The sequence below is a fragment of the Mytilus edulis genome, chromosome 8 (genome assembly GCF_963676685.1).
Source record: "Mytilus edulis chromosome 8, xbMytEdul2.2, whole genome shotgun sequence".
In the NCBI taxonomy this organism is placed as follows: domain Eukaryota; kingdom Metazoa; phylum Mollusca; class Bivalvia; order Mytilida; family Mytilidae; genus Mytilus; species Mytilus edulis.
In genome coordinates, this window is record NC_092351.1 from 60,611,743 (window position 1) to 60,683,831 (window position 72,089).

Here is a 72,089-nt window from a genome sequence, read left to right on the forward strand (position 1 = left end):
AAAGTAAGCTACATCATGTACATGTAACAAAAAAAATATATGCAAGAAATGACATAAAACTGACTCTGAATACATAAGACTCACAAACTGAAGATGATCAGGAATACAAATGTTTTTTTATTCGAGTCAGATTTTTTTCACCGAAGCCTTTCAGCGCTATAAATTAAAATTATTTAGTCAAAATTTAACACTAGTATTAAGGTTTATCATAAAAAATTGGCAAATATGGCCATTATCACATAAAAAAAACTACTGTGTACAGACTTATCTGTGCAGTTTGGGAAGTTTACAATGTTTTTAGATATATAAAAGTTAAATTTATTTTGCATATCTGAAAGATAAAATCATTTTTGGTGAAGGTCTGGATTCAAAATATTTTTTTTGTCCTCTGCTTGAACAGATTTTTTATTCATCAATTTGGGAATCAGGATATTTTTTTAGGAACAATACCATAACCCCTCCTGCCCTTTCAAGTTCAATGATCGTTCCCTAAACATTTTTTATCTGAAATTATTATTTATTTTAGACATAAACAATATGTTAATGTAGCCTGGGACATTCGTTCTGAACATGCATGAAATGTTTGCCACTGGACGTTAAACAACCAACAACCAATCAATATATATAGGACATTGTCTTAGTATTTATTTAATAGTTAGCAATACAGCTTATAGGTATATCATAAATATGTACATGTATAAAGCTGGCATTTAAGGTAGCGCCTTCCTCATATTATAATTCAAGTATAAGTATTTCCAGTTTTTAGTAAGACTATTTTTGTACCTGAAATTTACCACATTTTCAACGACAGCAAATGTATTACGTGTTACTATCGATAAGCTCTACGTATCACCAGTCTAGGGTAGTATGAATATTCATTATCTTAAGTATCGCGGGAAACGAGATCACGTCTTAAACGTGAACACGTCGTTGTTAAGCACCAAAGTTATACAAGCGGGAAACTTTCAAAAACAGATCCAAATATATGCCAGTCGTAATTTTAAATTCAATTAAAGAAGTAGAAGATAAAATTACCGAACACGAATTTGCAAGCACAACACAATTTATCACACGAAGAGCAACAAATTCTAAGCATTTAAACATCCGCACAGAAGGTACACCAAGAGAAATATCCGAGTTTTTTTCATAAAAAAAGGGGGAGGGTGGCTACAATGTTATGCAACTCGTAGATTAAAATATATGTTTTTGAGTATAAAGCTTTGGCACTCTTGCTATGCACCAAAAAAAAAATGAAGGCGTTTTTTAGTATTGCTTTTTTTTTAAATTGCACTAGCCCTCTTGTTATGCACAGAGACTTATACAGATGTATGTAAATCTAGACGTCAATTTTAGGGTTCTTTCAAATGAAGAGAAAGCCGGAGAAATTCAACATTCATACGCCAATAAATCAGAAAAAATAGCTTCATTTGAAGACTTTGAAAATACACACATCTTGGATAATAAATAAGGAAGGGAACATCTACACAGTGGGCATCTACAAGTTGGTCAAATATTTAATATATGTACTATTATACTATTACTAGTCCCTGAAATAATTACAGTACAGCCTGTGACATTCTTTTAATTATGTCCACCCTCTTGCATGGTCAACATCCAATGGTGGCCATTTATTAGGGTATTCAATCTTGAGATGTCGGCCATTTATTGGGGTAATAAAACATAGGTTGATGTTTTATCTAATAATGTTACCTGTTGTAATCAATCAGGCTTGAAGTTTTCAACTTGTTTGTTTCTTTAAAATTTACCTGTACAGGTAACTTAGGTTTTTTCAAAATTGACATTTCACCTGTTTTGAAAACATAGAATAAGACATTGTTTTAGCCTTTGTTAATTAATATTATTTTTGATTTTTCTCTCTTTTGAATTTATTCAAATTGATGTTTTTAATTTTTTTATTTGTTTTTATTCATTTTTGTATGATTTTGTTTCTTATTCTTTTAATGTCTTCTTAGTAAGAATCTTGAGAAGCAAAAAGACAAAAATGTCAAAGATAAAGTTATTGACTAGCATTTGAAAGACAACAGATTTTAATTAATTTGTTTTTAAAGTAAAACAAAAAGTTAATGTACATGATGTTCATTGTATTTAATTGTTTATTTGCATTATTTAATGAATTATCATTAATAACTAATAATCAAGCAAATGATATTTTTAAAGAAACCATGACGGAAGTAATTTTTAGCAAGCCTGTTTCTTAACAAAATAAAATGATCAGACAATATCAATCCTCTTATAATAAATTTTTATAACATCTATTATTATTCAGGAAAACTGCAAATATCATTATACAGTTTTAATAGGAAAAAACTATTTTTGTCTATCTTTTTTTTAAATCTGAAATCAGGAGTTAACATAATGGACATGTCATTGCATGTTGAAGAGACTTATTTTCCAAAAAAATATTTAAAGAAAAAAAACTGTCTTGCTTTGCCTTTTTTTAAACAAATGTGAACTTATTAAATATGACATCTTCAGTTTGGCTAATATCTGTCAGTTAAAAGCCAAAATTTGACAAAATACACTTATATAGATGGTTACACTTTTATGGTCTATTAATTAAACCATTTTTGTTTCTGTGTACATTTATATTGTTGGAAGTGCTGGACTGGTATGATACATATTCTTGGTATACATTTGCAAATATTTCCCTAAACCCAGGCCTTTTAGATAAAGTTAACAATTTCAGGGACTTGAATGAATTAAGACTTTAAAACCCTTGATGAAAAATCAATTTAAAGAAAAATATAAGAACATTTTTGAAAATAGATTTAAGAATAAAAACTTTGGTAAAAACTGTATACTCAAATGTGTCACATAGAGAGTTAGTGGTCATAATTTAGAAATACAAAATAATGGACAATATAAAATTCCTAGAAAAGATAGAATGTGTAAACTGCCACTTGCTGGACAATGAAGAACACTCCTTCCTTAATTGTAAAATTAATAAAACAACTTGAGATAATCTATTTGAAAATTGTTTACCTTCTCATAATATTGTCTCTTACCCAAGAACAAAATGTGCAAGAAATGCTAAACCTTTATTACATGAATATGTTGAAAATATCGGCTCCCTTATAAAATAGTCATTATTAGAACTGAGTCTGCCCTCAGTTCTAATAATGACTATTTTATAAGGGAGCCGATATTTTCAACCTAAAAAAAATCCACGTGTTTTAATTTTTTATAGAATTGTTAATTCCTTGCATTATAATTGTTTTTTTTTTTGTTTGTTTGGTTGGTTTTTTTTGTCACAAACTAAATACCATATGTTTATATGACAATATAAATATTATCAAATTTTGTTGAATTAATGAATATTTTGAATATATTTATTCAACAGAGAAATAAGGAATTTTTAACATTTGTAAAACACTATTGAATGCAGATAAGTCTATCTACTATGATTTAACTAAAGTATAAATCATTTTGATTTACGAAAATTAATTTGAGAAACAACTTTTCAATAGAAAAAGGCAGGCATTGGGAAAGTTTGCATTATATTAGAAGATGATATTAATTTATTCTTCACTTACCATAAAGTAAATGTAAAAAATAACTTAAATTGATTAAAAAAGTATTATGTCAAAACAAATAGTCACGAGTCAAATTAAAAAAAAAATCAGCTATTTATTCAACTAGTTATATTACTTCATTTTATTTTTGAATTTTCTTGTCATAACCACAGTAATTAAATTTCACAAACGCATACATGTATATTTTACCTGAGACACATGACCTGTAAGTTATATAATTTTAACACTTCAATGCAGTCAAGATTTCCATTTATCCTTGACTAGTTTTTGATTAATACCTTGTGTATTATTTAAGCGACAGTGGGTATAATGATGGACATATAGGGCCACCATGGTGGACATAATTTTTATGGCCACCATGAATAAGATAATTTCACAGGTAGTACTGTACTTGTATGTAAACCCTTTGAAAAAGGACATTTAATAAATAACAACTGACCATAGCTGAAACATAACCATACCACTCCCAACCCCTTAAAAAAAGTCTTTGCTTTATAAATATATTTTTTAAATGGTATTGATGGTCAAAAAATGACCAAAAAATATATTGAATAGACCAAAAATCCAACAGAAAAATTTGTTGATGAAATACAAAGAACAGTAGGGGGAAATGTCGGAAGGTTTCGTTTGAAAGCTGTGTATATAAACTACTTAGACCACGTAGCCACCGAGGCCCCCTTATAGGAAAGAAATGAAATGTATCCACCAATTCTGCTTTCTAATAATGCAGTATATAAAATGGACAATTTAGCTCTACAAACATATGTATAAAATGATAAATGAATTATAAACATGGAGAAATAAAAGATCTAGCATGCATCCAAGACTGTAATTAAATTTACTACTTAAACCTTTTTATATGTAAATATAGTTACTTACAGCTAGCTGCTTATTTTCTCCGTTAGAGTCGAAAGATACTAACGGGACATTCACACAAGTGAGATGAAGAAAAACTGACAATATCATGGCTAAAAAAGAAAAGGACAGAAAAAAACATTACTAAAACACAACATACAAAACTAGTGGCGATCAAATCAAAACAGCTAGAAGGCTTTTTCAGATATAAAATTGAAGAGCTTATAAAACAAGCGTTTTGCCTATTTTTACGATGGTTTGTCATATAGAAAAGTATTATCAAGCCTTAAGATTTCTTAAGCATTTATTGTTTAAGGTCACCGACCATTACTTGTGTTCAAATCTCAAAATGGGTTTTCAATGCAGAGAGAAGCTCCCGCACCCGGAGACGTGTTGAAGCTAGTCCATAAACAAAAATGTATATACATTAATATGTGTAATCATTTTGCCCCGCTATCGTTCCTCGATGGTATATTGGAACTTAATTGAATGAATGAACATGAAAAATGGAGCTAAAATAATGTTTATTAGAGTACAATAAATAAAGTGCGGACTTTTAATAGGTCTCAAAATCATTGAAACAAATAGGATATCAAATGTAAAAATGTTAATTTCAGTTTAAATATTAAAAAAGGAAAACAACCGTATACATGTTGCGCTTATCTATCTTCCATAAACGAGGGTCTGGATGAGATTAAGAGAATTAAAAAAACTAGAAAACGGTCTAATGAATAGAAAAAAAGAGCAAAACATATAAAGGATAAGGTTGATTGAGTGTAACATTAAAAAAAATACTATGCAAAATAAAAAAAATTACGTAATGCCATTCAGATTACAGAAATGAACGATGTAACAGAATAACAAAATCATATTATTACAGAATGATCTAATATTAAAAATACTTTCAAGAGAATTTGACAGAATAAGTGTTATATTCAAAAAATATATAAATATATGCCATCAAAGTAGAAGAATACTTTCAAACTCTCATACAAGGATTCAAAAATTTATTCTAAAATACTACATTTAAGAATAGAAGGTTCACAATATGATCACTGTTCAATGAAACAAGACTATATTAAACACTGGATGTGTGCAACATTGATTTATCGTTAATAGAATGTTAATTCGACGAGTTTTCCCTTGATTGAAACATTGTTGTGCTTTCCGGATTGACTCTCCAAAACTATTTTTTTTAACGAGTAAATGTTTGATCTTTTCAGATGTCGTTAACGTTAGTTTACCGTAAATGTTGGTTTATTCTAAATTAAATGTTAAGTCAAGAAGTTTTTTCTTGTTAGAAAATTTGTAGTGCTTTCTGAGTGGCTTCTCCAGAACAAAATCTTTTAAAGAGTAAATTTCTGATCCGTTCAGATGTCGTCAACGTTTTTTTACCCTGAATGAAATGTTAATTCGAGAAGTTTTCTCCTGTTGTAATGCTTTCTGATTGGCCTCTCCAAAACAAAAGTTTCTTCAAAAGTAAGTTTCTCATCTTTTCACTCATTGCTATATATATCATGAAATTCGACGCACAAGCCAATATGGTAAACAGCTTCAAAATCTCAATTAACACTTTCAAACCATCCAAAGTAATATCTACACGACCCCAAATGATTGTAAGTATATAGTTCATCGGTTCACTGTATGGAGTGGAACTTAATGTCAGAGCCGGCAAGTTTAAGAGCGATGACGTCATGTGTTTTATCATGCAATTAGTACAAGATATTAGATAATCTTCCAATTGTGCACTCATCCACTTTGTCAAACCTAATTTGTAGAAAAATGAATAACAAAAAGCTACTTTAAAGGTTTTGAATGCGTACGAAATAAGCGTTTGTACTGGTTCCATGGTCGTATTGCTAATTTTTTCTAACAACTGTTTAAACATTTCCTTTTGATTTAAATTAAGATTATCTTTGTAAACATCGTAAATCTCCAGGTAAACGTTTTTCATTAATAAGTTGATAACATCTGTTTCTTGTTTGAAGGAAAGTTCTACTACATCAAACAACCCTTTTAAATCACTCTCTGGTATAATACCAGTCATGTTATAGGGACCACACAGACCATTTTCTTCTTCTTCTTGTTTTTCAAATATAATCGAATAGTTAAATGTAAGTTCTGTTGATTTCCTAAACTTCTCTGTTTCATAATCGAAGCATAACAAAGAGTCCCTTTCCATTGTTGTTTTAATTTGGTTCCATACAACATCTTTCTGACCAATGTCTGACTTAAAAGTGTTAAATAATGCAGTATTTATATAAACTTTTGGTATTTCGGATAGAAGAAACACGACCATTAAAATTACTGTAAGCACGCATGATTTTTTTTCGTTTACTGAAATAGTTGACCGCCCCCGTATCCCTTTCCTGTTACACAGGCTGGTGATGATGTAGACTGTGGAAAATAGCATTATTCCTAAGGCAATAATTAATACGCTTGTGGCTAGTATTGGATAATAAGCCAAGACATAGTTCTCCCACATAGACAATGGTTCGGATATCAGACATGTACTATTACCATCCGTTTTGAATGAGATTACGAACGCCCGCGGAAAATGGAACGCCACAGATATAAAGAAACACACAAAACAAACTATATAAGAACTTTGTGCCTTAATGTTAATATGGCTCCAAATTGGAAAAAATATAACGCTCACTTTTTGTAATCCCAAAGAAGTTGTAAGGAAAACTGAAACGAAATGGAACGTATCAACTAGTTGTGTGCTGTAATAATGCATGACACAAAAAGGATAGTTTAGCGTTACAAATGTTTGGATTTCCTTAAAGCTGTTTAAAGAGATTCTATGTATAGGTTCTAATTGATCTGTCAGATTAGATACATTACTCGTGCCTCCAATTGAGTTGTACAGTACAGCAAACACGGGCTCTAGTCCGTAAATGCACAAGGCTGTTAAACTATCTGCTATAGCAAGTGCTTGCAAAAGAATGGCGAACGGCCGTTTCATGCTTTTATCAAAAAGCGCAATAAACACAATTATATTCATTATAATAGCAAGATAAGAAATCGCTGGTCCAACTACAATATTTACCACAAATGGAAATCGTGCAGATAAAATGAAAAACATCCTGATGGTACAATGATAGTTTCAGTATGAAATATATTTCCTGCAGGCATAAGATAAATGTTCTTGATAAACTATTACTAATTAGTTTCAAATTCAATGAACAGAAAATATTTAAAGTAATTATTATTGATTGTTTGTCCTGTTGACCTGTCCGTGTTACCCAATTCATAGCAATCATCTATTAATGTATGTTACAAATGGAGTTTATCTCTTTTTTTTCTTATTATTACTAAAAATCATTTTCATTTGGGTTTTATAAATGCAAATTCACATTTTCATTTTATCAGCTTGTTACGTATACTGCTAGAGTTAATTTTGTGAATTTCTTAAAGAATCGTTATTGACACTGACGTTGAATATAAGAATGAACGATGAACGCACGTTGAACGGAAAACACACAAAATGATGAATGATGAGCGTACGATTGGTATACGCAGGATACACGCACGCAACACGCACGCAACATGCAGCAACACGCACGCAACACGCAGCAACACGCACGCAACACGCACGATACACGATGAACGGAAAATGGTTAGTTTACATTTCAGGTCCCCTTAAGTCTCCATACGTTGCTGCATAGTACAATGTTAAAAACGCACTGCGATTTTCAAATAAAATGTCCAAATATATTAGTCAAATACGTGAGTTAATAAGTAATCCTAAGGCATAAAAACTACCTTTTTGGTGTATTTTGATTATGTTCAAGATAAAATAAAAATGTTTCACCCGACAAACTATGAAATAAAATAACTTTTTAAATTTAAATATTTTTTTAAATAGTTTAGAATTTGTGTATTGGTCAGTTTCGTTCTCTAATTGTGTTTTCTCATGTGTGGTTTTTTTTTTTAGTTTTGTTAAAATAAGTGAAGAATGAAAACATATTCATAATTTTGTAATAAATAGAATTCGGTACCAAATAAAACTTAAAATCAATCTATTGAATTCAGTTAATGTCCATGCCGTATGAAATAAGCCCTCAGGGATAAGAATGACAAGTATGTATATTCCCGACAAATAATGTTAATTACAAAATTCGTGTTTAATTTGTACATCGACTTTTATTGTATAACCATTAGAAATGTATAAAACTGTTTATATTTATAATCTCAGTTAACAAATTTTATGTTAACTTGATGTTGATACCACGAACTGCTTGTAATAAATTACACGTTTTCACCGCGACCGATTGATAATATAAGACAAATCTGCGTGCCGTGTGCAGAGTTTCGTCTCTCCTCTGATACATAATCGAGATAATCAAAGATCCGTCTGAAATTCTGTTTTTCTTAAAAATGAGAAATTGCTAATTTACTAGCAATAATTTCACAGAGGTCTCCGATCGTTGCATACTTAAATACACAGTTCCATGTAACTGTGTAGATTTCTCACTTGAAATAATTTACAACATATATTATTTTGGTTTTTTTTCATAGCTGACTATGCGGTATTGGTTTACATGTAAAATTTTAAATATTGACACACTATTTGTTCTTCCTTAAATATGATCATAATATCCAGCTTTCAAAGAATTTTAAGAATTACGAGTGTATGTCTAACCGCTCATTAAATTTTCTATTTACAAATCATTGACATTGCTAAAATGTTTTAATATCAGAGTATTCAGTTACATAATATATATTAGATAAGATATTGGAATAATAAATATCTATATTCTGTTTTTATTTTTGGTATGTTTGTTTTTCTCATTATTGCAGGCCAATGAAGTATGCCGATATTAAATCTTGGGATCGTTATCTCATTGGCAATCATTCCACATCTCCTTATATTTCTTATAGAGTAAAAGAATGTCTGAATCAATTTCACTTAAAGAATTTTTGTTCCAATATTTAACTTTCAAATAAAACATGACTGCGGCCTTCAATGCAGCGAGAAAATCCCGCACCCGGAGGTAGTCTCTGTTGGCCCCTAAATCAATTGTGTGCTAATTCAGTAAAAATGGACATCACACTGAAAGAAATATATTCGGCTTTTAAAAGTTCATGATAACTCCAACACAAGTTATGAGCTTACATTCGAAAATAAATCATTTACGAAAAGTTTTATAAGAACTTATTACACATAGCATTTGGTTATGATATTTATCTTGGCGTCTGATTTCATTGACAAGCATATACTGATATAATCGCATAAATCCAAAAGAGGCGATACCGGTTACGTCGACAATGTAAACGTCTCCTGCTTTGTATGTATCACTTGCTATTCCAATTAAAAGTGATACTAAATATACCAAACGGTATTTCAAACACTCAGTAAAAATGTCATAACCGGGAAAAGGACATACTCGGTAAAATTACAAATCAGACGACTATACTTGTACATGTGTATCTAAAGATCTATGTCTGTGCAAAACCATTCTCTAGTAAGTTAAGACACCGCAATATCGTATCGGTCAACCAAGTCCTCAAGGTGACCATAAAACGTATTGAGTTTCGATTTCAATCGTACTAACTCATAACTGTGTTTTTATGTAAGGAGTATGCCCGTGTTAATGAAGTCCAAACAGTGAAAAAATGAACGAGTGTTACGTATTAACTTAAATAATTTTTATTATGTAAACGCCTTACGATGGAACTGATGGTATGTTACTGTTGAGCAAATGAAAAAGTTGACAATTGGAAAGTTGTAATCATCACGGTTGCATAGATTCAAGTTTGAAGGTTCATCAGTGTAAATATCGACGAAAAGATCAAGATATAAAGCAGATCTTCTACTTTCATTAGTATTCTTATTCCGAAGTTCAGTAGGAAATATGAGATGTAAGCCTTCATTAACATCTGGGTAGTTCAGTGAAAGAACATTCTTAATATATCTCAAGACAAAAGTAAAGAACATTGCAAGCTACTTTTTGTTTTCTGTATTTGAGCAGGTTTTACATGATATCTAATTTTTATGAGTACTAAAAATGCTTAATAAGTACCCATTGCAAACCGATTGGCTATGACTTTACACGAGTTCGAAATATCTGCTGAAATATCAATACACAAATCTCAACAATAAGTTGTCCATCAGAAAGTTCAGTATTTTGTTGATAGCATATTCGGTGTATTTGTTGTTGGACTCAGTATTTCGGTCAGTCATGCAAATACGGATATCAAAGAACGTATTGTGCACAGATTATTTGTTTTATGAAGGATCATCGTCCTCATGAACGTATGAAGTTCCGTAGAATGGACAGAGACAACTTCACAATTTCATTCGATAAATGCCCGTAAAAATGAAAGTTAATTGACAATTTTTTCCGAAAGGATCCTTTGAAGGGATGTTTCCCATACATGGCAGTGTATATGGCCATTGATATTTTTAGAATAAACCTTGAAATTAAGTACCTTTGATATTTTGTCTTAATTTTTGGAATACAGAATTATAAATAAGAGAAGAAAACAAAATAAATGGTCAGTACTCTCTTCCATTTACATATATGATGGATTCAAGTATGCTGCTTCACCATATTACAGATTTCAAGATAGAGAAATGTTTCTTCGTGGTTACTAAATTTAAAGCAAAAACAACTATTAAAATATGCTTGTCAGAATATTCTTATATCTATATATTCCTATATGTATCATTAATTGGTCACAATTTTTTTAAGAAATATTTTAACTTTTTCTTATCATTTGGAATTTTCATTTTGATATCTTTAACTAATTTCCTCTAATATCCTTCTGATCCGATAAAACATTTACCCTTTTAATCTCCCGATTTGATATTTATGTTTCTGCTTCTTCCAGAATAAAAACCAGTTGATTTGATAAAAAAAAATATCTGCTGCATTAAAAACAATCAGTGCCAATACTTTGGAATGCCTAAAATATAAACATTTATAGGTTCAACAAAACTTATAGTATAGTAACCCACATTTTAAACTGATTTAAAAATAACTTATGAAAAAGCGATTGCCATCCTACGTATGTGTGTTTTCATATTTGTTTGTGTTGATATCGGGATTATGTGAATAAAAAACAAAAAGTCGTTGAAAAAATTTATTAACGTGTAGTACAATATCATTTTATTTGATATTCTGATTACTTTGTGGCTTATAGATATTCTATTGAGGCGTTATTCAATAAAACTATACAAAACTACCATGTTTATCAATACTGGATGTAAACTGAATTTCTTTAATATATAAGTTTTTATATAGAGATTATATTCTCTATTTCAGTTTCCAGAGATGATAAAAAGGTACAATGATTACAATAACTGTTAGCACTCATGATTGCTTTAATTCAAAATTTTGCCTTTAGTGTTACATGCTAGGACAACATTGAAACCGATACACATTATCTGATGAAACTCATCAAATAGATTAAATGACTGTCATCTTTACAAACTTCATTTATCGGAATATCAGTAAGTGGGAATGTAGGTAAGGGGATTTATTTCAATAAGAATGCAACCTCCTGGTACAACTAAGCAAAGGACATCTAGAAGGCAAAATTCTACAAAGTGGATACAGGGGATAAGTCTGTTTATCCCAACCACAATGTGTGTTTGTACAAAAACTGTCTATCTGCATAATGTGTTGTTCGTTGTCGGTCGTAATTGTTCGTTATTGTTCGTTCTTGTTCGTTATTGGTCGTCGTTGTTTGTATGTCTATTTTTAAAAGGAGTTGATTGTTGGTGGTTTGATTGGTCCAGCAAACTCTCCAATATTTTAAGGAGGTGCTTTATGTGTCCTTAGATGTACTTTTTTTTTATATTTTAAGCCATTTACCTCTATTCTTTATAAATTTTGACTATTATTAGCACCCAATTATTCTCTATTCTTTTTATCTATTTTTCTCTATTCTGTTTTTTTGTCTATTTTTTATCCACTATTGGACTATTGCTCTCTTTTCTGTGAACTAAATCCAGACCTACATTTTTGGAAATTCCTTTTATCCTTTTTATGTCTTATTAGACAAATACGTAGATGTGTATTGTTACGATTTAGTGATCGTATTATTAAATTAATGGAACTCGTGTTTTCCATAGTTTACAGTAGTAATTTTATGAGTCAGCTGTTTTTGTTTACGTTTTCGCAACGCTATTTTTACGATGGAATGTCACCTCGTATAGAATATTCACGGTTGGTTAGCATGTATTTTTATGATACATGATGTAGTAAAGTGTTTACCTTATTAGCTTATTTATTTTCTTAATGTAATAACTTGTGTTTTAGCCGTAATCGTCTAAATACCAGCAGTGCCATAGTTTATTTACAAGAGAAGCCATATTTATTTGTGTATTGGCGGTCTGCAACACGAGATTGCCTGTGAACATAACAAACGTTTTGATTGGTCGATCCACTGACGGGAAAATTATAAATAGAAGGTTGACGAAACGAACTTTAGATTTAATCTCACCGCCTGCAAGAGCAGTCGGAATTTATGCTGTCTTGATGTCCTTATAATTAAGTGTGAAGGTTTTGAATGTTTTAAGAAAACTAAACCTTCTAACACATGGCAATTGTTTGTTTTGAAGAAGAAGAAGACGACCTTCGACCTACGGGAAAGTCCCGTCAGCTGTCGTTCCACTTAGTCAACTTTCTATAAATACGACGAGAGAGGTTTTCTGGAAATCTATTTTCACTTTAGCAGAGAGAAACCTTTATGAGATGATTACGGCAAATTGTATATAAATATAAATGTATGTTTTTATGATCAATTGTAAATATTTGATTATATAGATGTTATATAAAATGCATCTGAACTTTATACCTGACTTAGTTATTATTTCAACCATATACCAACTCAAAGGATCCATGCAAATTATGTTCGATCGAGCCTCCTTATTCATTTAAAATTACCACTCGGTTTAAGGGGCGAAATCGTTACAGTATACAATTTATCTAGCTCTATTTTATTTTTAAAAAGTCAATCCGTAAATAAAACAGAATCTACAACTATTCGTCATCAATCGTAGTAATAAACAATCTTTATTGTCTTTCCAGAAAAATCAGAAAAGTCTGAAATCCAGAAAAATCAGGAAAGCTTGAAACGAAATAGAATAATATTTTTATATACTGAGAAATTATTTGTCCAATTCATATGAAATATTTATTTTTTTATTTTCCAATAAATCTTATTTAGGTAATTGGTCGTTGAATATATATTTCAAAGTTTAGAAATCCCATGGCGAATGTGTCAGTTATATACTTTAATGTCAAACTCTCCTCACTTTCTCATATATATTTATATTACTCAAACAATATATCAGTTAGTTATATAACCGACCACACTAACAGAGCTACCCTTTTGCTTTGAAGATCGTTTTAAAAAATGTTGTTTATTCTATACTCACGGAGTCCATTTTGGCTTAATATCATTGCCGGACCAACTGTGTCGTATATATCTATAGTGATGAACATAATTATTTTTTGTGTTTTACTTGATCGAAAAATTAAAACGCCTACAACAGTTTTGATGCAGGGACTGGCTTTGGCCGACAGCCTTACCGCGTTATGTACCTATGGTTTTGAGCCGTTATTTGTACTTTTTTATGATAAGATTGGATATTATGTTAACTTAAATGATACAAATGAAGCGACGGAAAACCTTTTCCGGGAACTAACAGAGTTCGTTAGCCTGAAGTTTCCACTGTGCTGGCTTCACTTTGTAGTAACTAACTTGACAGACACATTCCACCTTGCTTCCATATTGATAACAACATCTCTTGGAGTACAGAAACTTATGGCTGTGATGTGTCCAATATGGAGCAGGACCAAAGTTACCAATAGAAAGGCGGGAATAGTTTGCGGCGTCTGTGTTGTAGGCTCAATGGTAATGAGTATCCCCAGATTGTTTGTTGTTGGTTTTAAATCCGGCAAAGAGGATATCTGTTTGGTGTCAGATCCGCACGCTAACATGCAGAAATACATCCTGACATTTTATCCAATTCTTTTTACCGTTGTTTTATCCACTGCAGTAGTTACTATGTTGGTTTCTACATTTTATATCATAGTTATACTGTGTCGCCGAAAACATGTTCGAGGTCATGCATCAGTTTCAAGGTCTGAAAAGAAATCTTGCATACTCATTTTGAGTGTGATGGTCGTATTTTTACTCACGGAAGTACCAAGATTATACATCAATACAACCCTTTTCTTCACTTACAGTGCTAACCTGGAAAATAACGCAAACATGGTCGTCAATAAGATTGCGACAGAATCGCACAAAAATATTATTTCAAACTTTAACTTTCTAGATATACCACAGTATTCTAATTTAACATTGAACGATAGCTGTATAAGAGCTATCTTAACGTCTGATCGGGCATCGTACGATCGTCCCATTCAACGTGTTTCGAGGTACACTAACATCATGCTTAAGGACAAATATCAATTAGATTTACTAAACTCCTTGCGTTATCTCTTTTCGCGTTTGTTTCACGAAATTAGAAAAAGTATGGCGATGATGTTATGCAGTTGGTATGATAAAAACAGAATAATTGACAACGACTTGTTCGAATATCTTGTAGATTATGTATTTGATGGAGGGGTGTTGTTCACTGATTATGGAATCACACATGTAGCTTTCCTTATACTCGGATCTACACCGTACAGTGAACCCATGAACTACATACTCAACATTACCTGGGCAAATTGGGACATAAGTTTAAACAATTTAAAACTGTTTACTGAGATTTTAAAACTAGCAATGATTGTGGGATGTTCATCCAACTTCCTCATATACATAATCATGAGCAAGAAGTTACGTCAGACTGTATCTAGGAAACTGAAAATCTGTCGAGACACACAGGAGAGACGAGTAGAAGAGATCGAAATGAACTGAAATTGTACTTTCCATTTTATTGCCATTGTTTAGTAGCTGGGTTATCCATTGTAAGCATTCTCCTGCACTGCGGTTGAACACTTTGATAGTTTAGAACAGACCAACATTTTTACTATTTTATACTGGTTCGCGTTCACAGATGTTACAAATATTTAGTCCAATACAAACAAAATTTGGTTGAACTGACATTGGATCTTCTGGATGTCTTCACTTAACAGTGTTACAATATTAATGTACAGGTAAAATAGCAACGCCTGTTTCACGTACGTAACACGTATTTTTTGGTACCAAAGATAAAAACTATTGAAATAAACATACTGAGTAACAAATACATGGATGTCCGTTTTCCTGCACATTAAATGAAGATTGACAAATCCTGAACATTAAATTCCATAGAACGTCATCGAACTATATTCAAATACCTTAAATAAACCGTGTTGTGGAATTAAACATTTGCTGTATTTACTTTGTTTTACTTGCTTTGTTAAACCATTTTTTAATTAAAAAAAATGAAAAATAACCATATAATCCACGGACCGAGAGTGCGAAAAAAAACCACAAGTCACCGTACGGCCTTTACCAATAAGCAAAACGCATATCGCATAGTATCTTATAAAAGGTTCCTGACAGCAAAAAGTAAAAAAAAAAACAAGTTTAAGCTTTCAAAAAAATCTATGGATTGCTTCGCCTTCTTCTTATTTAAGGTAATATATGTGCATGTGGTTGTTGAATTAGTATTGGAAATGTGGCATTTTTAGACATTGATTGATTTGATATGGATGTACTTTAAGAGCGTACGTTATACATCCATGCTTTAAAAAACATTAAATTTCTTGTTGAAAATTAAAACAATTATAAATAGAGACGACTCTTGAGGTGTGCCTTTCTGGAGGTGTGCCTAGATTGTAAGAAGTTATAAAAAACAGGTAATGCATTTTTGTAAAAACATTGTATAGGAACATTGTTTAACAAGCAAATCGTGCAAATTGCAGAGAAACAAATTAAATTAAGTACTATTAATAATTGATATTTCAATATTGAATTTATCTGTGAAATGTATGCACAATAAAATGAACATGAATTAATGACAGTTGATCGGAACTGAAATACACATAGTTAATTTTCCGGCATTTTATGTCTTATCCTGTACGAGAAAAGTCTGTAATTCTTTATCTCGTTTAAGCCAATAGCTGTTGCTGTATCTCAGCCGCATCATATTGCAACCAATCAGAATCTACACGTGATAAGTATTTTATTCAAGATGGCGTGTATTTCGACTGAAACTAATAGCTCCGCACCATGATGCGAAGCAACAACAAACAAACATACGATTTCCCGCAATTTCATATATCTGATTACCAAAAAGAATATTGACAACAATACATTGAAAATAAAATCGTATTGCGGACTGCGTCATCTTTCAAAGGAAAACCCTGCCTCCTATTAAAAAGTACAACCAAATTTCAAATACAATTCTTTGTATCAAAGACATAATTTTGTTAAGGTTTTTAGTATTTTGTGGCAATAAACTTTTGTTATATGTTCTAGTATGTACTTTTTCTTTCGCCAAATTATTGGGATTGATCCATTGGATAAGATATTAAAACGATAGTTTAACCCCAAAACATATCCATTTAACTGTCTGAAATCGGGAACTTTGTCAGTGCTGTTATGTTTCTTTTGATATTCTACTTATAAATGTAAAAAAAAAAATATTTTGGTCTAAAAATAGTGTGTTAGCCTCTTTAAAAAAGAAAGATCGTCAGTTGTTTCTTTAATTAAAAATGTACTAGAACAAACCAGTGAAATCGCGGGAATTTAGAGCTTGGTTGAAAGTATGTAAACTGCTGTAGGGAGAAATTTTGTAAAAGATTTTGTGTCTGGAGAATTTCAGTAAAAGAGTTCATGTTTTGAGAATTTCAGAAAAGGTATCAAAATACATAGGTACTTGGAAACAGTCTCAGCCCTCTCCCTTGTTTACAAAGTCCGTTATTTTTTTTATACTATGAACATACGTATTCTATAAATAAAGTGTATTTGCTATTAACTATCAATTTCAAGTTTTTTCTCATAGGTGATCACTGCTATATTATATAGAGAATGTCTATCAACCCGATCATTATTGTGCTGTCCGCGAGTACTCTTAAGAAATTTATGTGCAAGTTTAAAACCGGAAGTTCTGTTTGACTTAAAAGCGAAATCGCGGGCATCTTACGCTTGGTTGAAAGTACTATGCTATCTCTTTTAGGAAGAATTTTTGTAAAAAAAAAATATGTCTGGAGAATTTAAGAAATGATATCAAAAGTCATATAGGTACATGGACACAGGACAATATTTTTTAAAAGGAGTTGATTGTTGGTGGTTTGATTGGTCCAGCAAACTCTCAAATATTTTAAGGAGGTGCTTTAGGGGTCCTTAGATGTATTTTTTTTTTATTTTAAGCCATTTACCTCTATTCTTTATAAATTTTGACTATTATTAGCACCCAATTATTCTCTATTCTTTTTTATCTATTTTTCTCTATTCTGTTTTTTTGCCCATTTTTTACCCACTATTGGACTATTACTCTCTTTCCTGTTAACTAAATCCAGACCTACATTTTTGGAAACTCCTTTTATCCTTTTTATGTCTTATTAGAAAAATACGTAGATGTGTATACAATTTATCTAGCTCTCTTTAATTTTTAAAAAAGCAATCCATATATAAAACAGAATCTACAACTATTCGTCATAAACAATAGTAATAAACAATCTTTATTGTCTTTCCAGAAAAATCAGGAAAGTCTGAAATCCAGAAAAATCAGGAAAGCTTGAAACGAAATAGAATAATATTTTTATATACTGAGAAATTATCTGTCCAATTCATATGAAATATATATATTTTTATTTTCCAATAAATCTTATTTAGGTAATTGGTCGTTGAATATATATTTCAAAGTTTAGAAATCCCATGGCGAATGTGTCAGTTATATACTTTAATGTCAAACTCTCCTCACTTTCTCATATATATTTATATTACTCAAACAATATATCAGTTAGTTATATAACCGACCACACTAACAGAGCTACCCTTTTGCTTTGAAGATATCGTTTTAAAAAATGTTGTTTATTCTATACTCACGGAGTCCATTTTGGCTTAATATCGTTGCTGGTCCAACTGTGTCGTATATATCTATAGTGATGAACATAATTATTTTTTGTGTTTTACTTGATCGAAAAATTAAAACGCCTACAACAGTTTTGATGCAGGGACTGGCTTTAGCCGACAGCCTTACCGCGTTATGTACCTATGGTTTCGAGCCATTATTTGTACCTTTTTATGATAAGATTGGATATTATGTTAACTTCAATGATACAAGTGAAGCGACGGAAAACCTTTTCCTGGAACTAACAGAGTTCGTTAGCCTGAAGTTTCCACTGTGCTGGCTTCACTTTGTAGTAACTAACTTGACAGACACATTCCACCTTGCGTCCATATTGATGACAACATCTCTTGGAGTACAGAAACTTATGGCTGTGATGTGTCCAATATGGAGCAGGACCAAAGTTACCAATAGAAAGGCGGGAATAGTTTGCGGCGTCTGTGTTGTAGGCTCAATGGTAATGAGTATCCCCAGATTGTTTGTTGTTGGTTTTAAATCCGGCAAAGAGGATATCTGTTTGGTGTCAGTTGCGCACGCTAACATGCAGAAATACATCCTGACATTTTATCCAATTCTTTTTACCGTTGTTTTATCCACTGCAGTAGTAACTATGTTGGTTTCTACATTTTATATCATAGTTATACTGTGTCGCCGAAAACATGTTCGAGGTCATGCATCAGTTTCAAGGTCTGAAAAGAAATCATGCATACTCATTTTGAGTGTGATGGTCGTATTTTTACTCACGGAAGTACCAAGATTATACATCAATACAACCCTTTTCTTCACTTACAGTGCTAACCTGGAAAATAACGCAAACATGGCCGTCAATAAGATTGCGACAGAATCGCACAAAACTATAATGTCAAACTTTAACAGGGATCATGATATACCACAGTATTCTAACTCAACATTGAATGAGAGCTGTATAAGAGCTATCTTAACGCCGTTGTCTGATCGGGGATTTTACGATCGTCCCATTCAACGTGTTTCGAGGTACGCTAACGTCATGTTTAAGGACAAATATCAGTTAAATTTACTAAACACCATGCGTTATCTCTTTTTTCGTTTGTTTCACGAAATTCGAAAAAGTACAGCGATGATGTTATGCAGTTGGTATGATAAAAAAAGAAAAATTGACAAAGACTTGTTCGAACATTTAGTAGATTATGTATTTGATGAAGGGGTGTTGTTCAGTGATAATGGACCTTTCCTTTTACTCGGATCTACACCGTACAGTGAACCCATGAACTATATACTCAACATTATCTGGGTAAATTGGGGCATAAGTTTAAACAATTTAAAACTTTTTATTGAGATTTTAAAACTAGCAATGATTGTGGGATGTTCATCCAACTTCCTCATATACATAATCATGAGCAAGAAGTTACGTCAGGCTGTATCTAGGAAACTGAAAAGCTGTCGAGACACACAGGAGAGACGAGTAGAAGAGATCGAAATGAACTGAAATTGTACTTTCCATTTTATTGCCATTGTTTGGTAGATGGGTTATCCATTGTAAGCATTCTCCTGGACTGCGGGTGAACACTTTGATAGTTTAGAACAGACCAACATTTTTACTATTTTATAATGGTTCGCGTTTACAGATGTTACAAATGTTATAAAAAAAATCGGTTGAACTGACATTGGATCTTCTGGATGTCTTCACTTAACAGTGTTACAATATTAATGTACAGGTAAAATAGCAAGGCCTGTTTCACGTACGTAACACGTATTTTTGGTACCAAAGATATAAATTATTGGAATAAGCATTCTGAGTAACTTTCTAACAAATCTATGGACTGCTTCGCTTTCCCCTTATTAAAGGTAATATATGTGCATGTGGTTGTTGAATTAGTATTGGAAATGTGGTATTTTTAGACATTGATTGATATAAAATGGATGTACTTTAAAAGAGTGTGCGTTATACACCCATGCTTTTAAAAAAATTAAAATTCTTGTTGAAAATTAAAACAATTATTATTAATAAATAGAAACGACTCTTGAGGTGTGCCTTTCTGGAGGTGTGCCTAGATTGTCAGAAGTTATAAAATACAGATAATGCATTTTTGTAAACATTGTATAGGAACATTGTTTAACAAGCAAATCGTGCAAATTGCAGAGAAACAAAGCAAATAAACACGTATTAATAATTGATATTTCAATAATAAATTTATCTGTGAAATGTATGCACAATAAAACGAACATGAATTAATGACAGTCTGAAATCGGGAACTTTGTCAGTGGTTCTGTTATGTTTCTTTTGATATTCTACTTATAAATGTAAAAACAAATTATTTTGGTCTAACAAATAGTGTGTTAGCCTCTTTAAAAAAAAAGATCGTCAGTTGTTTCTTTAATTAAAAATGTACTAGAACACACCCGCGAAATCGCGGGAGTTTACAGCTTGGTTGAAAGTATGTATACTGTTGTAGGGAGAAATTTTGTAAAAGATTTTGTGTCTGGAGAATTTCAAGAAAAGAGTTCATGTTTTGAGAATTTCAAGAAAAGAGTTCATGTTTTGAGAATTTCAGAAAAGGTATCAAAATGCATAGGCACTTGGAAACAGTTTCAGCCCTCTCCCTTGTTTCCAAAGTCCGTTATTTTTTTTTATACTATGAACATACGTATCCTATAAATAAAGAGTATTTGCGATTAACTATCAATTTCAAGTTTCTTCTCATAGGTGATCACTGCTATATTATAGAGAGAGTCTCTATCGACCCGATAATTATTGTGCTGTCCCCGAGTACTCTTATGAATTTTATGTGCAAGTTTAAAACCGGAAGTCCTGTTTGACTTAAAAGCGAAATCGCGGGCATTTTACGCTTGGTTGAAAGTATGTTATCTCTTTTAGGAAGAATTTTTGTAAAAATATTTATGTCTGGAGAATTTAAGAAATGATATCAAAAGTCATATAGGATAAATGGAGACATGACAATATTTTTAAGACCTCTTTCTTTTTTTCAAAGTCTGTGTAAGTTAAAATCGAGGTAGGATAGTAGTGGTTCTTACGATCTAAAAACCACGATATGGACAACACTCTGATTGGCTTATTTATTTTTCATTCTTGTTATCTATCATACCTTTGGATTGAGAATTTAAGAAGTGATATCAAAAGTCATATACTAGATACATGGAGACAGGACAATATTGTTAAGCCCTCTCTCTTTTTTTCAAAGTCCGTTATCATTTTGTTTTCTGTTATATTCCATTATTTTCGCGTTTCTGTATACTATAAACAGAGACAAATATTACATTCTATGTCTCAAAATGAGGTCTTCTCGTTTAATAGTATAGATGTCTAATTTTTGTTTTATAACTAAGGGAATATGGTATTTATTGCAGACCTTTGATATTCGTTGCTTGTATTCGTACCCTTTTTTTAACTTTCAAGGGTGACTTGGGAATAGAAATATGGTCACTTTGCTGTTCCTCCGACCGGCGGTAATACTCTCGCCAACGTGGCGCTTTCATTTGTCTGTGCGGGATGTACAAGTACGCAGCCACGTCCGGTCAGAATGGGTACGATAAACCGATGCCTCATATAGAGTGCCACGCTCTTTGCACGTTAAGAACCCTTGCAAAAATTCATTGAGGGTCTTTAGGTGACCCTCACAAATAAACCCTCATTTTCCAGTGGCAGTCCAAATATCCCACCCTGGCTTCATCCCGACCGACCCTTATTGCAGAACCTGTCTGTTGTATTTACTGATAATTTATCCTTGTCCTTAACATGTTTGTAATATTTGCAACTTGACGTAAAACCAACAACAATCAATCAATCAATCAGTCATAACATTTTTAGACTCGGTTTACAGTTTAACTTGGGTTGTCTTTTTTTGTCACACGGTACAGATTTCTTTTCTGAAAAAAAAATACATTTCATGGAAAATGGGAAAAACAGTATTACTAATTCAAAGGTGTGTGTATCAAACTTAAAATTGTGATGAAATCAAAGAATTTATTTTTTCTATATAAAAAATTTTGAAATAGTTATGCTATTTCATTCCACAGACTATTTGCCAGTCAATAGTTTCAAAGACAATTACCCCGGTTAATAGTTTAAAATCATATTTACCGTACTTTTTCATACTTATTTGTCATTGGACAATAATGACGTCATTAACTTTTTTGCTTAAATTTGTGTGGTTGGCAACGTCAAACTCTGAAATCGTTAACGGTATAATCTGTTTGTGTCTATCGTAATTTCAAATTAATATATCACTTACCAGAAGCAATTAAAAAAGAAAAAGAAAATCTTTGCGACGCATGTTTATGGGACATTTTTCTTTTCTTTCAGATGATGTGTGTAGACTTTTTAGAAAGTTGGTTTGTTCGTTATAATAAAACACTTAATTTGATACTAACTATAGCCCTCGGCTTCGCCTCGAGCAAAAGTTGGTATCTCAGGGACAACAAACTTGCTATTACCCTCATAACCAGTCAATAGGTGTATATTATTATACTTCAGTATGTTTTTTCTATATAAAAAGAATGAAATATTTGTGCTATTCAATTCCACAGACTATTTGCTAATCATTACTTTCAAAGACTATAACCCCGGTTAAGGTAGCAATACACAGTAAGGAAAAAAACTCAAAATTGACACTCATAATTTTAACCACTCTCTTTCCTTTGCTTTCTAACAACTAAGGCTTTATGATAGTGTTATACATGTGCATATATATAGAAACAGCATCTTCCATAGATTTGATTTCCAATAGTAATAGTGGTAAAATATAATCTCTTTTTGGTGTAACAATGGGAACAATCTGAATTTATTTGATACAAATAACCCTTTTACGATATTTAAGAGATAACTGTATTGTATTTGAAGCTTTGTGGATGTCCGTCGGTTGTTTTACTGTCACAAATATCCGTTTACCTGTCTCCGCAACGCGTCGCCAGGAGGTAAACTCAATTTGCGACAGTAAAACTACCGATGGACATCCGCAAAGCTTCAAATACAATACAGTTATCTCTTAAATATCGTAAACGGTATAATCTGTATGTGTCTGTCGTCGTAATTTCAAATTTACATGTATATTACTTACCAGAAGCAATTAAAAAAGAAAAAGAAAAACTATATATATGTTAATATCTAAAACAAAACAAATGTACGGTATGGGACTGACGTCGTCTTCATTATCTGTGATTGCTTTGGTATACGGTATTATATTTTAGCTAGCATATAGTATATGCACGGGAATTATTACTGGTTTTGATTACAGTAAATAAGATATTTACAAATACCACATTGGCAAAAGGAACCAAAAAGTTCATATAGTGCATGTAAAAGTGACTATTTGGGTGGGTTTTTTTTCAAAGTGGTGTATGTAAACTTTTTAGAAAGATGTTGTGTTCCGTATAATAAAACACTTAATGACTGGTTATGAGTGAAATAGCGAGTTTGTTGTCCCTTTGATACTAACTATTGCCCTCGGCTTCGACTCGAACAATAGTTGGTATCTCAGGGACAACAAACTAAAAACTCTTCATTGTATATGGATTCGGGCGTGTATGTAGACATCGTAGAGTAGCGGATTAGACCGACTGAATCATTCGGGTTAGAATAAGATGCGTTGTGTTGGAATAAGAACATGACTGTGTGTAGGAAGTGAAATAAAAGCGTCATATTGAGTTATATTTATATAATATTAAAAAGAGCATCTGGCTTTTGTTAATCTTGTGTTTTTTTTAATTTTAATTCATTTATATGTTTCGGAGTTTAGTGTGAGGTCCATCTTCACTGAACTAGTACACATTTTTGTTTAGGGGCCAGCTGAAGCCCGCCTCCGGGTGCGGGATTTTCTCGCTGTGTTGAAGACCCATTGGTGGCCTTGAGCTGTTTTCTGCTCTTTGTTCGAGTTGTTGTCTCTTTGACACATTCTCCATTTTCATTCTCAATTTTATCATGTAGTAACTAAACAAACAATTTGTCAGTTTAGGGACTGAACACCCTTCCGATACACCCGAATAAGTGGGGTTCGAGCAATCTTTAATGTTCTGTATCAATTTTAGTATTGGCAATGTTTTGCATTGCCTCTTTTTCCAATTAACTACAGTGTTATCAGCCTTCTTTACTTTTTTTTTTAATTGACAGGGTTTGATTAAATGGTTAACTAAATGACAAGGCTGGTAAAAGCACTGAAGGTTTATCACACTCTTTAATATTTTTAAAAACTTGGCCACAATTATATTTGAAAAATGATACAATTATATTTACACATTAAAAGCACATGGGAAAAAAGGGGGGAAACTAAATAAAGCCTCTAATGACGTCAAAACGACTTGGTAAATGAATTGATTAGATTAGACTTTATATGGAATATCATATACAAAAGAATATAGTAATATTGATAGGGATGCTGTGTGTGACATTTGTGATATACCCTCGATATCAGAGGTTCGTTATTCGCCTCCTTGATATGGTACTACATAGAAGACACCCCGCAGGTCTGGTAGTATTGCCAAATAAGACAACGATTTATGAGAAAATGACAAAATGTTGCGTGGATGTTAACCACTGTATGTCATCATACGGCCTTCATCAATGAGCAAAATCCATACTGTATAGTAAAAGACCGCCTCTTGCCCTTCATAGATGTTTTGCATGTTTGTGTCTGAGTTGCTGTCTCGTTCATGTGTACTTCACATAGTTATTTATTCGGGTGTACATTTCATGCAGTTTGGTATTCAATCTGATTAAAATTTAAATCTATCGTAATTCGCGTCGAAGGTCATATGATGATAACAAAATCAGAGATCTATATTTTAATTAGATTATTAAGTATCATTGTTCTACGTTTAATCACAATTATAGAAGCTAAATATTGCATTCAACCTTATAACAGTTGTTCAATGAATAAATGTATGTCGAATTTGATAAAACAGCCGACTTGAAAATGGTTTTGTTCAATGGTGAGATACATGTATTCTATATATTGATTCCGAATTAAGACTTCTTTATCAGTGTTTATGTGTATCCTTTTTCTCAAAAGCAAGGAATGTTTGAGTTACATGTATCTATTCCAATGCTATTTAATTTTCTATTCAGGAAATATCCGCGTTATACCTGCAAATACTCCTATATTACAATATTCCGATAGTTATTAACTTACTGTAATTGTTAAAATTATTTAAAAAAAAAACCAATATAAGTTTTAAAAAAGGAACTCTTGATTGGTCGTCTTAATTTAATTCGAAAATAACTGCAATTCTTATGTAAAAAGGTTATCAGTCGTTCTTGAAGCGGTTGTGTGGTCTGAAGGCTACATAATTTGACGATATTAAAACGTTTGGCACACATACAATTATTATGATTAATATGCATGCCATTTAGACAAATCATATCACAACAACATAATGGACAGAAAAAATTGAAAAGTTTTTGATTTTAATGCTTAATGTCATATTTGCACTCTCTTTATTGCATCTGTATGTCAAATAAACATGGAATGTTGCCACGGATATGGAAAAAGTCAATTTCATTCATATAACCTTCAGGAATGAAAATTGAATTTATGAAATTCATGTTTTTTGTTTCCATACATAGAAACATAGCATCTACAATCAATTTGTTAGAGGATAAGGAGAGGAGTCAGTGTAAACATTTTGATGGTCAATTTGAATTCTATTTTAGGACTGTATAACACTTCATACCTTAGTAAGGAGTTCAGAAGCAAGGGACATTTATCTTCAATGTAAGATATTTGTCTCTTTGATATATTTATAAATTTATATTTTAAATACGTTTCCAAGCCTATCTTTTTTCAAATGAAACTTCTGTGCTGTTCTCCGTACCACACGTTAAAACCTGGATCACATGCTTTCAAAGACGCGCGAAACACATTTTCTATATGTTCCTTGTTACATAAAAATACAAGCAAGGGGATTATGAGACTTTCAAAGTTTGAATTAAAACAAATGTAGAGCACTGCGAATTCAATGCTGGTAGTTTTTTGTCGACCTAGGCATTTATAATATCGATAATGACTAACCTTTACTTTTTACTAATTTTTCAAGGTTACCTGACTGAGTAGATTGTAAGCGGTCTTCTGAAATTTTATGTGAAATATAACAATCTAATTTCAGCTTATTCGTGTATGCCCTGTACATAATACCCAGTTGCAGACACAATATTGACAGGTCAAATAATATATATTTCAAGAAAAAAAATACAAAAAAGGTTTATTGTTTTTGAAATTCACATCCTTTGACACCTTTGAAATTAAAAATATTGAGTACTCCGTCATTTTAGCAAAATAAATGTTTCCATCATAAAAGTAACCTCACAGCAATCTATTTGTATCGGTGATTTTTAGAGAGTAACGGCGGCATATACATGTAATTACCTTGTTGAGTTTTTACATTTTACTGAGTGCTATCTTATTAAGAAAGGAAAAGATATGCTGAAAGCATTTTTTTTTTTTTTGCCCTTGAATTAGAAAATGAAAAAGTTTTATTATAAGTCTACCTAGTAACATCTTTGTGATTTTATTTCGGTGTTTATTTATTAATCATTACAAAGTTCGTGCGAAAAAAAGTGGGGAAAACATAAGGTAGCAATACACAGTTAGTTTAGTTTCGCATTCTTACCATGGTGAATTTTTTAAATATGAAAGTTTGTGTGCAATAAAATTATTTTTAGATAGCTGAGGAATAAGATAGCCTTCAAAGTGGGTTAACTTTATATAAACATCAAAATTGTTTTTTGCATGTTTTATAGGCCATATTTCTGTTTGACAGTCCGTATTTTCACATCCGTACCGCCCATAGGTCCAGCAATTATTGTTGTGTTTTACAACAAAGATTTAACCCTCGAACTTTACAATTCAATTTTACGGGAAAATGAGGTGCATATGATATTTCTTTAACCTCTTAATAGATAAATATCTATGGTTTCAGGAAAGATATCACTCTAATGGATTGAAATTCTTGTTTGGACCAAATTTTGGGGACTTTTGTGACATTTTCGACCCCCCCCCCCCCCCTTTTGCAATAATTTGTATTAAATAAATGCAGATTGTTGCCATGGTTACACCAAAAAGAGATTATATTTCACCATTTTAACTATTGGAAATCACATCAGTTCTATGGAAGATGCTGTTTCCATACATATACACATATATAACACAAACATTAAACCGTATTTGTTAAAAAGCAAGGGAAAGAGGGTGTTAAAAATTATGACTGTCAAATTTAAGTTTTTTCCCTAACTGTGTATTGCTACCTAACAATGATTGCTGGACCTATGTCTGGTAAGGATGTGAAAATGCTGACTGTCAAAATTAATACAACAGATTACTCAATCTTGTGGTTAAATGTTTATATTATTAAACCCATTTCAAAGGCTATTTACTTTTGGAGTATCAAAAATTCGTTGGAAGTACTTGATAAATTGCATGCTTTAATTGGTGATTTTGAATCTGTTCAAAGTTTTGATTTTTCTACCCTATATACCACTTTGCCTCATATTCTTATTAAGAAAAACTTCACACACCTAATTAAATAGGCATTTAAAAAGTCAGAATGCGAATATATATGTTCAAACTCTAAAAGGTCATTTTTTAGTAATAATAAACAAGAGAACTATGTCAATTGGACCTGCTTTGGTCTGCTTGCGGACCTGTTTCTGTATTGTTATGAGTTACAATTTATGACTTAAATCAGCAAAGACCCATCGAAAAAAATCTGATAGTTTCTTTTGTTATCTATTCTGACATCGGACTCGGACTTCTTTCAAATTGAGTTTTACTGTGCGTATTGCTGTGTGTTTGTTTTTACTACATTGGCTAGAGGTATAGAGGAGGGTTGAGATCTCACAAAACAAGGTTAACCCTGCCGCATTTTTGCGCCTGTCCAAAGTCAGGAGCCTCTGGCCTTTGTTAGTCTTGTATGATTTTTAATTTTAGTTCATTTATATATTTCAAAGTTTAGTATGACGTCCATTTTAACTGTACTACCACACATGTGTTGAAGACCTATTGGTGACCTTCGGCTGTTTTCTGCTCTTTGGTCGCGATCGGTTTGTTGTCTCTTTGACACATTCCCCATTTCCAATTTCAATTTTATATTAATCTACCGCTATCAAAAATGTGTGTTTATTACGCAGTAACTTTTTTATGTGACCGGAGTAAAAATGCAAAACCACCTCACCTTAATATCCCAGTCCCACTAGGCCACGATCGCACTACGATCTGGGGAAAAAATGCAAATTTTGATGATCGTAGTGCGATCGTGTAGATCGCAGTAAGGTCGTATCACGGTCGTGGTGAGGTCTTCAATATCGTGAAGAGCGTGGCCAACTTTGAACATGTTCAAAACAATCGTGGTGCGGTCGTGGCGAAATCAGGTCGTAGTAGAAGCGTAGTGAGAGCGGACTAAAATCGTAGTAAGATCACAAAGGTCGCTGTATAATCGTAGCGAGAGCGTGATTCTAATCGGAGATACTGCGATACGATCCCACAGCGACGTTATCACGACTTCACTACGACCATCACGTTCTCACTGCGACCCAACTACGCTTCCACTACGACTATACCACGCTGCATGTTCACGACCATAGTACGATTCTAGCACGCCCTTGCCGTCCCCATCACGCTCTTCTTACGACCTGACTACGTCCACACTACGACCATCATTCTCATTGTCATTTTTACATAAAATTTATAAAAAAGCTCCCTAGATTTTGTTTGTTTGAATGTAATTATCCATTTGCTCTAATGGCTCAACCATGCTTCTCGTTTTTATATAGATTAGACCGTTGGTTTTCCCGTTTAAATGGTTTAACACTAGTAATATTTTGGGTTCCTTATAGTGTGCTGATTTACGCTCTCACTACGATTGTACAGCGACCTTTGCGATCTTACTACGATCTTAGTGCGCTCTCACTACGCTTCTACTACGACCTGATTTCGCCACGACCGCACCACGATTGTTTTGAACATGTTCAAAGTTGGCCAAGCTCTTCACGATCTTGAAGACCTCACCACGACTGTGATACGACCTTACTGCGATCTACACGATCGCACTACGATCATCAAAATTTACATTCTTTTCACAGATCGTAATGCGATCGTGGCCTAGTAGGACTGGGGTATAACTGAGGAGTGCTACCGTAACTATGTTCTCATAAAATTAACACACGCAAAAAACACCGATTTCATGATCCTCTAAATTTCGCCGGAAAACTTAAATTGAGATACTACACAATGTTAGTTATAAAAACCCTGATATTCTTTAATTTAATTTATCAAATGTACACATCAACATCCCTAATCAATAAAAACTGAACAATCCCTTAATGCGTATGATGCTTACGTTTGTAGTCTAAACATTTTCAGATATTATATATGTCAGAGTATATCCAATTACATGTACAACTTGCGTTATTTGGCTCATTTTAACAGCTGTCCATAAATTAGATTCCTAATATGATAACTTATAAGTACTGCAATTTTTTTATATCACACCGTGTTAGCGAATACAAGAAATGTTTACTTATTACCACATTTCGTTTGAGATATGTCCACTTTTTATTTTTTATTATTGTGAAAATTAGTTTGTACGTAAAATGTAGGAATAATTCTAAATATCTATAACATTTAAACAATTAATGAAATTAAATGTCTAACTCATAAAAAAAGGTAAATGGAGCTTATTAATAATGTATGCTTTGTCATTTAAATCAGCATTGTCCTGTTATTTCAATTGCGTCAATTTCATAATCCTCGTTGGTATTTGTTGTATCTATTTCAATATGAACTTCATTTGCGGGAAAGGCAATAGTCTGAAATAAACATCATTACTCAATGAATACAGTATTGTTCATTTCCCAAAATCCCAAATGGCGATTATGAGCTTGACATACTTGTTTAGGGAGCTACCATTTGATTTTTATGGGGGGCTAGGATGAAATTTGAAAAAAATAGGCAGGACAGGAGTTTTGAGTAAAAAAAAAGGCAGGATGAGACACTTTGCAAAAATAAAGGCAGGATGACAATTTAGGTAAAAAAAGTCAGGATAAACTAATAAAAAAAAAGGCAGGACCGAATAGAGTGAAAAATAAAAAGGCAGGAAAGAGATTACAACTAAAAAAAAAAAGGAAGGACAATTCATCCTAGCCCCCCCCCCCCCCCCCCCCCTCTTTCCATAAAAATCAAATGGTAGCTCCCTTATTGTATGTTGGCATTTTAATGTCTTTTCGCTATTTGTTTCGTTGGATTGCTCTCTCATTGACGTATTTTAAAGTTTGAATATTTAAGGTACATCTCTATGCAATAAGTATTCCTCATGTACATTTTTTGCTATATATTTCATACAAAACCATGTATTTATTTTCAAAAATATATTGTGAGGTTATTTCTAATTGAATTTTAATCAATTTAGTACCAATAAAAGCAGAAATGTGAGTTTGTTTATTTGGTTACATACTTTTTGTAATTTAAACAAAAGTATTATTTCATATATAGCTTGTATGGAAATTTGCTATATATTTGACCAAATTAAATTGTAAAAAAATTTATACATGTTCACATCAGTAGAAAACAACAACTGAAGACAACATTATGACAAAATAAAAAAATATACTTCGACAATTCTGTGTATTTCAACTTATTGAATGTTAAAATTCAATCATTAATGCTATAAAAAAAAAAAAAAAAAAAAACAGAACCAAAGATGCACAAAACTCATATAGCATTTTGATATTTACCTGAATTGGCGGAGAGAAAATTCTGCTACTTGGAACAGTGGAAAGAGTAGCTCTGTCAACTTCCCATACAGTGAGCCAACTGCCATTTGGGGACTTAAAACTTATTCTCCATGCTGATCCTCCTTTGTACGTCTCATAAATATTGATACTCTGAATGTAAATTTTCTTCGGATATTTAATCTGAAATAACCAAAACTGTGATATTGTAAATACAGTACACTTAAGAACAAACATCAAAATCTTAACAGCAATTATGAGTAACACCCGAGGACTCCACAGGTCAACACTTTAAAGAAGTCTGCACGTGCAACAATCTATTTAAACTTGAACCTGTTCAGTTTTTCTTTTTCAATGTAAGAGCAATAGTGAATTGAAACTTCCGGTTTTTGAACGCCGCAAAACTTCAAAAGCTGCCAAATTAATCTCATTTTGAGATTATCTCATTAACATACATACATTTAGGCGCAATCTGTGTTTAAAACTGCCACTCCTAAAGTTTTTGAGAGCTTTGTTCTTCTCCTTTTTCCTCGTTTTCCTTTCGTTTCATTTCCAACTTTGGCTTCAAAGCTACACTTGCACATGTACTTTTGTAATGTACAGATATTGTTAAAGTAACTAAATAACATAGTTCTGATCTAGTACTTCCAGACTATTATACTATTTTAGTACTACGATTTTACAGTGCTGGATTTGCACTACATATATGAATTACCCGTTTTGTACCTCCTTATTGTAGTACAAAGAAGGTACAAAACATACATACTATTTTTTTTAACTATGATTTGATAGGAAATTCTATAGACAGTGTAATAATTTAAATCAACTGAAAAAGTACACACATTAATTGTTATACCGTAAAATCATATGAAACCTCAAATTAAAAAAAAACGATGCATATGGTTTTTTTATAACTAAATGGATAGTTTTCATTATAAAACTTGTGTACATATACTTTTTTCTGAAGAAAATTCTTTAATTTGTCCACATTAAGAAGAAGTTTACTTTTTTTAAATCGCTTGCTTCCGACATATTTTCCGTATGCAAGTGACCTTAGCGTGACCATTCTCGTAAAAATCCGATGATCGCAATACGCATGGATCTGTCATTAGAATAAACTATTATCTGATATATCCCTGCTTCTTTGTTTATTGTTAACTATAAGGTGACAATCGGTAAACCACGGCTTCAAAACACGGCAGTTAACTAGCTGCAATATTTTCACAACATAACAGACAGAGAGAAAAAAAAATGATGATTATACGATATGTTTGCGTAAAAAATGATAAAATCGTGCACAGAAGACTAAGTTTATGATATATACATGCATTGGTTCAAGAATTGGATAAACATTATGTTTCACCAATCACTCGTTTCATATGACTTACATGTACTATATACTTTAAAATTATACAAGATTTACCTACAAATTGAAGTACATATCCAGCACAACGAAAGTATGGTATTGAAATAGTTTAATAATTTCGAATTATTGTAAAAGAACTAAACTATTAGGTACTAATGTATTTTTATTACTTGGAAATAAGGTACTACAATACTTCAATCGCAAAACACAAATTCATCAAAAGTATACTCTTACAAATTATTATAATACCATTATATAGTGATCATCTGCTACTCCCATCAAGGCCCATGCTCCTTTTTTATCTCCATATTGTGGATAGACGTTTGGTGGTCCTTTAACTTGGGCTGCTGAATATCTTAAAATAAAAATGTTACTGTAGTCCTCTATATGTACTGTGATATTGGACTAAATGTTTGTCTAACCTTACAAAAGAAATGAGGACGACACCACAATCGGCAATCCTCGGGTGACTCCGCTTCTCTCCTTCTTGAGGTACGGAATCGTCCGAGATGTGACGATTGACCCCCTTCGTATAAATGACCGAGGAGGATCGATCGGCAATCCTCGGGTGACTCCGCTTCTCTCCTTCTTGAGGTACGGAATCGGCCGAAATGTGACGATTGGAAGACACCAGAGATATTCGAATATTCATAAGTCGATGGCTGGGGTGTCTTAATTATAATCCATAGAATCTTTTAATAATTTGCCAAAATGTAGTTCATATCCTGGTTGTTTAAAAACATTAATAAAAAGAATGGGTCACCGGACTTATTTTCACACTACAGGTTGTGCAAAATTGTCAAGATTTTCTATAGATTATGCATGGAAAACCCATTTTTCCGCCATAAAACGCAAACCACACCATAGAATTTTGAGATAAAATATGAGAAGATAGCTCCAATATTATGCTTTCAGATAAGAAAAAGAAAAAATGAGGTCACCGGACTCGTTTTCTTGCTACGTGTAAAAATAGGTAAATTCCTAACACATTCTATTGTAAAGGTAACACTATCTAAATTATCTGCCCTTGCATTTGAGTTGCCTCCCCTTATTTGACAAACTTGGAAAAAAATGAATCAAACAAAAGAATGTTTATTTTTGTAAAATACAATCATAAATATGATCAAACATGGTATTTTCTATATTATAATGAAAATTCTTACACATGAATTACCTACTACTATACAAATTTGCACATTTCATCAAAAATCTAGACCTTGTTTTCTAGTATTTCAAAATCCAAAATGGAGGAAGACACCCTATCTACCTTTGGTAGAAGAAAATCTTTAAGTTTCCAATAAATCAAAATGCAGACAAGTATTTTATAGGCATTTCAATTTAATATTTTAAATTGCAAACGTAAAAGCAAAATAGTGTTAATTAAGGTAGTTCGGGTGTCTCTTTCTGGGCATATTGAACCTGCAAAATTACCTTTTGATTTAAAAATACTTTACCAAGTATCATTCAATATACAACAAAAACATTAGATTGAAATTTCAAGAACTATGAAAAACTAAGCGCCATTGAGTGTACTAAAATTTTCAGAAAAATAATTTTAGAATTAAAGGCAGATAATTATACATAATTTGATAGGACGATTTGTGTTTTGAGGGGTTTATCAAGAAATTTGTAACCCCCTATTTTTATATATATATTTCGAAAGTATTTTTTAACAGTAATTCTCCTTTTGAATTTTTACCAATTCAATCGTTTTATATTTATTAAATGACGAAAAATTAAGTTTCCTCTATATAACCCATATAAAATAACTTTTGGAGGTACAAGAAGTAAAACATAACCATTCATTTCCGTTACACAGATTTGAATATTATGAAGGTATCCAATATTTGTTTCATATTTTTGTTTATTGGATTTTATGTTACAAAGAGTACAATCCTAGTAATAAACTCATTACTTGTAAAAGAGCTGTCTTCATATGCCATTGAACTGCAGCTGTTAATTCCTCTGTCATTTTGAGTGGTCATTTGTGGAGAGTTGTCTTATTGGCAATCATAATACGCCTTCTTAATTTTATACATACTTATATAGATCTCAGTTATGGAATTTTGGATCCTCTATGCTCTTCAACTTTGTATTGTTTGGCTTTATAACTATTTTGATATGAGCGTCACTGATGAGTCTTATGTAGACGAAACGCACGTCTGACGTACTAAATTATAATCCTGGTACTTTTGATAACTATTTACACCACTGGGTTGATGCCACTGCTGGTGGACGTTTCGTTCCCGAGGGTATCACCAGCCCAGTAGTCAGCACTTCGGTGTTGACATCAATATCAATAATGTGATCATTTTTATAAATTTCCTGATACAAAACTTTGAATTTTTCAAAAAAATTAAGGATCTTCTTGTTCTAGGAATAGATAACCTTAGCCGCATTTGGAATTTTGGAATTTTGGATCCTCTATGCTTTTCAACTTTGTATTGTTTGGCTTTATAACTATTTTGATATGAGCGTCACTGATGAGTCTTATGTAGACGAAACGCGTGTCTGGCGTACTCAGTTATAATCCTGGTACTTTTGATAACTACTATAAAATTGAGAAAGGAAATGGTGAATATGTCAAAGCGACAACCACCCGACCATAGAGCAAACAACAGCCGAAGGCAACCAATGGGTCTTCAATGTAGCGAGAATTCCCGCACCCGTAGGTGTCCTTCAGCTGGCCCCTAAATTATGCATAATAGTACAGTGATAATGGACGTCATACTAAACTCCGAATTATACACAAGAAACTAAAATTTAAAATCATACAAGACTAACAAAGGCCAGAGGCTCCTGACTTGGGACAGGCGCAAAATTGCGGCGGGGTTAAACATGTTTATGAGATCTCAACCCTCCCCCTATACCTCTAGCCAATGTAGAAAAGTAAAAGAATAACAATACGCACATTAAAATTCAGTTCAAGAGAAGTCCGAGTCTGATGTCAAAAGATGTAACAAAAGAAAATAAATAAAATGACAATAATACATAAATAACAACAGACTACTAGCAGTTAACTGACATGCCAGCTCCAGACCTCAATTAAACTGATTGAAAGATTATGTCTTCATCATATGAATATCAGGTACAATCCCTCCCGTTAGGGGTTTAGTATCATACTATCATAAAATATATGAGAAGAACATAACCCGTGTCATGCCAACAACTGTTTTTTTTAGAAGTAAATGTGTTTAGTTCCGATGCAAAGACCCTATCAGTGAATCAATGTTAAAGCCAAAATATGCAATCTTTAATGACCTGACAACAGTATCGTAACTATATCCCCTTTTAATAAGTCTATTTAAAGGTTTTGTTAGTTTCTGAGGAGAATACTGACATTTTTGTGCTTTATAAAGAATATTTCCATAAAATTTTGGATGTGAAATACCTGAACGTATAAGATGTCTGCATGTTGAGTTATATTTACGAATTATTTCCTTATACCGGTGATAAAATTTAGTAAATGTTTTGACCAGTTTGTGATATCGAAAACCCTGGTGTAATAATTTTTCAGTAATACATAAATTTCTCTCGCTAAAATCTAATACATTGTTACATACACGAGCGAATCGTACAAGTTGAGATATATAAACACCATAAGATGGTGACAAGGGAACGTCACCATCTAAAAATGGATAATTAACAATAGGAAATAAAAAATCATCTCTTTTATCATAAATTTTTGTATTAAGCTTCCCGTTTATGATATAGATATCAAGATCGAGGAAAGGGCAGTGGTCATTGTTATCATTAGCTTTATTTAAAGTAAGTTCTACAGGATAAATTTCTTTAGTATACATACTGAAGTCGTCATTATTTAGAGCCAATATATCATCCAAATATCTAAAAGTATTGTTAAATTTTTGTATCAAATGTTGTTTTGATGGGTCTTTGCTAATTTTAGTCATAAATTGTAACTCATAACAATACAAAAACAGGTCCGCAATAAGTGGTGCACAGTTAGTCCCCATTGGAATTCCAATAACTTGACGATATACGGAATCTCCAAAGCGAACAAAAATGTTATCAAGTAAAAATTCAAGTGCATAAATAGTATCAAAGCATGTCCAATTGACATAGTTCTTTTGTTTATTGCTACTAAAAATGATCTAAAGGAGTTTGAACATATGTACTCGCATTCCGACTTTTTAAATGCCCAGTTAATTAGGGATGTGAATTTTTTCTTAATAAGAATATGAGGCAAAGTGGTATATAGGGTAGAAAAATCAAAACTTTGAACAGATTCAAAATCACCAATATATGCATGCAATTTATCAAGTACTTCCAACGAGTTTTTGACACTCCAAAAGTAATTAATTCCACTATTTTCAAAGGCCTTATTTGAACAATTTATTATCAGGTTTTTTATTGTACCAAGTGTACTAGTAAGTAAAACAGACAATTTAGTAGTTGAACAATGGCTGGAAGATGAAATAAATCTATATTTGTAAGGTTTTTTGTGCAGCTTCGGAAGCCAGTACATAGTTGGGACTTTCATTGTGTTTGGTTCTGCTTGTAAAAAAGTAGCTAAAAGTTTATGTTTGTTACAGATGTCGTTTTCTGAAAATGAAGTCAGTTGGAATGTTGGTGAATTCGTGATTTCCTTTTGCAGAACCTCTATATAAAATTTACGTCAAACAATAATGATATAATTAGCAGCTTTATCAGCCGGGACAAAAACAAATTCCTTGGCTAGTTCTGTTAGTTTATTTTTGATACGCGAAATAGGGTTTTTATAGTTTTTGTTGAGGGTAAAATGTTCTTTAAAATGTTGTATTCGAATATCAACTATCTTCATTACTGAATTAATAAAAGAGTCCAAAGATTTTTTGTCAGCTTTTTCCCGTTTTACCCATTTCAAACAGTAGGCGCGGAGTGAGTCGTTGATGATATTACGACACTCATTCCAGTTAATAGTTGACGGGGGACGATATTTAGGTCCTTTACTGAGGAATGATTTTAACTCTCGGTCGCGAACGATGTTAAGGTCGCTTTGTCACACAAATATTATTTACATCATCCAAATTTAACACAATTTATTAATTTTCGTTGTCTCAATCTCCGCATCAGCATCTTAACTTTACTTTTAGGACTGTGAGAACACGACACACTTTGCACCCTGAGATAATCTCGCTTCTCTTTGTGAGCAGCGGATGAAGTGTTAGACTCCCAAACGTACACCAAACACACGCGCATTGATCGACCAAAAAATTAGAAGTTAGAACGTTTTTCATCGGAATGCGTATATCCTTACAGTATTTCTAAAACATGTCCTCAAATATCAGGATAAAAATCTAGTTACTATATACAACAGAAGTTTTTATTGATCTAGATTCTCTTGTATTAAACTAGCTAAATGAGATAAAAGTAGAAAATTACTTTATATGAAAAAGAAATATTTTTTCAAAAAACTACCACGAGATGAACAAAGGACATGCTGTTTAAGTGCCAAAGTTTTTGTAGAATCAGCCAATTCAAAGAACCTCATTCTGAGATCGATATGGTAGGTCTTTCATTTCTGCGCGTCTGGTAATTCCAGAAATCTCGTAGATAACGTTTGATTAGAATGATAGCAAATTATGGAGTTAGCTCCCCTTAATTGTTAATTTCTAGTACATTTCAACCAAATAAAATACCAGAAAATGAATAGGAAACGAATGTTATATTCGTTCACCATTTTACGTTTTGAATTTAAAGTAATGGAAATTCGAGCGGGTTCTGGTTTGTCATGTTTTCACCACTGTCTGGTTGTTAGTCATATTGGCACTTAAAAGAGGGTTTCCAAGTAATCACCTAATCACTTTTTTGCCAATATAATCAAATAATCATTAATTATTTTTAAACCAAGATAATTAAATAATCATTAATACAGTTCTAGATTATCAAATAATTTAAAAATAACCATGAAATATTTGGTATGGTAATCATATATAGTCACTATAAAAACGGCCAAGACTTAGTAACCACATAGTTAAAAAAACATATATTATAATAATAGCTTATTATGCGGTATGGGCTTTGCTCATTGTTGAAGGACGTGCGGTGACCTATAGTTGTTAATTTGTATGTAATTTGGTTTCTTGTAGAGAGTTGTCTCATTGGCAATCATACCACATCTTCTTTTTATATATACATGTAGGAAAGCTCTAGATTGGCACTTAAAAGTATAATCTTACTCATCGTTATCCCATTGTGTTTTGTAGCCAATGACGTTCGACACCCATTGCTGGTCTGAAAAAAGAATCTCATTTTAATCAACTCTGTTTAAAATACAGGGGTTCTTTTCATAGAACATCTTACTACTAAAGTTGATAGTAAATTATATCGAAAAGTTAATGACTAACATTGAGCGAGTATTTCTACCCTTAAGATTGTTTTGGTGAAATTAGTCGCTGATCCTGTTGACTCCGATGGAAAAATACTTTAACTTTAACCACCAAAAGGCGGTACCTATCGAGAGGAGGTTTTTAGACGTGCCGATTGTAATTTTGCTGTCAACATTTGAAGTTTTTCAGAGTGACCGTATCCATTGATAAAAATATCTGTCAACGACACTCCATTCTATTTTCCGTCTAAATAGTCGTGGCTTTCGGGATGCTCTGGGTTTTTTTTATTGATATATACTTCTACTAATTTAAAGGAAGACATTTCATTGGTTACACGATTAGAAAATAGAACGAATGGTTGTTGTATCTTCATAACCAAATCATGGAAATATATCTGTATTTCAAAAATAAACATGCATGACTATCTGTCATAATAAAGCACAAACTATATAACTATATCAGTTTTACAAAGTATGTTAAACAATTATAATTTTGCCATTTTTGTAACAAATGGCAACTTAAGGTAAATGTTGATAAAACAAAAATTCTTGTTTTTGCAAATGGCAGACTTCCACAAAATTTGAATTTTTTTATTAATGATAATGAAATTGAAATTGTTAAAAATTATAAATATTTAGGAATATTTTTTTCTAAAAGTGGTTCTTTTTTACAAACTAGAAAATACTTACGAGATCAAGGAATAAAGGCTATGTATTCTATCTTGAAGAAGAGTAAAATTAATAACTTATCTATTGAATGTCAACTAGATCTCTTTGATAAGGCTGTTGTACCTATTTTGTTATATGGATCAGAGATTTGGGGTTTTGAAAACTTTGACTTGTTAGAGCGAGTACACCTAAAATTTTGTAAACTCATTTTACATTTGAAGCAATCAACCCCAGACTGTATAGTTTATGCAGAACTAGGCAGATTCCCATTATTTCTTTATGCAAAAGTTCGTATGATAAATTTTTGGGGCAGAATTATAAACGGTAAAGAGTTTAAAATTGCTCATGTTCTTTATAAATTATTACTTATAAATTTAAATAACTATGGTTTTGAAAGTAAATGGTTGATTTATATTAAAAATGTTTTTAATAATTGTGGAATGTCTAATATTTCGAACCTTCATTTTGCTGAGAAATGGGTATCAAAAAGTGTGGAACAAAAGCTTAAAGATCAGTTCACACAATTATGTTTGTCACAGATAGAAACCTTACCTAAATGTCTATGTTATAGAATTTTTAAAAATAATCTGAAATTTGAGAATTATCTCAACATATTGCCTAACAATTTATTATTTGTATACTGCAAATTTAGATACGGTAGTCACCGTTTACCAATTGAGACGGGAAGATGGCGAGGCTTGTCACGAAACGACAGACTTTGTCATCTATGCAATTCAAGTGAAATCGGTGACGAATATCATTATATAATGACTTGTAAATCTTTAGATTTAGAGAGAAAGAAATTTTTAACTGAATATTGCTGTAAAAATCCAAATACATACAAATTTGATAGTTTATTTAATTCATCCAATATTATCATTTTAGAAAAATTATGTAAGTTTATAAAAACAGTACAGGTGAAAGTCAGTCCTCCAAGTTAAGTTACGTTTTGTTTTGTTCACACATGTGCATGCTTATATAATCATATATGTAATTGTAAATATATATTTTCTCTGTAACTATGACATGTAGTTTTGTGAGAATAAAGTTCATTCATATGTATTGCTATGAACTAGAAAAAAGTAAAATCACAAAAATACTGAACTCAGAGGAAAATCTAATCGGAAAGTCCTTAATCACATGGCAAAATCAAACGACAAAATACATCAAAAACGAATGGACAAGAACTGTTTTGTTTCGGTCCTCATATAGATGTTCGGTGACCTGTATACATATGAATTTGACATTTATGGTTCAATACAACCTTAAGGTCTACTAGAGATAAAAAAAAAACAAAAAAAAAACAGAAAAAGCTAGTTAATTGGAATCTAGTTTAAATGTTTTATGATATTTTTTTATTGTCCTTATTTTCGTCAAATGTAGTCTGTAATGTAATTCAGTTTAAGGAGGTTCGTTTTCTATTAAATGAAAGAAGATTGGAGCTTTTGAAAAAAATCAATAAAGTAAATTATCTCAAAATCATGAGGCAAGTGAAAAATAATTTAAAAAAAAGGATAATTGAATAATGAATACTGATCAATCTGATAGACTAATGCTTTGGAATTTATATTTTATGTTTGCAGGAATATGGGATTAACACTTACTAGTATCGGCACTCAGGAGTTACAAGATACATTTACGAGAAAATTTTACAGCCATTGTTTGTCAGTTTTCATTGCGTATTGTTACCTAAACAATGTTTACCAACGTAAAACTGTGTTAATTTAGATTGATGGGGAGTTGTTTACTTTGGTTTGGTGAGAGTTGACCTGTTAATTCTAAAATGTATATTTAGGACGGGTAACGATATATAAAAAGTCATTTAATAATTCACTATTTCAAAATTCAATATATTCAGGATAGTATATAGTTCTTAAAATATACACCAATAACCATCCATAAACATGGGAAGGTAAAACGACAATGTTAGTTTTAGCCTTCACTTAGGTACGTACAATGTACTATATATATATTAATAAGTTCTCATCGACCTCTGGAATGTTCATCATGTGGCTTATAGGTTTATACTGTTACTTGTCCATGTGGAATTATGAGTAGGGTATAACAGGTTTGGTAGGATCCTTATTAATTAGTACTTTCCACATTTATTGGTATTATGCTCCAAAAACTGGTATCAAATTTCAGTGATAAAATTTTAATTTGGATTTACAGATATTTTCTGTCATAGCGCAAGCATAAAGGTTCAGGGCAACGTTTTACCTTAATAAAAGTTATATCCTAAAATGGAGAATTTTTGGAGGTCATTATCTCTGTATTCAGTACTCACTGAAACTATGGTCTTCAAGGGAAAATGTTGCAGTTTATTTGAATACTTGCGCCCTGACAACTGTCATGATGAAATACATTTTTTTTATCACTACATATGTTGACCCGATATTTGGTATGTAATCATTTATGAGAATAATCCCAACCCTGTCTAAAGGGGTTTTTTTTTTGCATTAAATTTTGTAGATCGTTTACCAATAAGGATTGTGTTGCATAGATTAAAAGTTTTGGGTAGGAAGTAACTCGGAAATAAGTGCATTAAATTCTAAACAGACTGTACATTCAGTAATAAAAGATTGTTTCATCTTTCTTTACTTCAAATTTCTGTTTAATGTTTTTTTTTACGATTTCCAGTTCGTTATATTTTTAGCCAATTTGTGCTCTTTTCTATGTTTAAGGTTCTTAATTTCTGTTTTATTTACCTGATACTTTGTATTATTACTGTCCAATGTTATTTTACGATTTCCAAGTTTGTTACATTTGTAGCCAATTTGGGCTCTTTTCTATGTTTTGAGTTCTTAATTTCTATTTTATTAACCTGATATATTTCATTATTGATAAGTTAGTTTCTATAAAGAAAAAGTTATATTGGTATTATATTCTTTTGATACCTTATATTTCCATTCCTTATTTTATATGTATGTTGATAAACTCATCAAAGATACCAGGATTGACATTTTGTATTTACGTTGGACGCGCGTTTCGTCTACAAAAAACACTTACAAATAACGTTAGAATCAAAAAAGTAAAAAAAAAGGCCAATAAAGTAAAACGTTGAAGAGCTGATAGACTTTCGGTACATTTTAATTTTTTCTATCGAATTATATATCTTCACGGTAAAGATAAACCCAGAAATGCCCTCCGGATGAAAAGGAAAATATAAAAGTACTTTTCCTATTTACAAGCTCTGAATCGTCATTGATTGATCATGTAAAAGAGGGACGAAAGATATCAGAGGGACAGTCAAACTTATCTGACACCGCCATGGCTAAAAATAAAATGACAAACAAACACATATTAGTACGGAAGACAAAACATAGAAAACTAAAGACTAAGCAACACGAACCCTTCCAATATCTGGGGGTGATCTCATGTGTTCTGGAAGGGTAAGCAGATCCTGCTCCATCTTCAGCACCAGTCGTGTTGCTTATTTTATGAAAAATCGGGGTTTTTTTTCCCTATAGATATGTTTTAAAATAAGTATCAGGTGAAAAAAGCAGATTTATTTTAAATTTGTCCTTAAAAAAATCTAAATTTCCAAACAATATACTAAAAAATATACGTACAATACTGTCCTTCAAATTGAGTGAGTTTTAAAACGCCGTTTGACGGCGTTGTTGGTAGGTTGCAACATCCGGTTATATCTACATGACACTCTAACTTCGCTGCATCATAGAAGGAAGCACACAGACCGCTCTCAACAAGTAATCGAACACATCGGAAAACAGACGAAGTTTTAGTTTTATTAAACACAGATGAATTTTCAATAAAGCCTGTATTTTTTGCAACAGAATATTTTCCGAACTTAATTTCTATCAGTCCACATCGAATTTGCATGACAAAAGCACATAATAATAAGTGCACATGTAAACGAATCTTGCTACTGAAATATTGAATCTGCATCTTATTGTCAGGGATCATGGAATGAGTTTCAGACATGCATTGAAATGTATTGATTTTTTTTAAAAGGCGTATCTTTCAAATTAGTTTACAAAGTCAATTTAATCATATTCTCAAAAATTCCTGTAATTATCAAAACCAATTATAGTATTACATATATCACGTAATGAATAAACAGACAGATCGAAGATAAAGAATTAAAGTTTATAGCTACAGCATTCGCATATAAAGACAATAGGGAAAGCCGATCTTTTCTTACATAATAATCAATATTTGAAATGGAAATTATCAAAGGTAATACTCTAATTCCAAATTACCATTTAAAACATTGGCAAATTGTATAAAAGTAGATGTAAATACTACTCACTATAGACTTGCCAACGGGATGGTCAATGTCGATAAAGACAACATTAACACTTCTTCAGACAGATTTTCTCCTAACACAAACATCAAAGGCTTCAAAATACCATCGTCAGTGGCAGATTCATGGGAAAAAAAAGGTAGGGGTGGCTCCCGGGATTGTAACTACCCTTTTTTGACATTCAAGGCTTTCGAAGGGGGACACGTGGCTTGAAACCCCTGTATCCTTGGTAAGAACCAATCCCTTTTATAAATTGGCTGTATCCGTATCTTTATCGTGTATATGTGAGGAGTGAGGAGAGAATCATTCTACCCAAGAACAATTAGAGACTAAAATGCACTACCACTTACCGCCACCAGTGCTGGTTGGCTTGAATGCTTTAATGAGTTGCATCTGCTGAAGACATAATCACTCAATTAGTTTAATTGAGATCTGGATCTGTCATGTCAGTAACTGCTAGTAGTCCTTTGTTAGTTTGTGTATCATTACCATTTTGTTTAGTTTCTTCTGTTATCCATCCTAATATCGGACACAGACTTCCTTAAACTGACTCAGGAGTCTTAGGCCTTTGTATAAATTTTTGTTTTTCCAGTCTCAATTTTATTCAAGACCACCTGTATGAGACGATTCAGACCACCGTTGAGTAAGCTTTTGACTTCACTTTATATAGAATGAATATCACAGATCTGGTTCTTTTCTTTTAGATATTCACATGCGCATACACAAGTGGCAACACAATCAGTTTATTTATGATGTAATGGTAGAAATTCTTAATATAAGACTGTGTTTTATTGCAGAATTGAAAATACACAGATGCCAAGAAAATAATTAACTACGATTTATAAAAATTGATTTAAATTTTAAATATTTAGGAGGTGGGAAATAAATTAAAAACATTAAAAAGTGTTCAAAAATCACTCAGACCAGAAACATATAGTAAGATATACTGTTCCCAGCTCTAACAGATGTCACAGGCAGCATTGACAAAAGTTTTGATTCAGTCAATGATCAACAATTATAGAATAAGAAAAATTATTCATTAGTGGTGCACCGACAATATTGAAAAATTCAATAACAGCAAATATTACAGGAACGTTTATTTACAGTGCAACGCCACATTGACAACAAGCAACATTTCATTGACAGCCTATAACGAAAATTCGTTCACACGCAATATAAATAAATTGAAGGTGTTTGGAAATGAAAAATGGCACAAATAAAATAGGGACACAAGCAGAACATAACAGTGAAGAACTGAGATATCTGTATATGAAGCAGACTTCACTGTATCTGTTGTATCTTTTATCTCAAGTTCGATGATAGATGCGTTGAATAGAGTCATCAAATTATGCATTAAGGTAGATTCATGGTATACCGCCATCATGGATTGTACAATCGTAGTACAAAATCGGTCTAGTTATTTGAGCAAATCTGCCAAATTGGAGACAGATTTGCCATGTCACGGTAAGAATGTTTATTTTTATAAAGAAACCTTGGTGATTTATTGTATTATTCAAAATATTTAAACAAATATTATTTTTTGTTTTTGTTTTTAGAAATCATTTTTTCAAATGAGCCATTTGAGGGAAGATAAGTCTTTAAATAAAATAAATATACTGGACTAATAGGGAAATTTTTGATTTTCACTTGTAGCATGAAAACAAGTTCGGTGACACCATTTTTTTCTTTTTATTTTCTTAAAACATATAATAAAACCTATCTTCTCAGAATTTATTTCAAAATTCTATCTCATAGAAAATTTTTTATGCACACAAATGTGTTTTTTCATGAACAATCTAACCAAATTTAGGCAATTTTCGACGACCCATAGCTTGAAAAATAGCACGTTGACCCATACTTTGTATTATGTTTAAAAAAAAAAAAAGCATAGTTAAATCTTCATTTTGGCAGAATATAAGAAATTTCTGTCTCAAAAAGTATATACTTATGATCTACCTAAACATTTCTGGTAAATCACTGCGAATTGATCAGTAGACCAAGGTTACTGTACCGGTAGGAAGATGATAAAGATCATTTGTAAACTTCAAGATCGTCAAAAGGTGAAAAACGTGGGTTTGGGATTTTTGTTCCTTACGCTGTAAATTTCCTTTGTTTTCTTGTAATCTCTCTGCATGCCTTTTCCATAGATTAATTAATCAAAAGTACGACTCAGCTTTCCCTCTATTTCTTGATGTATTATAAAAACTCAACTTAATCTTTGGTAAAGAAATCTTTTAATATTCTTCTTTCAAGTTTTATAATTGTCATTTAGTTTATAATGAATTACTATCAATCAATTTAATGCATATGAGAATATGTCAGCTTTCTCTATCAAAAAAATATTTCTTATCAATTGTTCATCTCAAAAAAGAATTACCATAAACAGACAATTATTTTGCAATTTTTTATAAAAAAAAAATTTAAACATTGTATTCCTAATAAAGAAATGTTTCGTCGTCGTGACAATTTTAGATTTTAAATAAAGCAATCACAGAGTGACATATTTCTCTCCAATTATTGGTAATAACTAATTATATTTACTTATCTGCAAATTTTATGGCCGTTATTGGTACAAGTCATCGGAAATCAAAATTCTGAAAACTCCTAAGAACGTTGAGCAATTTAATCAATTCTACATTAATTGGTTGGTTCTCTGCTAGTTTAAAATTTAACAACGCAAGAAATGTTTTGGCAGGTATTGATGCAATTGGAAAGTATAAATATGCTTGAATTATTTAAAATCGCTTTCGTATACGAGAAATTAATACATTTTACGTTGAAATAAATACCTGTGCCAGTTTTGACAAAATGCACTTTCTGTAAATTAATTCGGACAAAAACATCAGATAGACATTTTATTTGTCGATGATCTTGTTTGTAGGACAGCAAGTTTCAATAAACTATTTTAATATCATAATAGTAAAACATTAAAGTTGAAAGATTCTCCAAAGACCAGAGTCTAAAATAAATCAGTTCATCTAAACAAATCATATTATCCTATATATGGGGTTTGTAAAACAATTCATGACAGGTAATACGCATGTCATTAATCAACCGCTGTTGAGGTTATCATAATCCATTACACATGTGACATCGTTAAGTCTAGGCTAGCGGCCTATGCATAAGCCTTTTCACAACTACATACACAAACAATACACATCTTGTCGGCACTTTATCAAAATATAACTTCAAAATGGTTCCGAGGATCTCAATTACTGTTGATGGTAATGCTTTACATTCACTATTGGTATTTCTTGTGAAGAGATTGATTGTTGCTTATCGTCCACGGTTTTGAACAATTTAGTATAAATGCAAATTTTATCGAACAAAATATCTTACTGGTAAATCAATGTTTACTATAGTTGTCAATGAGGAATTATTTTTAAAGAAATATAGGTTTAAGCTTTATATCAGAAAAAAATATCTATTGGAAATCAGAATATTTTTATTTGCAATCTCAGATCATCCTTGTGAGATGTAATACCACTATTGGTTTCCCCCTATTAGTCTTTGTTAAATTTGCACTTTTCAAAAAACTGTGCAGAATTTATCTTTGTTTCAAATTGAAAAATACTTGGAATTAGTTAAGTTTAAACTGATCAGTATTATTGAAACAAATTTACATAATGCTTCATTGCATACCAGAAAATAACAACTACTGGAAGTAAACGAATCAAATATTCACTCTTTTTCTCTTCAGACGCGTGTTTCGTCTACATGAGACTCGTCAATGACGCTCTGATCAATAGTTAGAAAGCCTAACAAGTATAAGGTTGAAGAGCATTTATTACCCAAAAGTTATGCCAAATCCGGTTGTGGTAATGTACGCATGGGACAAGAAAGGGACACAGATTGTTTTTACTGCAATGAAATGTAGGATAAATTTCCTATAACTTTCAAAATTTCAATTCAAGGGATTATATTTTTCGGTCTTTTTTCGTATGCAACCAGATGTGACGTACTGTAAGTTGGTGGTATTACACCTTTAATTTCACAACTATGAGGTTTCGGTTTGTTTTTCCATTAAAAAGTGAAGACACTGTTTTGCTTCCTGCGTAGGATCCAGGTATACATGTTCAGTGCTTAATATGGTCAGAAAACACAGTTAATATTTTTTGAATTTCTTTTATGATTCATTACTTTCAATCAATTACATGCATTTGAAAATGTTTGAGATATTTCAACTTTATCTATTTAAAAAAATTAATTGTTCATATCTAAAAAAAAAAAACAATCATAGACAGTTAATTATTTTATAATTTTCTATATTTCTATTTATTACATATTGTGTTATATTTCAAGAAATACGTCGTTAATAAAAATGTATGATTCGAGACTCATTTAAATAAACCAATCACAGCCATAATTCTCTTCCATTGTTGGTTATAACTCATTATGTTTACTTATTTGCATGTTTTCATTGATGTAGTTGGTAAAAGTGATCGAAAATCAGAGCTCTGAAAAATCGTTATAACGTTGATCAATTTTCAAAAGTAATTTTACACTAATTGGTTCTTTTTTGTAAGTTAGAAATTTGTACAACGTAAGAAAAGTACTGGAAACTAGTAATGTACTTGAATTATATAAATATGCTTGGGCTATTCAGTATACTGGTAATTGAAGCTTCTGACGTTGGAACTGATATCCGGTACCAGTATTTTTTAGTTTCTGTAAATTAACTATTAATAAAAAAAAAACAAATAAAAAAAAATCATTCATTTCTTTACATAAGTTAGGCCGTTAGTTTTTTTCGAATGAATTGATTTACATGCGTCATTCGGGACTCTTTATAACTGACTATGTGCTATGGGCTTTGATTGTTGAATGCCGGAATGTGACCTATAGTTGTTTTTTTCTGTGTCATTCTGAGCTCTGCTCGAGGGACTATTTTGGTTGAGGGTTGATACGGTGTGTGATATTGAAAACGCCATATCATATACAATTTATTATATACATATACCTCAAGTAAATGTTTTATATGTGACATGACGTTATACTGATAAGGAGGTTTGAAATGATGTCATACAGAGTAGAGGTTTGACATGACGCCATACAGATTAGGGTTTTGATAAAGTCTTGTCAGCCTTTGGTGACTGCAATCGATGACGTGACGTCATACAGATTAAAGGTGTGATAAAGCTTTTGCAACCGTGCTGATATCGATATCATCACGGGTGGCTGATACAGCATGCTTGCCATTGATTGTATTACACATACAATTTATCTGTATTTACTACTAAGTATATAATAAATATGGAAATTGTATGCAAAAACGTTTCTTGATTCGTAATGTCAACACTAGGGACTATATTTGACCAAAAATATCAGAGGACCATAACTGTGTCCTCTTATATGGTTAAGAGGGTGTCCATGAAAAAACCAGGCAGAGGATGGCTAATGACATATTTTGTTTTCAAAATTTTTTGATCTATTTAATATCACAAATTCATTCTTTCTTAAATTTAATTTTGTTTTTTTATTAGCTGCAACAAATAAAGAGAAAAAAAAAGAAAAAAAAAGCACTGAAAATTCATTGAAAAGGGGAGATAACTCTTCATTTTGTACAAAATTTTGTTGCATTGTTAGTGAACTTTGAAATCAATTTCTGAGCCATCCACTGTTGATTCAAAAATATCTTTGACATATATATCCTTTGTATGATATAAACATTGCATTGGAACCAAAAATTCAGTGGGAAAAAATTATCTTGTGCCACCCATATCATAGGATTTGCCTGATATTTACTTAGACATCCTCTTAATTAAAGAATTCCATGTGTCTATTAACTCACGACAGTTAACAGATCTGCTTACTCTTTCAGGTCACTAAGATTTTTATGGTGTTCGTGTTGCTCAATCTTTAATTTTTCTATGTTGTGTTTTGTGTACTTCTGTTTGTATATTGGTTTTAATCTTATTTTTAAGCCATGCATTGCTTTATCGGTTTAATTTCGACTTATGAGTTTGAATATCACTCTTTCGTCAATCGGAAGTAGTGTACGGATCTGGTAATTCCTTGCACACAGATATGTTTCATTCAGCAGCTCCCCCAACAGAAAGATCGGTGACAATCAACTGAGAAAATATTGATAATAATGCAAAAAAGAATGTGTGATATGTTTTAAGGATTGATTTGTTAATCTTTTTATGATTGGGTGTACAATTTGATTTCACTCATAAAAGTGTGAAGTTGTTTTAAAATTTGTATCTTCGTAATGCATGCTGATTTTGTTTCCAAAGCCTATACTCTAATCTAAAACACTCAGACACATATACATGTGTAACAAAAAGCAAAATGCACAATCATATTTATGATATATCAAAGAGCCAACTTCTATAAAGAAATGCATAGCAGATAGTAAATCTGTTTACGATGCAGTCTGATAAATGGTCGCATTTTCTTCGTTCTTTCAAATTTTACAAAGTACTTAAAAGTGGTTCAATGGATTCAAATGAGAAATTTTGCAATTTAAGGGGTATCTCATGCTTGGTGATTTTCAAAACAGCTACTAATAATTGTCTGAAAACGTAGCAAAATTGTATTGGCCTTATAGAAAAGATTTAGATACAATAGTTAATAATATATTATAATATTTTGTCGTTTTATTATCAGCATTGTCCAGTTATTTCTACTGCATCCATTTCATAATGTTCGTGAGTATTTGTTGTATCAATCTCAATGTGGACTTCATTTGCAGGAAAGGCAACAGTCTGAAATCAAAAATATTTGAAGAAACAATACAGAATTATTCAATTTTCAAAACAACGGTACACTGATTAAAAGATTCTCATGTGCGAAATGCATTTTATGTAGGCGGTAATGGTAGAATTTCTGCAATTTGTGTTTGATGAGTCTTTCCAAAGCTGAGACATTTTCACATATGTTGTTATATGTTCACGAAAAAAAATCATATTTTTACACAAAAAAGATCTCAGGAAATGCAGTTCTTTGGATAACGGAGGTATAATATACTAAACGATACATTTAAACTCATTCAGTCGCAGTTAAACTGACAACACCATGGGTAATTAAGAACAAGAACAATACAAACAGACAAACAGACAAACATCAGCACAGAAAACATAACATAGAAAACCAAAGACTGAACAACTCAAACCAAACTAATATATTGTGATCTCCGATGATCAAGAAGGATTAGCAGATCCTGCTCCACATGTGGCACTCGTACAATATTAAATTACTACTTAATTTTACACATTTATTAATAGATTTTCTGCTCGTATCAGCAGAAATGGGAATTCTTTATCTCTTATTTTTCAACATCTAAATTTGGAAATTACAACATGTCCAATATCACTGCACGGAGATTTTTTGTTTACATTTTGTATGTGAGTACAATATAAAAAAGAAGATATGGTATGATTGCCAATGAGACACCTATCCACAAAAGACCAAAATGACACAGGCATTAACAACTTTAGGTCACCGTACGGCCTTCAACAATGAGCAAAGCCCATACCGCATAGTCAGCTATAAAAGACCCCGATAAGACAATGTAAAACAGTTCAAACGAGAAAACTAACGGCCTTATTTATGTAAAAAAAAATGAACGAAAATCAAATATGTAACTCATAAACAAACGACAACCACTGAATTACAGGCTCCTGACTTGGGACAAGCACATACATAAATAATGTGGCGGGGTTAAACATGTTAGCGGGATCCCAACCCTCCCCCCTAACCTGGGACAGTGGTATAACAGTACAACATAAGAACGAACTTAAGGCTCGTTAGGCAAATATGGTCGTTGGCCTATATAAAATAGACAAACAATAAATATTGAAGACTACATGTTGAAATTAAGATATGTATCATAAATTTGTGTGTCGCTGAATATTTGACAAATACACAATAGTACCATGTTTTGTTATTTTAATAATTTAAACTATGAAGTAATTAATGCAAATTTTATTGTCTAATTTCTGGCAAATGATAAAATTTAATACTCAGTCGAGACATGCAAATCACGATCAATTAATGAAAGAGAAGAGATAACAATGAACCAATTGAAATCATATATACCTGAATGGGTGGAGAGAAAATTCTGCTACTTGTTACAGTGGATAGAGTAGCTCTGTTAACTTCCCATACAGTATGCCAAGTCCCATTTGGGGCTTTAAAACTTATTCTCCAAACCGACCCGCCATTATAAGTCTCATAGATATTAATACTCTGAATGTATGTTTTCTTCGAATATTCAATCTGTGAACAAAAGTTATATCGTTAAATCAGTACACATGCAATTTGTATATTAAAATCGGACTAACAACGCAAAAACAACTACGGTTAAGAGGTTCAATTCTCTAATAAATCAAGGACATCTGAAGATATTTCAATATTTAAATTTGTATGCATGCATAACAATCAGTTTGAAAAAACTACCTCCTCGTACGAAATTATAAGGCGTATTGATTGTATTTTAACAATGACATCTGAAGGTGAAACAAAGCTTAATTTACTAACGACTTTCTTAATTCAGACTAAACGATGCGATGGTTAAAAAAATAAGTGAAATTCATTTATTGAACAATATAGTCTTTTATTATTTATTCTTTGAAACTTTTTTGTACTTCCTCAATATAAACGTACTAAGAAATTGAAAATAAACTCTGACGAGGATATTGTATTCTAATACAAATGCGATAAGTATAAAAAAAAAACAGGCGAAAGTTAACAGAGGGACATTCAATTGAAAATCTTTTAATTGAAGATGAAAAACATGTTTTAATGAATTGTCCTGTGTATGAAGATTTGAGTTGTTATTTGTTTTATCAAGCATCTCTATTTAATGTTAATTTTATGCAATTGTCGGATGACGATAAATTTATATTTTTATTCACAAATGAAAATATGTACTTTTATACTGCCAAAATCTGCAATGACATTTTATTGAAAAGAAAATGTATTTTATATAGCTAATTTTAGTGTAAATATTGTATATACATTTTAGATAGTCTCTCATAACTCTTTTAAGGGTGGCTCTTGTATGTTTTAAAGATTTAAAGATTTATTGATAACGCTCAGACACATAAATGTGTAACATGAGGTCAAAGTATAATACATCAATTGAATGACGAAATGAGCATGCAGTACTATCTAAACACATAGAAATACAATAATAATGGTAAATATTTTAGAATAAACAAGCAATTTTCTTAATAAAATATGACAATCGTTTGTAGACCTCCATATTACATATGGACAATAATCCTTCCATTTTAATATATTGAGGATTAATAGTATAATATTTAGGTAAGTATTTGTTTCTATAATTAACAATAGAATCATGTTGACATACAAATAAAACATGAAATTCATCACCAATAAATTTATGACATAAAGTACATATTCTCTCTGGTCTAGGTATATTTTGCCAACGGCCTGTCTCAATTGGAATATTATGATGTTGTTTTATCAACTGTTGTATGTTTTATATAATGAAGAGGTGAGACTTAAATAAAATATTGTCTTGTCTTGTCTTGTCTTGTCTTCAAACTCGTAAGTCGATAATTAACTGACAATGCCTTGACTAAAAATGAAAAGGACAAATAGGCAAACAAAATTACACAAAACTAATGACCGAGCAACGCAAACCCCATCAAAATCTGGGGGTGATCTCAGTTGCTCTGGAAGGGTAAACAGATCCTGATCCATATGTTGCACCCGTCGTGTTGCTTATGTCAGTTCAAACCATGTATCTATAAAACAGTACAATACCGTTATATAATGATCAGATGATTCTCCTTTCAGACACCAAGTGCCTTCGATGTCACCATATTGAGGATACACATTAGGTGGTCCTTTAACTTGAGCTGCTGACCATCTGAAATTACAAGAAGTCTGCTTTTTTCAAAAAGTCAGTATATCCAAAGTGTATAAGTAGATGTAAAATAAAATGTTTAATTTGTTTCAGTACGGTACAACACGAAAGCTTTGTTGATTCGGTATAGTTTTAAGCTACAGACAAATGCTCTATAGAGTTTTCAAAAATGAAATTACATAAATACCGAACGCAGGAGTAAATTTAAACAAGAATATGTCCCAACTACACGGATGCCCCATCTGCACTATCATTTTCTATGTTCAGTGGACCTTGAAAATGGGATAAAATCTCTAATTGGGCATTCAAATTAGAAATATCATATCATAGAGAACATGTTTACTAGGTTTCAACTTCATCAAAAACTACCTGGACCAAAAACTTTAACCTGAAGCAGGACAGACGGACGAACGGACGACGCACAGACTAGAAAACATAACGCCTATAAATAGGCCATTAAAAGACCTTATCGAATACAAACAAAAAAGAAAACAATATAGATACCATTATCCTCCAAGCAAAATGAATAAAGAGAAGCATACATACAAGCAAGTACAAAGAGAGAGCTAATTGCAAACCAATATATAAATGCTAGCATAACAATAAAAGATATAATGCAATATAGGCAGAGTGAAATAAATGAACAGTGCGTTCCCATAATACTGTTGACCTGCTTTTAGTGTTAGTTCATCGAAGAATATATAAGATTGTGTGTGTAAGAGCTAGACCTATTTATACTGTTACAGTTTAATCTTTTTAAAAGCTAGAGTGCTTCACAGTATAAAGTCAGATTTTGTTTTCGTGTTTTTGTGACTTATTAACTTTGTACTTGTTTGTCTTTATAAATATTTTGATATGAGCGGCACTGATGAGTCTTATGTAGACGAAACGCGCGTCTGGCGTACTAAAATATAATCCTGGTACCTTTGAAAACTATTATAGAGAGTTTTGATATTGATCATCAGAAGATGTTTATTACCTTTTTTCTATTTACGTGTTTCAGTTTCATAATATTAAGTAGTATTAGTTATCATACTTCAGGGAGTATCTCTTTGGTGAGACAAACACGCGATATCGTTTGTTCTGACTGAATATTTTTACCCTCTTTTCTGCTAATACAAATCATTCCTGTACTATAATCTATTCTAATTTCAGTTGCAGTTGCTACCCATACTTGTAAAACGTCATCGGTGCCATGGCAAAATATTTCTTACAAAGTTCACCGGCAAGTGATACACACATACTACAACTACATAGTGGTCTTGAATTATAGATTATAGGAGCTGACGTTGTGTATCCGTTTGTTTACTTTACAGTTTTTTCCTATACCTGTCTTTGAACGATTAAATCTTTTTGTGTTGTATGATTCATGCGTGACTCGGTATTTGTCCATCCGGCTCTCTTTTATTTTTTGGCCATTGGCGTTCCTGTTTCAATTGGTCCAGTGTAGCGATTCAGTCACATGAGGTTTTGAAAGTGTTGTTTTCATTTGTTAACCGATTTATTCATATTAAACTCAGGTTGTACTTTCCGGGTAAGTGTATTTGTTTTACGATACTGAATTTACTATCATCTATTTTGTCGTTGTGTGTTTGTGGCGGATGTGAACACAGTTCAGAAAGATATATCCCAATTATTAAGAAATTTTGTATGATATAAAATACTGTTTGTACTATCAACTACAAAATCCTTTATTTGATAGATTTGTTCCTAAATAAATATAAGCAGCCGTAGTATGATTGCTACAACTATCCACCATATTTCAAATACTAGTAGATTGTATATTTGTTTGAATTTCCAAAATCAGTAACTATTGTATGTTTTATGTCTGTGATAACTCATGATTTCTAATCATTGGCACGTTAACTAATTACGTCTACCTGGAATGCAACTGAGATGAGTTACGCTGACCACGTGTCATTGTATATCTGTTGTAGTCCCCTACCTTTACATTGAAAATAATGATCAGCTTACCCATTGTCATCCCACTGTGATTTGAAGCCGGTTACTTTTGACACCCATTGACGATCTGTAAAACAAAATTAATACATACTTTTCAATTGTATATACTAGCAAGAGCAGCACTATGGGTACCATCTGTGGAGCAGGATCTGCTTACACTCCCGTCACACCTGAGACCAGCCCGGTTTATAGTGGAGTTTGCGTTGCTCAGTCTTTAGTTTTAAGCTGTTTGTATCCTGTTTGTCTTTTGAAATGATTGATATTTTTTTGTCATAGCATTGTCAGGTTATTTCCGATTTTATCTTCGACGCATTCAGCAATCCTCGGTAGAATCCGCTACAGTTTAGATGAGGGTACGGAATCGGCCGAGTTGAGACGAATGATCTTCGACGTTCGGACTTTTTATCATACATCTTTTCCCGCACTATCCGGTGCTAGGGATGGTCTAGAAACTGTCATTGAGACGAGATATTTAGTTTTGTATTAAATGCTTATGTGTTAATTTGAGATGAAGAACAGCAATACGATACTGTTTATTCATTTGAATTTATTAATTTTGTGTCATTGATTTATATAATTATCAGTGTTCCAGCTAGGATTTGAAAATAGAGGGGCGCGTTTTTAAAAAGGGCACTTTAGCGCGTTCTCACTGAAAAAAATCAAATACTTAATATTACCACATAAAGACATATTTTTAGCAAGCATGTAGCTTAGTTAAATAGCTATTATATACAAGTTTAAAAATCATTTTGTTAGAACATATAAGTTAAAATCAAACTGATAGCAATAATAGACATTACTATATTCATTTCTCTTTCAGAACTACTGATTTTTTCAAAGAAGAGTTCAAATGCAAATAAATATTAAACAACAATGAAAAATCTTCTGTTTTTCTTTTTGAAGAAGGTTTTCACACATAAGTTTCATCACAGTTTAATTTTACAGTTAATATTTTTGTTAATGTCTGTGTTTTCAAGTTTGCCCTGTGACTTGTCTTTATCAATTTGACCTGAGAGAATATTTTCTCCACCTCTGCTGTACTGAGTGGTTGTACATGTCATATTGCAACACTGAATAGTTTTGCAACAAGATAATAAACATACATAATAGGTTTTTATCCTAATGACAAGGTGAATGAAATGGCTCTAGCAGACTAGATAAGGAACGATCTGTAAGTTCTGCTGATGACACAAGAGCTTTAAAGTCCTGGTATTGAATAAGGAGAGTTTCTATCTCTGTATAACCATACATTGTTTCACTGTTGTCTGTTCAATTCAACAAGCATCTCCGTATATTTCATGTTGAGCGTATCTAATAAAATCAATAAGTTTGTCAAAACGGATTTCAATCACAGGCACTTCTTTCTATTCATATTGGAAGACCCCCTATCAACGTATATTTACGGAAATATACGTTGATGGGGGTCTTCCAATGGATAGAAACAAGTGCCTGTGATTTCAATAAGAAAATTGATACAACAATCGGACTTTCGAGAGCTCCGTAATCGGAACAATAATAAATTATTTCAATTTTGTAAGTTTATTATCAATTCAACAAGCATCTCCGTTTACTCCATGTTGAGCGTATTTAATAATATCAATATTAAAGTTAGTCAAAACGGACTTCAATTTAAGAAAAAATGATATAAAAATCGGACTTTCGAGTGCTCCGTAATCGGCGGAATTTACAATAGAAGAACAATTGCGATATTTGATAGAAACCTTTCTTCTTCTCGATTTTTCATAAAGGTAAAGAATTAAATTATTTTTTTACTTTTGATGGTCATTATTCTTGAAAAAAGATGTAATAGACTGGCAAGTCAAAGGTCACTAAATTCAAATTTCTTTGGTTATTTTGTCTTATTTGGTCCTTTAACAGTTATAAACTTTTCGTTCATATCCCAAATAACCATATGGACACAGGTTTCGCGTCTCTCCACATACTTTTTATCAAATGACTGACTTGTCTTCATACAGCTATATAGCTATCAGCATCATAACAGTTGGTTTTGTTGCTACCACTAGTTCATGGCAAATGTTGGATAGGGGTTTTTATGGACCTTTGAATTTAGTGACCTTTGAGATCTTTTGATTTGTGGCTTAAAGATAATGGATAAGGCCCTTTTAATACAGCGAACTTGAAATTTGCATAATAAAAGAATATATGATGGTCGGGTTAGTGTGATTTTATGTTGTTGCCATTAATATTTTTCATTAAGCGCAAACTCGAAAAGGTGATACAGATCTGGCTGTTTTCGCGTTTCCACCTGATGATCAATTGATAAAAAAAAACGTAATACCAGTTTAAACGTTTGAATCATTTCATGTAACAAAAAAAAAGTACAATATTTGTCAGAAGCCGAAAAGCGTTACTTTCGTTCTATTTTTTTTTCTTTTTTTTTTTTTTTATCTTTTTTGAAAGTAATTATATTCGTTTTAATTCAGTACAAAAAAGAAAATCAGAATATACAAACAGATGCGGAAAATAAGTTATAAAACTGTTGTTTATTTGAATTTTTCAAAATACATTTATATTTGATATTCATTCTTAATTCAACATTTAAAGAAGAAAAACAAGCATTATAGCCTACACATATATAAGTGTTCGAGTAAAAATTTCAAAAACCTACAAAACATGGTTAGGTAAACCGTTTGAGATTTTTCCTTGACATTAAAATGTGACCGAAACCACAACGAAAAGACTGAAGTTAAGTTTTAAAACACCTTTGATAAAAATTATGTAGCAAAGTTGAAGATAGAAGAATTCTATCTATTAAAAACTGACTATAATCCACTAATTTTAGTCCAGTCTTATCAGAGAAAATAAGGTAGGTCAATTTTAAATAGCTAAATCTTTACAAAAAAAACGTTATTTATTGTTTGCAAGAGAATTTATACCACATGAATCTTATTTTTTTTTATGCTGTAAATTATACGTACAAAAAAGTCCTGAATACTGCCTCAGTCTGACAGATCCAATCGAGTGCTTTCCCGGCGAGTTACAACAGCCAGAGGTATCCAGATAACACTCCGACTTCGTTGAATCATAGAAAGACGCACAAAGACCACTTTCCACAAGTAAGCGAGCACACCGTAACGCAGATAAACTTTTTTTTATTTTGAACACGGGTGAATTTTCAATAAAACCAATATTTTTGTCAACCGAAAATTTTCCGCTCATAATGTCTGTTAGCCCCCATGTTATTTTTGTGAAAGTAGTTAATACTATAAGGTGTTCGTAAAGACGAATCATGCTTTTAAAAGTTTTGATCTGGAACTATTTGTTAATGATCATGAGTAGAGTTTGAAAAAGTAGGAAATAGATTTTCTAAGACGAATGATGGTCTTTTAAATAAAGTCAAAGTCAACAAAAATTAAACTCTCTAAAGGTAGTATAAATATCGGAATCAACAGCGCAATCTTAAGTAAATCATTCTTATTCAAACAAAAAGAACAGATCTAAGACGAAGTTCTTTCATTTTCACGTCAAAGTAAACAAAAAAATAAATTCCAAGGTAACACTTTGGTTGAACAGAATAAATAGGCTATGAAATATATTTGGAAGAAAAAAACTTCTTAATTGAAAATTATCATAAAAAGGATGTTTATGTTTATTGGTAAATTGATAAAGAAAAGCTACAAAGTAAAGAATAATAATAAACAGTTTTTGAGGGAAAAAATAAATGAATTTAAGAACTTATGAATAAAAATGAATCACTTTTGAAAACAGTAAAGTAAACATACTCGATTCAGTCTTCATCATTTCGGAGTCAATAAGGATCATTTATTAACAAAACACGGCAATCAAGGTATATCCATTAACAATATATAAGTACCAACCAACACGGAACTTTCATTAGCATTATACTGACCAACAAGGAACATTCATTAAATAAACTCATCATAGATACCAGGGCTGATCAATTTTATATTAGCGCCAGACGAGCGTTTCGTTTTCAAAAGACTTATCAGTGACGCTCGAATAAAAAAAAAAATTAAAAAGACAAATATAGTACGAAGTTGAAGAGCATTAAGACTAAAATTCCTAAACGTTTTGCCAAATACAGCTAAGGTAAACTATTCCTGAGGTAGAAAAGCCTTTAAGTTAGTATTTCAATATTTCAAAGTCAAGCAATATCCACAGTAAGAATAATTTAAAAAGTACATTTTCTTTCCGAGTTTTTCTTACATCTGACATATTTTGCCCACCAATTGACATTTATTTCTTCGAATCCAAATTATTTCGTACACATGCGCATTACTCAACTTTTTTTCTTCAAAATTTCTAAACTGATAATTTCTATAAAAAAAGTTACGTGACGATTTTTTTATAATTTGGTTATCCCATTTTTAATTATACCTTATTTATATATTTTTTTAACAAAACACAGTTCCTGTGTTGTCAAAAATACTGTAAGTACAAAAAAGAAGATATGATATGATTGCCAACGAGACAACTCTTTATAAGAAACCAAATGAAACAAAAATTAACAACTATAGTCATTGTACGGCCTTCAACAATGAGCAAAGCCCATACCGCTGTGTCAGCTATAAAAGAATGAATTGCAGAAATAATGTTTCTTAAAAGTACAGACAGACCTCTTATCAACTATTGGTCAAAACTAATGATGTTTACTTAATATCTATAGGTTTTCATAGCCTTTCTTTGTATAAGTTATCGGAAATCAAAAGTATAGAACAATCCTTGTTTTGTGCTATGTAATTAATTCTACATCATATTTGTTTGTGTTTAGAATATACAATTGTTAGTTTGATATGTAAATACCTCGCACGAGAAATAGTTACGTTCAAATCATATGTACATGCACTTAATTTGGACTAAGATAATCTTCGTCACAAGTTGTAGAAACCTGTATAAACATAAATAATGTAATCATATATAAGGATAATAGTATTGAAAAATTAATATTAAGTGCAATCGACATTATTGACTTTTAACGTTTACTCCTTAATTCAAGTTGAATATACAGGTTATTTTGACTTGTATATGATATTTTCTGTATATTGTGAAACACTTTTTAGAAACCTCTGTTGAAAATCCGTCAAGCAGTTTTCATGTGTTTGAATTAAAGAGGATTTTGCTATTTTGCCCTTTTCGTCATAGAGCTGTTCATGAAATTTGAGATTTTGAACGTTTCTGATGAAGGTTTATCAAGTAATTTGGGTGTGCCAAATTTATATAATACCAATTTTAATATAAGACATTTGCGATGTACTAGTAATTGGAAGCAGGCTTTTAATTTAAACGACTTCTGTTCAAAAATACTTCTATTGAAATGTGTCGATAATATTAACAATTCGTTTACCGTCTGAAAGTCACTAACAATATCTAGATACCGTTTTAGTCGTCTGATTTTAATTCAATCAGTTGTGCATTTTGGCCTAGTCATGATAGTCTGAATTAGCATAGGTGTCAACGTGTAACTGCAAAGCAGTAGCCTCCTCCCTTACTTACCCCGTCGACCATCGATCTCACCCTTTTTTGAGTTTATGCAATTCCTTCAATTTGACCTTGATTAATCTCTTCATACTCGATTCAAACGATTTGAATATCGGTGAACTACAAAACTGTTGCCTTTGATGTATTGTGTAGTCACGAAAAGTATATAAAAGAAATTAGACATTAACCTTAAATTATAGGCAATAAGCTAACGGCGCCTGTAAGTCTATTGTCTAAATGATATTAGGGATTAGTTTTAAATCCTTGTATAATATATACATGTGTAAAGGTACCCTAGTAAAATCGACTGTATATAGTAAAATGTACCCACCGGACTGTTTCCTCAGGAAGTACTTGTCCAGAATTGAGTAGGACGATCAAGTTTCAATACTTATTTTCCAAGAACCCAGTTGTAGTGAAAGATGTCTGGTTTCAGGACTTTTTAGATTGAAAAGATTTTAACATTTTTTTTTTAATTTTTTTTGTTTACTATTCACAAACGTTTACTTGGAAAATAAATATAAATGCAATTCAATAATAAAGATCGGAGATTCACAGTTAATACCACCTACTAAGCTAATGTATACCATATATAACAAGGACTTAAAAATTGAAAGCCAGTTATCATATATCTATGATATAAAAAAAAAAAGTAAAATCGCAAAAATACTGAACTTCGAGGAAATTCAAAACGGAAAGTCCCTAATCAAATGGCAAAATCAAAGCTCAAACATATCAAACGAAGGGATACCAACGGTCACGTTTCAGACTTGGTACAGGCATTTTCTAATGCATGGTTTTATAGCTAGCTAAACCCCTCATTTGTATGACAGCCGTATAAAATTCCATTATATGGACAACGACGTGTAAATAAAACAAACGAACATAATACATGTAATAGGTATAAATGTAAAAAAATACGGGTACAGCAACATTGTGTAATAATCTTTTACTCTGTAATATATCCATGAACTTACGGATTTGAACTGGAATACATACAGTTTTCTATTGCAGTTTCAATATAATGTGGAATTTATGATCATATTTATTTTTTAAAGATTTATTATAGAATGCAACTTTTTAGTAATTCATATTACAAAAAAAGAGTTTGGTAAAATATTCATGAATTTCAAAATAACATTATATTTACACTATAGAACTATCGTGTATTATCCAGTTAAAGTATGCGTTGCGTCAATTCTGACAAAAGGATAGATTTGATGTCAATTTTCTTAAGATCATTAACTGGAATGATTATAGAAAAGTTATAAGACGTATCTACATTGATTTGTAGTAAAATCAATATTGCAAACGTCATGTATATTTGTCGAAAAAATAGGAAACCAATTTACAATTCAAATACAGATGTGGAACAATAAGGATATTCCATTTGATTACAAGCGAGTCAACCACCCAACGTAGTCACTGGACATTAGCAAGCAAAAAAATACAAATCAACAAAACAAGAGAACAACTGCCATAATCATATTAACACAACAATTAACAAATATGACAAAGCAACAATCGCTGAGAATTTTGAATTCTTGACGTAACATTTTAATCAGTTTACATTGAGGTCTGGAGCTGGCATTTCAGTTACTACTAGAAGTCGTTTGTTAATTTATGCATCATTGTCATTTTGTTTAGTTTCTTTTGTTACATATTCTGACATCGGACTCGGACTTCTTTTAAATTGAGTTTTACTGGGCGTATTGTTATGTGTTTTTTTTTTTCATACATTGCCTAGAGGTATAGGGTTAAGATCTCTAAAAACATGTTTAACACTGCCGAATTATTGCGACTGTCCCAAGGTCTGGCCATGGCCTCTGTTGGTCTTGTATGACTTTTGATTTTAGTTTCTTTTATATATTTCGGAGTTAAGTATGATGTCAATTAATATCACTGAACTAGTATACATTTTTGTTTAGGGGCCAGTTGAAGCACGCCTTCGGGTACGGGATTTTTTTCGCTGAATTGAAGATCCATAGGTGGCCTTCGGCAGGTATCTGCTCTTTGGTCAGGTTGTTGTCACATTCCCCATTTCCATTCTTAATTCTCTTTCATATTTGAATTTTCTGACTGCTATTTTGTGTTTCTTTATTGAAAGGGTTATTTGTTCTTATAGTGATTTAGATTATATTGCACTGTTGACTGTTGTGCCATTTTTTGACATTTTTACCCATTATATCTGTTTGTTTTGCTTGACGCATTGTTGTCAATAAAATGGATATTAGTGAGAGGTTTATCTAGCTATAAAACCAGGTTTAATCCACCATTTTCTACATAAGGAAATGCCTTAACAAGTCAGGAATATGACAGTTGTTTTCGAGTCGTTAGATATGTTGAAGCTTTTGATGTTGCTATTTTATAATAAAGGACTTTCCGTGTTGACTTTGGAATTCGGTATTTGTTGTTATTTTACCTTTAAGGTATAAGCTCCGGATTTGGGCCAGGCCTCCTCTAATCTTGGACAAAGGTGAATCAGCAAGGATTAAGTGTAAACACTGATATAGCCACTGATTTTAAACGCTGAAAGAAATGGTATAATAGTAAGTTTTTGATGTCAAGGATAAAACTATAGATACGAGGGTACATTTGAGCTAGTATTTTGTAAAATCAATAAAGAAAATAAATCTAAGATATCCGAACCAATTATATAGATCTGACTTATAATAACTAGTACGTACAAATTGTTAATCATAAATCACCAAACAGATCGAGATAGAGTCTACGACAAATGGCACATGCGCATTGTACAAACTACAGTATCTTTAAAACCAATAAATAATAGCATGAAATGAATAATGTCATATTCAACCAAAAAAATAGTGATATTTTTAACGCACATTCCTGAATTAGTTATATTTTATTATTATAATGTTTGTATTATTTTATTATAAAATCTATATTGTCACTTGAACATATTTAGTTTGTGAAAAAACAAAACGAATCATAGTATAGAAAAAAACATAGAAATTCTAGCAAACTATTTTAAATGTCAGAACACATGGAAAAATAATTATAAGACTTCTGCCCTCAGTTTTAATGACTGTTTTAAAAAGCAGCAAATATTTTAACATGTTCCATGATGAAGGGGTTTAGCATTCGTTTACTTTTTGTTTTTGGGCAAGTTTGGATAAGATACACAAAATTATGAGTAGGTAAACAATTTTGAAACAAACCATCCCTTCGATGGCTCGTCACAAGTAACGATACATGAAAACTATGAATAAATTTATATTCAATCCTTTATACTGGAAATTGATGAGTTGTTCGGTCACTCGTTCCATATTTTTTCTATATTTGAATTCATGAAATAATTATTCGTTTTATTACATAGACCTTGGACTTTAACGAGAACAATTACAGCAGAATGCATTGAGTGTGTAGGTAAAGGTAATATCTGTGTTTGGCTTGCTTGCTAGGTGAAGCGTGAAGTCATGATTAGGTTTTGTACTAAACTATCTTCTTTTAAAAGTAGACTACACCTATAGTTGTTAATGTCTGTGTCATTTTGGTCTTTTGTGGATAGTTGTCTCATTGGCAATCATACCACATCTTTTTTTTTTATATAGTCCGACATATGTCCAATCTATCTGTCTGTAGGAGTATGTATACCTCACCTAATAATGACTTCACGGTTCAGCTGACAAGCAAGCTAACCAAAGATTTAACCTTTACCTACACACTCAATGCATTCTGCTGTAATAGAACATGAGAGGAATTATTAATTATCCTCTATGCGTTCTCAATATTGTGTTGATGCAACGTCATTGTCGGTTGATGCAAAACTTATTTCGTGCTGATTTCCCGGGTTATGCATTGCGAACCAATGTAATAAGATTATTTATTACATTGGTTGCAATGAATTACATTGATTTCCCAGTTAGATAAAAACCGATAATTTCACATGTGAAATAAACGTGGTTATTTCACTCTCTGACGTCATACAACAATAGGCGTTGTCAAGACGTCGATAACGTCGGATCAAAACAAATTGTCAATGCGTAGGAAAAAGATATAGTTCCTTACATTTTCTACATTAATTTCATAAAAAAAAGCCAAATTTTGCCAATGTAATAAAAAGAATAACTAATCGCCGTATTTGAATATCAAAAATAAGACAACTTGTGACCGAACGCCGCTATGGATTAAACTCGTGCTGCGCACTCGTTTAATCCATGCGTCGTTCGGTCACGCGTTGTCTTATTTTTGATATTCAAATACGGCGATTAGTTATACTATAATTATTACATTGGTTGCAATGAATTACATTGATTTCCCAGTTAAATAAAAACCGTTATTTTCACATGTGAAATAAACGTGGTTATTTCACTCTCTGACGTCATACAACAATAGACGTTGTCAAGACGTCGATAACGGCGGATACACTGACAAACAAATTGTGAATGCGTAGAAAAAAGATATAGTTCCTTACATGTTTTACATTTATTTCTTTTTAAAAAGCCATTTGCCAATGAAATAAAAAGAATAACTAATTAAAGAATTCAATATCGAAAAATATTCAACTCGTGACCGAACAACACTGATAATAAACTCATGCGCTACGCGCATTCGTGAATTAATGTGTTGTTCGGTCACTCGTTGAATATTTTTCTCTATTTGAATTTTTCGATTAGTTATTCTATAATTATTTATTGCGAACCAATGTAATAAGATTATTTATTTATAAGATAAGTAAATCAGACCTAGTAGTTTTGTGGTCAAGTATGTATGAAAATAGGTCATGATAGATAACGTATTAGTAGATCCAACAAGTCATGTCGAAAGTCGTTCTCGTTTGTTTGACATTTTTGTCATTAGTGGCTTTAAATAGTGGCCAGCAGCAGCAGCCGGTAAGTTATAATGCTTATAGTATTCAAAAATCATAAGCGACGGAAAATAGTTTCGAATGAGAGAAATCTTGTGATGGAAAGAATATTTCGTGAGGAAAGATTGTTTGTTAATGGGACAACAACATTTAAAAAAAATCAAAGGGTCACTGCTAGATATTATACAGTTACTGTGTTTTGATGAGGTAAATATGTAGTTTTATTGACTTCTGAAAAACTGATATTCACTGAGGCCAACGGCCTCAGTCAGTTTTTCAGAAGTCATTTTTTTTGCGCGGTGAATATACTTTTCCGCAGGTGAATATGCTTATTTATTCAATTCCCATTTATATAGAAAACCCTACTAAATTTTTTTTGCGCCTATTCCAAGTGAAGTCAGGATCCTCTAGCCTTTGTAAATCTTGTATGTTTTTTTTTATTAATCTAAGTTCATTTATATGTTTCGAATTTTAGTGTGACGTCCATTTTTACTGAATTAGTACAGATTTTTGTTAAGGGGCCAGCTGATTCCTCAGGGTGCAAGATTTTCTCGCTGTGTTGAAGACCCATTTGTAACCTTGGGATTTTTTGTTTTGTTCTTTGGTCGGCATGTTGTCTCTTTGGCACATTCCCTATTTCCATTCTTAAATTCCTTAAAAGATGTGATATTCAAGTAAATACAACAAGATTACCCCCTGTTTATATGGGACAACATCCCTAATGCGCCTCGAAATTAGGAACCAAAAGTCACGTGTAAAAAAAAATCTCTGTGTAGTGATATTGGACATGTTTCTATTTTTTTACAAATGACTGAACTTAACCATTTGTGGTGATTAGGAACGTAGAGGAACATAGAATAAATGTGTAAAAACTATGGAGCTATTAAATGTGTTCAAAGTATTAAATTTTCAAAGAACTTATTGTGTTAAAAAGGGGATATTTAACACAAGGAGCCGCATCACAAAAGGATGTTCGGGGTATGCTAATTTACAGAAAAAGTAATCTCACTTCGTACCCCGAAAATTTAACCACATATGTGAAAATGTCACAGCTTCGAAACGAGCTATCATACATATCCAAGTTTACGATATGGACTGAGCTACAGGAAAAAACGTTACCATTACCGCCTATGTAAAAACAATTAAAGATTTTGACCCATATGAAAAATTATAATTTTCGTTATATTCTCTTGCAAAGGTTATGCTTGTTTCTTTTATATAACATTCTTCGGTATTTGTGTTTCCATTTTTATTATTTGTTTTAGATATCGTGTCATTTGTGTAGAGGACCAAAATTTATATGTGAAAGATCTCATGTATCATCAGTCTGTCTAGATCCCAGTCAACAATTCTGTATAAACGATGTAGAAAATCTTAAAGATGGCTCAAGATACGTAACCAGAAGGTTTGTTGTCAAATATCTTTGTAAAAACTGTAAGGGAGCTACCATTTGATTTTTATGGGGGGGGGGGGGGGGGGGGGCTAGGATGAAAAATTTTGTCCTGCATTTTTTTTTAGCTGTAATATCTGTCCTGCCTTTTTATTTTTTCACTCTGTTCGGTCCTGCCTTTTTTTTTTTAGTTTATCCTGACTTAATTTTACCAAATTTGTCGTCCTGACTTCTTTTTTTTTGCAAGTGTCTCATCCTGCTATTTTTTTTTTACTCAAAACTCCTGTCATGCCTATTTTTTTCAAATTTCATCCTGACGGCAGTTCCACTTAAGTAAGAGAACAGGTAAATAAATCTTTCAGCAAAAAATCACTAGAATATGCCTATTCAATCTAGGACCCTTACCCTACTTTACTAATGATATAAAGTTAGACACACTAGAAATAGTACAAAGTTCGGACTCCTTGGTGTTTTTCCATACAATACAATGTAAATTATTTTGCCCATTTATTTTTTCATATAAGACTTAATAGCTCATGAAAGATCATTGACCAAAACTTTAGAAGATTCTTGAATTTCCTTCGTTTGTTTTGAGACCCAAATAACACCTATGCAAATATAAGGTAAAAGTCCGAGTCAGACTTTTCCCGCCATAAATCTCAAATATCTCGAAAAGGAGGTCCATGACCTATAAATATTTTATAGCTTATTTTTAGCCTTAACGAATACTCTACCGGCTTATAGTATCAATTTTAAATTCTTGATTTATTAATTTTCAGTTAACCTCACCTAAGTACATCCTTAAGAACATATTTTTTTCCACTATTAAAACTTGAAACAACCTCAGCCCTCTGAGCATTGTGTAGAGTCGTTCAAAGCAGCTGTCTCAACCTACACATATAGTCTATAAATGGTTTAGGTGTAAATAGTTTTATTTTAATATGAAAAAATTATTCATAGAGTAAAAATGTGAACTATATAAACATGTTAGAACTAATTTTGTTAATAATTCTTAAATTGCACTGTTCATTTAGTACGTTTCCACTATGCCATGCGTACGTAGTACAAGTGAAATAAACTTCAACGTGTTAAAGGCGGTCACTACATTGTACAAAGTAGAAAGCAGAAAACAGTAGAAAAAAATATATAAACGCCAATGAGACCAATCTCCCATACAGACAGAGTTGTCGTCCTTTCCTCCTCAATTTGAATCTCCCATACAGACAGAGTTGTCGTTCAATCTTGATTGAGGAGGAAAGGATGATAACTCTGTCTGTATGGGAGATTGCAATGAGACAACAACCGATGAAACATATTTTCACTGTCCGAGGTTAGGGGAGAGTTGGGATGCCGCTATCATGTTTAACCCCGCCACATTCTGTAAGTACATTTCTGTCCCAAGTAAGGAGCCTGTAATTAAGTGGTTGTCGTTCGTTGATGTTTTACATATTTGTTTTTCGTTGATTTTTTTTGTACACAAATTAGGCCGTTAGTTTTCTCGTTTAAATTGTTTTACATTTGTCATTTCGGGGCCTTGTATAGCTGACTATGCGGAATGGTCTATGCTCATTGTTGAAGGCCATACGGTGATCTTTAGATGTTAATTTAAGTGTCATTTGGTCTACAGTGAAGAGTTGTCTCATTTGCAATCATACCACATCTTTTTTTTCTTATTTACTTAACTTTTCTGACGAATATTTTTGCAATGTAATTGTTGTGTGCTAAATTGCAACTATAAAAAAAATGTTTCAATGTTGTTAACATGTGCTAATTGATGTATTGATAGGGAGCCGGACAGAAAAACAAAAATAGCATCGACATTTCTATTCAATGTATCAAAAAATAAATATTCAGAAAATAGAAATCGATACCAGCGTTAGATTCTGCATGAAACTTTGGGTTTCAAACGAATGGATAACAACTGTCGTTTTCCAGACATGGTACATGCATGATCATGAATGTTCTTATATAGAATATGGTGGATTAATCTAGTTTGATTGCTGGCAAACCTCTTACTTGTATGCCAGTCGAATATAATTGCAAATATTTAAGCAGGAGAACATATTTTTTTTTTTTATATTTTTACCATTTGTATAATTATATTTATTTGATTTGCAAGTGTTATATATTCAGATGTGCCACAAAGGCAGAATGTGATAAAGATTGGATAACTGAATCTTCGAACAGAAATGAATGTAGCCATTACAATGTATTAATCCTGCAAGATGCCCATTTCGAATGTTCATTCTGTTGTCAAGGAGACAACTGTAATCTCCAGACTGTGCCAGATAATCTTTACGGATCTGTTGTGGGATGAAATAAAAATGAAATAAAACATTCTTCTTTTATTCAATTTATTCATTATTGAAATTTCCATTATTTAATTAAACAAGAACGGTTACTCTGTGATCAGACAAGTCTGTAAATCAACACAGACTAACAGAGTTAGTTTATTTTTCTTTATTTTTTAAGGTCATTTTTCTCTATTCTTCAAACTTTTGGCCCATTATTCTCTATTCTTTATACGATAAATCGTGTTATGTGTCCTCTACCTACGGATGATGTAGTCTGTAGCTCTAGCGTTGGTATTGCTACGAGGCCATGTACTATTATGTACATCATTACTGCTTTGCAGTTGACCCTCCTCTCGGCTAGTGGTTTCCACTGTAGAGTTTTTAGCATTGATGTTACACTGCTGGTTTGTTGGTAGTTGTTAAATACAAACCGGGCTGATCTTCTTTGCACACTTACTAATATCTGTATATGAAGGTTGGTGAACGGGTCCTAGACTGAGCATGCATACTCAAGCAATGGTCTTACTAGCGGTGTGTAGCATACAACTTTTGTTTGTTTGGGACAATGCTGAAGATTTCTTTGGATGAAGGACCTGGTTGAATTAGCATTTTAGCTATGCTCTCTATGTGGGTGTTCCAATTAATAGTTTTGTGGATTGTAACGCCTAGATATTTTGCCGAGTAAACCAGTTCTAAATTGTGCCCATGAATGTTGTAGCTTGTGAGATGAAATTTGCGCTTGTTGGTTACGCGTTTCAGTTGGCATTTGCTTGGATGAAATTCTATTTGCCAATCAGATTCCCATCTGAGCAAGTTGTTCGTGTCTTCTTGTAGTAGCTGTGAGTCTGCATCATTTTGATCATTCTGTACAGTACGCAGTCATCTGCAAATAAACGAACTGTTGATGACTGTACATAGTCTGGTAGGTCGTTGATGAACAGAAGGAACATGAGTGGTCCAAGTTCGCTGCCCTGTGGTACTCCTGATTGGACTGGTGCAGTGTGATATGTTTTACCATCCACAACGACTCTCTGATTTCTGGAGCTGAGGAAGTCTATGATCCACTGAAATGTTGGCCCGCTGATACCATAGTACTCTGCTTTGTACAATAGTCTCTCATGGGGACTGTATCGAATGCCTTGAAAAAATCATGCAAGATATTAAGGTCAATTTGTTCACCGAGATTTGTTTTTAGCCAGGTCCTGTATTGTAAGGATAACTTGTGACTCGCGGGAACGGTTCTTTCTAAATACATGTTGAGCGTCGTTCAGGATACCATGGATATCAAGATGCTATGCAATACTATAGTATTAATGAATGGGTGTTTCTATAATGACCTGTTATATGTCCAAGGTCTGTAATAATGGTCAAGGAAGTCTGTAATGGCCCGAGGTAACGCCGAGGGCCATTACAGACATTCGAGGTCATTATTACTAACCGAAGACATATAACAGAGCCATTATAAAAACACCCATTTCTTAATACATTTATTAACCAAATGAATAAAAATGTATGTGTTAATATACCAAATATCCAAGATATTAAGTTGACAGAAGTTATGTGTTGAAAAACAGGATGAACGGTGATCCCTATATATGGTTCTTTAATGTTGGTTGATGGTTACTCAATTGAATAAAATACAAAAAAGTATTATATTCTTTACAACTTAATTTTATTAACTTTATTAAAAACCCTAACTGTGCTTTATACAGACAAACCGGGCATTAATACAGGGCCATTCCAGAAAAACAGGGCCATTACAGAAAAAAAACAGGGCCATTACAGAAAAAAACAGGGCCATTACAGAAAAACAGGGCCATTACAGAAAAAACAGAGCAATTACAGAAAAACAGGGCCATTACAGAAAATATATAATTTTTAATAAACAGTCATTTTGGTAATAATGTACTTAGTTGGTTAATAATAATGCATATTTTGTGCTCTATGATCTTGCATGTGACAACAGTCAATGAAACTGGACGGTAGTTACTGGTACATGATTTATCTCCTTTCTTGAAAATTGGAACAACAAAGGCTTCTTTCCATTCTGGTGGTAATTACAATTATAAGAACATTTTTTCTTTAAAATACGGTTTTCAACTCCACAGAGAAAATGGTAATTTCGAAAGGCTACAAAACCTTCCTCGGGGTAATTGATCTCTATTAACTAGGATTTTTCAGTTTTCCTGTCTTAGGTCGATGGGTTTTTAAGAGTATTTTTTCTCCACTCATTAACAGAAATTGGCTTAATTTAATCACCAACAATCCAACAAGTAATCAATCTCCATTAACCTAAGCACGGATCGGATGTTGTAATTTCTCTCTTTTAATTTGTACTCGTAAGCAATATACTGCATGAGGCTTTGGACAGGTAAACAGAAATCAGAGAATAATGGCTTAAAACTGTAGATAAATAGACCAATAATTGAGAAAAGAGAAAAACAGGCAAAATATAAAAAAAGGTAATATAAGGTGCTTTTATGTAAAGAATAGAAAAATAATTGACAACAACAATAATGAATAGAAAAAAATGC

General features: G+C 32.0%; 3 protein-coding genes across 4 annotated transcripts; 1 reads left to right on the forward strand and 2 right to left on the reverse strand.

The window, feature by feature from the left end:
* Positions 1-30,081: 30,081 nt before the first annotated feature.
* On the reverse strand, positions 30,082-44,170 carry LOC139484255 (F-box/LRR-repeat protein 4-like). The gene is made up of 5 exons (XM_071267990.1): positions 44,128-44,170; positions 38,693-38,747; positions 32,763-32,868; positions 31,151-31,330; positions 30,082-30,226 (listed from the first exon to the last, which is right to left on the reverse strand). The coding sequence occupies exons 1-5, from the start codon at positions 44,168-44,170 to the stop codon at positions 30,125-30,127; spliced, it is 486 nt and encodes a 161-aa protein (XP_071124091.1). The 3' UTR covers positions 30,082-30,124.
* A 5,938-nt stretch (positions 44,171-50,108) lies between these two features.
* LOC139485966 (F-box/LRR-repeat protein 4-like) lies at positions 50,109-58,852 on the reverse strand. Of its 2 annotated transcripts, XM_071270642.1 has the most exons (5): positions 58,520-58,784; positions 55,593-55,647; positions 53,516-53,621; positions 51,821-52,000; positions 50,353-50,487 (listed from the first exon to the last, which is right to left on the reverse strand). In XM_071270642.1, exons 1-5 carry the CDS (start codon positions 58,758-58,760, stop codon positions 50,386-50,388), a joined length of 684 nt encoding a protein of 227 aa, XP_071126743.1. In that variant the 5' UTR covers positions 58,761-58,784; the 3' UTR covers positions 50,353-50,385. The 2 variants fall into 2 exon arrangements, with proteins under 2 accessions (XP_071126744.1, XP_071126743.1); XM_071270643.1 differs by lacking the exon at positions 51,821-52,000 and having other exon boundaries at positions 50,109-50,487; positions 58,520-58,852.
* A 6,775-nt stretch (positions 58,853-65,627) lies between these two features.
* On the forward strand, positions 65,628-69,609 carry LOC139485967 (uncharacterized). The gene is made up of 3 exons (XM_071270644.1): positions 65,628-65,896; positions 67,137-67,276; positions 69,395-69,609. Exons 1-3 carry the CDS (start codon positions 65,822-65,824, stop codon positions 69,576-69,578), a joined length of 399 nt encoding a protein of 132 aa, XP_071126745.1. The 5' UTR covers positions 65,628-65,821; the 3' UTR covers positions 69,579-69,609.
* Positions 69,610-72,089: the final 2,480 nt, after the last annotated feature.

Excerpts from the sequence above, each read along its gene's own strand:
- LOC139485967 (XM_071270644.1), top strand. The coding sequence starts at position 65,822 with ATGTCGAAAGTCGTTCTCGTTTGTTTGACATTTTTGTCATTAGTGGCT. Across the intron at positions 65,897-67,136 it reads GTGGCCAGCAGCAGCAGCCG|ATATCGTGTCATTTGTGTAG; the intron begins GTAAGTTATAAT and ends TATTTGTTTTAG. Across the intron at positions 67,277-69,394 it reads TCAAGATACGTAACCAGAAG|ATGTGCCACAAAGGCAGAAT; the intron begins GTTTGTTGTCAA and ends TTATATATTCAG.
- LOC139484255 (XM_071267990.1), bottom strand. The coding sequence starts at position 44,170 with ATGCAACTCATTAAAGCATTCAAGCCAACCAGCACTGGTGGCG. Across the intron at positions 38,748-44,127 it reads GCCAACCAGCACTGGTGGCG|ACCAGCAATGGGTGTCGAAC; the intron begins GTAAGTGGTAGT and ends TTCTTTTTTCAG. Across the intron at positions 31,331-32,762 it reads CAGATGATCACTATATAATG|ATTAAATATCCGAAGAAAAT; the intron begins GTATTATAATAA and ends TGGTTATTTCAG.
- LOC139485966 (XM_071270642.1), bottom strand. The coding sequence starts at position 58,760 with ATGAGCGGAAAATTTTCGGTTGACAAAAATATTGGTTTTATTGAAAAT. Across the intron at positions 55,648-58,519 it reads GCAGTATTCAGGACTTTTTT|ATCGTCAATGGGTGTCAAAA; the intron begins GTACGTATAATT and ends TTTGTTTTACAG. Across the intron at positions 53,622-55,592 it reads TCACAGTGGGATGACAATGG|ATGGTCAGCAGCTCAAGTTA; the intron begins GTAAGCTGATCA and ends TTGTAATTTCAG.